Consider the following 60,948-nt stretch of genomic DNA (forward strand, 5'->3'; position numbering starts at 1 on the left):
CTCAGAAAAAAAAGATACATCGAATGAGATACGTTAAATAAAAATCGGTTAATAAACAAAAAAGTTATTTTAAAACGGATGACAAAATCATTGTTTTTGAATATAGTTAATAACAATTTTATTGTTTGTTAAAATACGTTTTAATATACCCAAAATTTAGGGCACTATTGTGTTTGAATGGTTTGCAAAAAATGGTCCAGATCTGTTAAATAGTTTTCGTAAAATTGAATTTGTTTATAAAATTTTTTGAAAAACGAGTTAAATCCTGAGGCTGGTCCAGTTAATACGGCTGAATGTATCTCAATAATCCGGGGCTCATTTCCTTCGTTAAGATGTATACTAACAGCTTATAAAAAAAAAAGTAAAAAAAATTACATATACGTACACAAAATTATTTGTTAATAAATAGCAGTTTTTAAGTTTATAAACAATTACAATAATTTCGTAGAAATTAGATCAAATTAAATGGCAATAAAAAATACGGAAAGCTGGTTAAAATACACAACTTTCAAAAAAAATTTTAGGTCCTACGACCTTTGGGGTCTGAGATAGCCCCTTTTTTTGAAAAAATCACTGTTACGTTAATTAACAACACTAAGAGCTGAAATTAACCAGTCTTTTATAAGAAAAGTCAAAGTTTTTAACAAAGTTTTTAGTAAGAAAAAATGTTAAAATTGTTTAAATAGGAGTGTTATAAACACAGAGTATTTTGCGTTCCGACTAAAGTAAAAAATAGCGGGCCTAGCCGACTGACTGAATAGTGGGCGCGGTTGGCGACCGGCATGCGGCAGCAACTATTCAAATTACGTTATCCCGACCACAAAAATCCACTTTAAGGTGAATAACAAATTTTCGTCATTCCTTATGTTTTCGAGGTCTCTGAATCCGAATATGGAGTTAATTTTTTTCTAGAATTAGTGGAACATGTTCAAAAATCAAATTTTATGCAAAAATGCGAAAAATCAATTTTGATGATTTTTCAATTTTAACTCACTGTATTTTGGTCGCTGTAAATATATCCTTTTGAAAATTATACTGTGTTACCTTTGAAGCATTTAGATAACAATGAAATTTGTCCAAAATGACTCAACACGTTAAAAGAGAAGTTGTTAATTTTTAAACATTTTGTCGTCAGATTTCGTTAGTTTCATGTTTACTTAAAAAAGTTGAGTGACAAACTTTTTAGTTTATAATTTTAATTAACACAGAAATAAAATAAAATTTATGAAGAAGTTTTCCAAAAAAATTTAATTTAAAATATGCAATAGGAAAAATGTTATGTGACTTTATAGACGAGCGGCACACCCCAAAAAAACTTATTTCTCGAGATACTGATACTAATTTTGGTCATACTTTATATTTTTGATGGTGCTCAAAACTAAAATTAGGGTTGTTTTGAATTTTACGTGGGGGAACATTATCAAAATCGCAACTGTAGCCTAAAAATAAAAAAAAATCACGTTTTTTTGAGTTTAATTTGCTACATCTCTGTTCCATTGTAATATTTTTTTCTGATATTTTTATAGTATATATTTCTCACCTTTCTGAAGACAATGGGACCTGCTTCAATATTTCTGTCTTGCCATAAAGAAAGTTATAAATTGTTTGAAGTAAAAGGTTCAGATTCTTGAATTGCAAAGTTTAATCGCAAAAGTTGAGTAACAAAATTTGAAATTTAGCTGTTTAATTAATTTTAAGTTAAAATCTAGAGTACAGAGAACAAAATGTTTTATAGAAAAAAAGTGGTGTAACTTTTAAGTTTAAGAAAAACGTGATTTCATCTTTTTTTATTTTTAGGGTAAAATTGCGATTTTGACAATGTTTCCCCATCTAAAATTCAAAATAAAACTCATTTTCGTTTTCAGCACCATAAAAAGTATAAAGTAAGACCAAAATTAGCCATTCACCACACCGTGGTTGATATCTCGAGAAATGAGCGTTTTTTTTTCTTTGGGGGAGTACCACGTACCACTCGTCTATAAGGTCACGTAACTTTTTTTCTGTTGCATATTTTGACTTTGTGGCCTTTTTATTGTTATTTTTTAAATTTATTTATTTAAAATATAATTTTACTAAATAAATGTGCAACATAATAATATGCATAAAATTCAAGTTTCTACCAAAATATATAAATATAATATTAAGCTTCAAATCCGGTATACTGTCAATGTTAAAAATGGGCTGCAACGGTCTAGCGCTAGCGAATGCTAGTCCGCGAATTTATTCTCATTCGGCTGCGCCCGTCATTTTTTTTTACTTTAGTCGGAACGCAAAATACTCTTTCTTTATAACAATACTGTTTCAGCAATTTTTAACATTTTCTCTTGCAAAAAACTTTGTTAAAAACTTTGACTTTTCTTATAAAAGATTGGTTAATTTCAGATCTTAGTGTTGTTAATTAACGTAACAGTGATTTTTTCAAAAAAAGGGGCTATCTCAGACCCCATGGGTCATAGGACCTAAACATTTTTTTTAGAAGTTGTGTATTTTAACCAGCTTTCAGTATTTTTTATTGTTATTTAATTTGATCTAATTTCTACGAAATTATTGTAATTGTTTATAAGCTTAAAAACTGCTATTTATTAACAAATAATTTTGTGTACGTACGTGTAATTTTTTTTACTTTTTTTTTCATAGGGTATTAGTATACATCTTAACGAAGGAAATGAGTCCCTGATTATTGAGATACATTCAGCCATATTAGCTGGACAAGCCTCAGAACTTAGCTCGTTTTTCAAAAAAATTTATAAACAAATTAAATTTTGCAAAAACTATTTAACAGATCTGGACCATTTTTTGCACACCATTCAAACACCATAATGCCCTCAATTTTAGGTATATTTAAACATATTTTAATAAACAATAAAATTGTTATTAACAATATTCAAAAACAGTGATTTTGTCGTCCGTTTTGCAATAACTTTTTTGTTTATTAACCGATTTCAATTTGGTGTATCTCATTCGATGTATCTTTTTTTTCTGAAAAAGTTACCTGTGGACGTCAAATTTCTAAATAAACAAGTTTTTAAGTTATGAGCAAAAAACGATGTTTGACGTTTTGATTGTTTATTTAAAAAATGTTCCACTAAAAAATTGATGAATCCCAAGATGGTAGCCTTTTTGTAATATCTCATACTACACATTTCAACTGTCAAACCTCGTCTTTTCAGTTATGTCGAAAAACGGCTTATTTTTTACTAACTTGATTGGTCTAAGTGGCCAAAAGCAAATGGCCAATGTTGATAAATAAATAAAATTAGGTATGATGTCCTATTTTCTTTTTTTATATAAGATAGCTATTGAAGGCTAATCATTTTTATTTTGACAAGATGAACAAGTGAGCCATTTTTTAACACTTTTACATTTTACTACGAGTAATTTCAGCACGAGAACAGAAATGAAGCAAATAATAAACATAACCTATCTTCTAGTCTAAATTTCAACACTGACCAATTAACAACGGGCATTGTTGACATTGACCGGACGATGATGGAAATGTTTTCAAGAATTTAAAATTATCCTCAATGTCCAGTTTCTATGAACAATAACGTTAATATCCGGCCATTGTCGACAATGACCAATTCAACAGGCCATTGTCGATATTGACCGGTTATTAACGTTATTGGCCGGATTTACGTTATTGCCAGTAACATATATATTGGCAGCAGCCTTTATGACCATCCTAAGACTCAAACTAAACAATACTTGGAGGCTGAATTATGTATCAAATAACCACACAAGTAGGTACTACTGAGACTATACTTACTTGAGAAACCCATGTTTATGGTAAACTTGGGTTTACCATATACATACATACATAATCTAAACCTTTCTACCTAACGGTGTAAGGTGTGTAAAAATACATTTCATACATCTACATCATATACAAATCGCCTTCACTCTTGCTTATTCTTGGCCCTTCGTTTCGCTTCAGTCCACGTTGTATTTTTCGTCCTCAGCATTTCTACCACTTCATCGTTCCAGGTTTTCTTTGGTCTCCCTCTTCCTCTCTTGTTTTGTACTTTTGCCTCCCATATGCGTTTTACCTGCCTACCATCGTTCATTCTACACAAATGTCCAAACCATTTAAGCTTGTTCTTATCTAGTATTTGTGTTATTGGTTCGACTTGTAGTTCTTCTCTCACAATGCTCTTTCATATTCTATCACGTCCTGTAATTCCTTTTACTTTTCTTAGGTACTTCATGTCCATGGAGTTTATTCTGCTTTTCGATGATTGTGTTAGCACCCAGCTCTCACTACCATAGGTAAGGATTGGCCTGAAGATTGTTTTATATACCATCATCTTTGTCCTGCTGCTTACTTCTCTCTTTCCAATGAATGTTCTGTTTAAGCAATGGTACATTCTGGACGCCATGGTTATCCTTTCGTTGACTTCTTCTTCTGATCTTCCTCCATTCTCTATTTTCACACCCAAGTATTTATATGTTGTTACTTGTTCTAGTTTTTTGTTATTTATCTCTATATTTACTTGTTTATCCTCATTGACCATGACCATTATCTTTGTTTTCTCCATGTTTATTTTCATATTTCTCTCTTCCAGCTCCTCTTTCCACATTATTAGGTTCCTTTGAGGTCATCTTCGCTGTGTGCTAGTAACATCAGGTCGTCTGCAAATGGGTTTACCATATACCACAATTAAATAAACCAGAATACTGAGAATATTAACACAATTATACCATCTACAGATAAAAAGTCCAACATATTAATGGAGATTTAACATGGTTCACTGATGGATCTAAAACTTCCCATGGTACTAGAACAGAAGTTTTTGGGAAAACATAAAATTTTATAATAAATATTATAAGCCTAGGTTAATATAAAACTGTGTTCCAGTCTAACGTTTTTGCCTTGGTGATCGTGATCTGCATTGACGAAATCATAGATAGAGAACCAAAGCAAAGGTAATCAACATTATTTACAACTGGCAGTAAATAACCCACTCACCAAAACAAAACTGGTATGGAACTGAAAAGATATCCTCAACAACCTGGCAAAAGACAGTAAAGCATCTTTAATATGGGTACCGCGTCATGAAGGGGTGCATGGGAATGAATGAACAGATCTGTTGGCAAACAAGGTCCTAGACTAGAGAAACCATTGTAGGTCCAGAACCGTTCTGTGGCATTATTAAAGATGCTACGAAAAACGAGGTTCAGAAGTGGCTGATCTTCGTTGAATAGGAACTATCAAATGAAATGGAGAGGCACTCAAGAGCAAATGTAAACTAAAAAAATAATCAAGAATATTGATAAAAAGGTCTCGAACAATTTATTCAAGATAAATTGAAAAATAGTAAAATGTGAAGGCCCTTATGATCCGCCAGGTGCGATTCAGAAGCGTACATAATGTTAGACTTAAAGGAGAAGAGGTAGATAAGAACCAAATAATTATTTTGAGGTAAAATAACATATTCATGGATTGCTCCGAATTTGTACCTTAACAGTATGATAATTTGTTATTACGATATCAATACAATTCAAATTCAGTAGGTTATTTTATTGATTCGGTCTATTAGATCTTTTATCAATACTTATATTAATTATGTACATACTTATGTTGCACTTATACGCTTATAAACCAGACCTCTTAGGGAGCATTGGATGACGAAGTAAGTTTAAATAATACCTATAGAAAAATTGTGATAATCAAAAAAGTGATAATCGAACAAACATGTTTTTATCTTTTGCATCAATCAGTTTTAATCTTAACTTAAAAAACTATTTTTTAATCAAATCAGTAGATAAAGAAATTAGTTTTAAAACTAATAGCAAACGTATCAACAGTTAATGTATCTATAAGATTTGTTAGTTTCATTCGCTTGATCAAATTATGAAGAGCTTTGTAATATTTTTATTCTTTGTTGCCATTTCGGCAGCTCAAGTACAAAAAGAAACAAAAAATACTGAAATTTATGAGAGATTTGTAAAAATAGCAGTAGAAAAATTAATCAAAAGTTTGGAGTAAGTATATGTTATATTTATGTATATGGTAATAATCAATTATTATAGTCTAAGATACTGCACCGATCTATTTAATAGATAAAAATTATTAGATATGTAATTTAGTATGTTAATAATTATAAAAACCAAGGGGTGTCTGATATAATTTTTTCTGACTATAATTGATTAACAATAATTAAAAAATGATTTTTTTATAAATAAAAAAAATTGGCCAAGCAGATATTATTTTAGATTTTTTGGATCATTCAAAGCAAAAAAGGTCTAATAACGTTTCTCTTAAGTTGATCGTTTTCGATTTATAAACAATTTAAAACTAAAAAAAAGATTACGATTTCAAGGCTCAAAAACATAAGTAAAAAATATCATTTTTGAAATTGGAAAGTACCTAAATTCAAGTTCAAACACTCTATCAGTTCTTGATAAGTATTTTAGGCTTATTTCATTTAAAGATATTGTTTCTTAGTTGTTAATAACCCTGTCTTTCCATAAGAAACCTTCCTTGTTAACCCGCCGTTACACGCGTCTTCTATTGTGACGTGGTTGCACGCGTATGAGCGTCGCCCTCACCTACATAAATTCGACTTATTTCGAGGAAGAATGAATGTCAACATGTATAAATATAAAATGGGTTGTACTCACATATTATAGAAAGTCTCGTAAACCAATTTTTTTATTAATTTAACAAAACAAAAGTAAAAATAATAAAATAATAAAAAATATTTCTTTGTAGCATTTATGTAATTAACTATTAATATTTTGTATTTTGATAACGACGTCCGAGGTGGAATTCGAAACGTCAATAAAATCAATTTTTCAAGTTAAATTGTGGCTTACTTCCCAATTAGAATAGGTAAATTTCAAAATGGGTTCTTAACCAGTGGCGCACCTAGAATTTTCCTCTGGGGGGGGGGGGGTTTGCTTGGGCACCGAAAGTTTTTTGTATTATTTTTGAAAGATAAGTTACATTTTCCTACTTTTTTTTATATATATTTCTATATGCTCTGGGTGGGATTTTAACCCCCAAACCCCTCCTCGGTGTGCCACTGTTCCTAACCTAATCCAAACAATAATATTTTAATTAAATCTACCTAAATATTAAATAAAAACCTAAAAGTTTCTTTGAGATAACAGAAACGTGATTTCACCGTGATTGCACGCGCAGTGAGGAATTCCCTCACTTGAAGGGGGATGTCTCTTCTTTTAACTATCACACAGCACACTGACCGCCTGAAATATTCTATAACTTTTTCATACCCTCTCATGAAACATGCTAAAGGCATTCCTGGGTGCTTAAGGTTATCGTATTAGTTTACACAATTTCATTGGTTATAAACAAATATGGTGAGGGATTCCCTCATAGCGCGTGTAATGGCGGGTTAACAATTAAAAAAATATATTTTAGAACAAAACATGGCAAAAATTCCTATCGGGACCTGATAGAAGAAGATCCGAACTTGAATTTAGATAGGTACGTGATGGTTACAAATTTGAGCCTTGAAGCTCGTCATTTTTGTTTTTTTTTTTAGTTTTAAATTGTTTCTAACTCAAAAACCTTAAGAGAACAATTACAAAAGACCTTTTTTGTTTAGAATGATCAAAAAATCTAAAATAACATCTGGCCGGGGCGAATTTTTTTAATTTATAAAAAAATAAAGTCTTTTTAATTTTCTTCTGACGCTATTTACTTGTGGCATTTTTATAATCAATTACTTTTAATGAGAAATAAGCCACAATTTTACCAAAAAAAATATTTCATTAACGTTTTGACGCCCAAGTCGGGTGTCGTTGTCAAAATACAAAATAATACTAAATTAAACAAAAATGTTGTTGCTTAGTAAAAAATTCTTCTAATAATTTATTTAATCTGACTCATTTATATCGGCAATTCAGACATGTATTATATATTTTAAAGTAGAAGACTTTAAAATGATATCGCCAATATTGATGAGTTGCGTTCCTGGGACGACTTTACTAAAAGATGGTTCATTTGATTACAAGAAATCAACCCAACTCAAGAATATCCGCCACAAAAAATCACAGCATGTGATCTGTCTTTAAAAAGACAACCAAATGCAACGGTGGCAGTAAAATTCTCGCGTTAGAGACTCCATAGTAAATCACGAGGGAAAACCAGGAAAAAAACCTCGTGATACTATCCCGACATCGTAAGTATTTGTGCTTACATTTAGTTTACTCTCAAATCTAATACCAAATTCCGACTTTAATATATGTATATGCTATTTTAAATTATAAATAATATTAATAATACATAGATATTATATACATAATACTAAAATATAAAATATGTACTAACTCGATATTACTGACTTACTGATCCTGGTATTTTCTTTCTATTGACTTCCTCTTTTAGTATGGGTAACCACATCCTACTGCATTCTACTGAGGAATTTGCGACACAGTTGGTTTCATTTAGCATAATTAGAGCCGCTTCTTTGATTTTTCTCTTTTTACTATCTGTTTCTTTCAGGACTATACTTGAATCTCTCCACTGAACTCTATGTGCATTATCCCATGCATGTTGACATATTTAAGATCTATCAAATTCTCTAATTTTAATATAAGAGTGATGTTCACTTATTCTAACGTTTAATGGTCTTGATGTTTCACCTAAATAAAATTGTTCGCATTCACAAGGTATTTTATAAATACAATTCTTTGTTCTTTCTTGTTCATTGTTAGGTTTAGTTTTAGATAGAATAGATCTCAATGTGTTTGTTGTTTTGAATGTTGTTGAAATGTTGAATTTATTTCCTATTGTTCTAAGTTTCTCAGGTAGTCCTTTTATATATGGTATTGATATTTTCCTCGTATTATTTTTTGTGGTTGTTATAGGATCCCGTTCTACGTTGTTCTGTTCTATTCGATCCAAACTTGACAATTCCTTATTTTATAAACGATAAAGGATAATCATTTTTTAATAAAACAGATGTTAACAATTGTTTTTCTTCTAACAATGAATTTTCGTTAGAACAAGTAATTTTGGCTCTATCATATAAAGATTTAATGATTTCCTTCTTAACGTTGATGTTGTGATTTGATTTGTAATTGAGATATCTGTTGGTGTGTGTTGGTTTTCTATAAACTTGAGTCTCATATCCAGTATCCTTCTTTGATACTAAACATCGAGGAAAGGTAGGGTGTTATTATATTCCTTTTCCATTGTGAATTTTATTGTCTCTTCTTGATCGTTTATAATATTTAGGAATGTATCCAACAATTCTGATCTATGAGGCCATATTGAAAACACATCATCTACATATCTCCACCATACTGTGGGTTTTAAATTTTGTTTAGAAATGATATTAGTTTCGAAATCCTCCATAAATATATTAGCCAATAATGGAGATAAAGAAGAGCCCATTGCTAGACCAAAATTTTGTTTATATAATTCATTATTTAGTTAAAAATAGGTATTATTAGTACATAATGTCAATAACTCCATTATTGCTGATACATTTAGTTTTGTCTTAGTTGTCAATGTATTATCATTTTCTAATTTCGTTTCTAATCCCGACATCCCGATGTCGGAATAGTATCACGAGGTTTTTTTTCCTGGTTTTCCCTCGTGATTTACTATGGAGTCTCTAATGCGAGAATTTTACTGCCACCGTTGCATTTGGTTGTCTTTTTAAAGACAGATCACATGCTGTGATTTTTTGTGGCGGATATTCTTGAGTTGGGTTGATTTCTTGTAATCAAATGAACCATCTTTTAGTAAAGTCGTCCCAGGAACGCAACTCATCAATATTGGCGATATCATTTTAAAGTCTTCTACTTTAAAATATATAATACATGTCTGAATTGCCGATATAAATGAGTCAGATTAAATAAATTATTAGAAGAATTTTTTACTAAGCAACAACATTTTTGTTTAATTTAGTATTATTTTGTATTTTGACAACGACACCCGACTTGGGCGTCAAAACATTAATAAAATAATTTTTTGGTAAAATTGTGGCGTAATTCCCATTAAAAGTAATTCATTTTTTGTTAATTATTGTTTATTGATAATTAATTGTTTATTAATTATAATATGAACAAAATTATATCGGGCACCCCTTGTTTTTTATAATTTTTAACATGCCTTCTAAATTATATATCAAATAATTTTTATTCATTAAACAGATCGGTGCATTACTATTACAAAAAGAACATATTATCTGAAGTTGATTTTCCTCTAGCATTTAAGTTTCAATTATTATTATTACTTTTTGGGAACGGCATTAATTCACCGCAAAGTTCTCCAATTTGTTATCCTGATTGTTTCTAGGTCTTCCTTACATGGTTCTAGCCACTTTTTCCGAGGTAAGCCTTTCTAGCCTCTTTTCTTCTTTCTTTCTCCTCCCAGTAGCGAGTCCTTTGCCACCTTCATCGTCAAGACCTAACCACGATTTCATCGTCTTTTACTTCCCCGAATATCTTCCTTAGAATACTTCGCTCTCAGATGTTCAGCATATTTTCTTGGTTTTTGTTCATAACCCTGGAAATGTTTTTTTCTCAGTATATAGTTTGTATATAGTCCAGAAAGCCACTGCGCATCCGCTAGGAAAAATATTCTAATTCGAATTTTTTGCACAATCTTACTCAAAAAGGACTCCTTTTAACAAATTTGCATGTTGCCAGGACCAAAAGGTGGTCAAAAATTTTTTAAACGTTTTTTTTTTGTTTTTTTTCGTAAAATTAATTTTTTTGCATGAAAAAAAGTTTTTTTAGGTTTTTTGGATCGTTCCAAATAGAAAAGGTCTTTAGTAACTTTTCTCTAAAAATGATAGTTTTCGACATATAAGCGATTAAAAATTGAAAAATTGCGAAATCGGCAATTTTTAACCCTCAAAAACTATGTGAAAAACTGAAAATTTGAATGTTACCAAGGTAGGTAGATATTCTTTAAACATCGATTGATGAAATCCCTAAGAGTTTTTTGCAATACAATATTCAAAACTCCTTTGCTTTTTAATTGATAATCAAGCGTGCGCGACCCTATTTTCCACCGACAATATGGTGCAAATGAAAGTAATAAATTCGTTATTTCGTAAACCGGCGACTTTAAGGTAAAATCCCGAAACAGGTCGATTTTTATTTTTAAGTTATGATATTGTGGCATATATGGAATACTAGTGACGTCATCCATCTGGACGTGATGACGTAATCGATGATTTTTTTAAATGAGAATAGGGGTCGTGTGCTAGTTCATTTAAAAGGTTCTTCAATTCTCTATTCAGTAATATAAACATTTACATTATTATTTGTACAGGGTGTCCAAAAAATTTTTATTAAATTAAATTATTTGAAAAAAAAGCAGTAGAAGGACACCCTGTATAAATAATTATATAAATGTTTACATTACTGAATAGAGAATTGAAAAACCTTTCAAATGAGCTACAACACGACCCCTATTTTCATTTAAAAAAAATCATCGTTTACGTCATCACGCCCAGACGGATGACGTCACTAGTATACCGTATATGCCGCAATATCAAAACTTAAAAACAAATATCGACCTGTTTCGGGATTTTTCCTTAAAGTCGCCGTTTTACGAAATAAAACGAATTTATTCCTTTCATTTGCACCATACTGTCGGTGGAAAATTTTGTCGCGCACGCTTGATTAGCAATGAAAAAAAAAAAAGAAGTTTTGAATATTGTTTTGCAAAAAACTCTTCGGGATTTCATCAATCGATGTTTAAAGAATATCTATCTACCTTGGCAACATTCAAATTTTCAGTTTTTCACATAGTTTTTGAAGGTTAAAAATGGCCGATTTCGCAATTTTTCAATTTTTAATCGCTTATATGTCAAAAACTATCATTTTTAGAGAAAAGTCACTAAAGAACTTTTCTGTTTGTAATGATCCAAAAAACCCTAAAAAACCTTTTTCCATGCACAAAAAATAATTTTAGGAAAAAAACAAAAAAAAAAAACGTTTAAAAAATTTTTGACCACCTTTTGTTCCTGGCATCATGCAAATTTGTTAAAAGGAGTCCTTTTTGAGTAAGATTGTACAAAAAATCCGAATTAGAATATTTTTCCTAGCGGATGCGCAGTGGCTTTCTGGACTAATAGGGCTCAGACAGTCCTCCTTCCTCTAGAAATTCGCTTTTCGATTTCTCGGCTTTCTTTCTCTTTACTTGTTAGAGCTACCTACTTCTAGATACCCAAACTTCGTCACTTTTTGAAGCAATGCTCTTTACCCCCGTTGTTTGTGGTAATCTTTAATCCTTTTGTGTGTCTTCATGTGTGGTCTGCCCAATTTCCATATACTTGGTTTTTGTCTCATTAATACTCAGCCCATTCTGCTTAGCCTTCTCTTCAAAGAGTTTGAAAATTCTCAGCTGTTCCGTTTCAGTTCATGCCATTAGTCCTACATCGCCTAAAAAGGCCAGAACTTGCTTTTGATGTCACACATCATATCTTAGTTTGTATTCCACTCTCTCTCAATATTGCCTCCAACAAGAAATTAAAGAGTACTGTGGACAGCGAATCTCCCTAATTGAATCCCTTTTAACTTCAAATCTTTCTGTTAGGCTTCCTTCTATCCTTATCCTATTGTCGGTCTTCACTAAGATCATTTTTACTAGTCTGATCATCTTTTTCAGAATTCCAAGTACTCTTACAATCTTGTACAGACGTCTTCTTATCACAGAATCATAAAGGGCCTAGCCGGGTAAGATGGTGAAAAGTACCCCCAACTCAATTTAAATTCCATATAGGTCACTTTTTAGCACATATAGAGCAACTCACTTTCTGAAATTTTTAGCCCCCTAGGTGGTCACGTGACCCCCCTAGAGCCTAATTAGGCTTTTTATGTTTTTATTTTTTATCTCAGCTGCGTCACGAGCTAGCCAAAAACTTTTATTAAAAAAGTTATAAGTTTTAAAAAGATCTATATGAAAATTTTTTTTTTTTAAATTCTTTGGCGGGAAATTCGAATTTTTAGAACAATTTCAAACTTTTAAACAACTCTGAAAAAAAATCTAAGACACTCGCTTTTACGAAAATAAATTATAATGTGTATTTTTGCACAATCTTTTATCCTGAATTTTTTCAGATTTTTAAAATTGGTGAAACGTACCTTTAAAAATAAAAAACCGCATTTTTTCGGTTTTTTTTTTCGTTTTTTGATATAATTTTATACATATTTTTCAAAAAAGGTAACACCGTCACTAGAATAGGTAAAAAAATGAAAAATAATTGGGGTTTGCTTAATAAAATTTTTCTGTAACGCCATCCAGTGTAGTATTTTTTTAGTAAGTAAGTTCGGTGCCGACCACCGGACTAGTAACACGCGTGCGATCGGAGCGGAGCAGCAGCGCAGAGAAGCCAACGAGAAGTGGGGATAGCTCGGCTGTGGACTTTTTAGTCCAATCTTGAATGTAAGCAAGATAGCAGTTGAGCGTTTTCACTCTCTGAGGCTAGAAGACGACGAGGAGCCAAGGGTGGAAGAAGTTGTACGATTAGCAGGAATTTTCATTCCAATCACGAATGTAAGCGTGATAGCGAAGTCGTGCACTTCTAAGCCTTAGGCGAGAAGGAGATGCAAAGGCCGATCGGCTGGATGTGGTGAAACTTAGGGAATTTGATTTTATTGGATTCTCTGAGACGCCACAGCTAGAGATCGGCTAGCGGAAAAAGAAATAGCGAGCTCGACGTGAGCCCGCTACGGGATATCTACTATGCCTCCGTAAGGGATGGGTGCAATTTAAAACATTGCACCTCGACACTGCAGGGTGTAGTTTTCTAGGATCCTACATCGTGCAGCCCCGGCCCCTAGGTCAGTAGATTGAGAAACGCAAGAGGAACCCGTACCTAGTTCTGTCTGGGTACGTGAACAACCGCGCTTGGTGCAGGGAGCCAACCCTGAAGTCGAGCTGGCGTCGGGCCAGTCGGCAGAAAAAAAGGCTTTGTTCAAAATTAGGACCGTTCGCCCTCCAACCCCAGACGATTGATCGAGCTAGGTCTCGATCACGACCCCGTTCCATGACGCAATCCCCGCCAATCTATGAGGGCTCACGCAAAGTGGGCCCAAACCTGTTTCAGGGACTAAGCTCCGACACAGACGACTACTCATCCGTGGATGAAAATGGTTTCAAAAAACCTAGGAGCGAGAGGAAAAAGGAGAAATCCAAAAAGAAGAAAGAGGAGAAAAATAAAAGCGATGTAGAAGAGAAGAAAGATAGGGACAACCCAGAAGCAGAGCCCATGGACGACGAGGCAGAGCAGACAAGCAGAGGCACTACCAAACGAGCCAAAGAGAGTGACAGCGAAGCAAACGAAGACATGAAAGAGAAGTTACTAAAGACGAATGAACAAGAAGAGATGAGAAAGATGCTAGAGGCGCTGACGGCAGAGAAAGACCAACAAAAGGCCGAAAACGAGAGATTGAGGATCGAAATCTCCCAACAAAAAGATGAGATGAAGAAATTGCGAGCCCAAATGGCAGACCTGCTAGATGAACTACAAGCAACGAGAAAACTCGTCGAGAATTCCCAACAGATGCTAATCTCTGAAATCAGAAAATCGCAACCACTCCCTGAAGCCAAAAAGTCACCCGCAGAGGAGAGACTAAAGAAAATTCGAGGAGAAACACCAAAAAATAAGGAAGATTTCCCAAAATTGAAGACACCAATCTCAAAAGACGAGACGACAGCATGGGAACTCCAAGCGAACAACGCCATGAGAGCTGTTTCACCCCCAGCAGAAGAATCTTTCAACCTGCCCCAAGGGACAGCCCCACCAATCCATCCATCTACGAGCACGGGTGGAGATACGCCTGCAGCACGGCGTCCCAATGTTTCAGAGTCGGACCGAATGGTGACGAATCAAGAAGAAGAAGCTGCCGCGTTGCCTGAACAACAGGTAACCCGTCAACGAAAGCCGCCTGTGATTAAATTACAGAGCGTGAGCGAGACAGGGCCCATCCTCAGTATAGCCCAGAAACAAAATGTGATCACAATAAACAAGATCTCCAGAAGCGGAAGGGAAACCCTCATCCAGGCGAAAAGCCCGGAAGATTACCGCAGATTACTTCGCATATTATCGAGGAATATGCGAAGACCCTAAAGGATAAGAGACTACAATGGATAGCCTTCCCATTCGAGGAAGAAGTAAAGCCTAAAATGGTAATAAGAGGGCTACCCACAAACACCAAAGAGGCAGACATCAAGAATGACATGGCAGAACAATACAACATTGACTGCCAAGCAGCCAAAAATATGTCAACAAGAGCCGGCCCAAGAAGACAGCTACCTATGTTCGTCATTACTCTGGATCAGGGGGGCGGCGAGGCGCATAACCAACCTGTGCCACATTAAGGTCGTGGTAGAGGATCTTCGAAAAGCGACAGGACCAACGCAGTGTTTCAACTGCCCAAAACGCGTGCCACAAGGATCCCAGGTGCGTCAAATGCGGTGAGGATCACCCCACAAAGATGTGCAAACGGGCCAGAGATGTTCAAGCTACATGTGCCAACTGTAAAGGTAGCCATCCAACCAGCTACAGAGGATGCCCTAGATGGCCTACATGGGGAAGACCCCCACCAAGGAGACCACAACAACAACCACAAGCAAGACGACCACAAGCTACCGGCGTCTTCTATGCCCAGGCCACGCAGAATAAACAACACCAAGCAGCGATCCCTGATGAAGACTACATAGTCAGAATAGTGACTAGGGTCGTCAAAGAAGTCATACTAGGCACCAGGGAGACACAGAAGTAATGCTGACAGACAGGGGATATTTGAGGATAGGCTCCTGGAATCCGGGCGGTATATCAACAAACCAAAACATCATGGATGAAATCGCCAATAGATATGAGATGGACATCGTAGCAATTCAGGAGACCAAGCTAACAAACAACTTCAACCTAAAGTTTCCTGGGTACGATGTATATAGGAACGACCTCACTAGAAGATCAGGAGGAACGGCCATCCTAGTTAAGAAGGGGATCACACACACCAGATTCACGACTCCACCACTAGTTAACATGGAGGCAACAACAGTAGAAGTGAAAATGAGACAAGGCGCAGTCAGAATAACATCAGCCTACGTAAGACCGCAACACCCATTAATGGACGATGACCTAGATGCGTTCCTAAACATCGCTGAAACATCCATCATAATAGGAGACCTGAATGCAAGATCCCCCAACTGGAACGATAGAGCTACGAACAGAAACGGAAGACTACTAAATAACTACATAGAAAATAACGAAGATACAGTGGCAATGGGCCCAGAAGAACCAACACACTTCCCAGGAAATGGACTTCCCACCCATATCGACATAGTTGTGGCCAAAAACCTAGGACTACAATCAGAACTAATCACGCTGGATGAAGGATCAACATACCACAACCCCATTCTACTAGAAATTGGAACATGGGAACAGACAAACCCACCGAAAAGAACAAAAAAGAAAATAAAGTGGACGAACTATAAAAGACTAGTGAGTGAAGGAATAAATATAGTGCCAGTTATAAATAACCCTGAAGAAATAGAAGTAAAAGTCCTAGAGCTCGAAAATATCATCCAAGAGGCAATCAGAAACAGCACAACAGAGGAAGAAGTCGAGATCCGCATGGGAAGGTTCAAAGACATACCACAAGAAACTCAAGATTTGATAAGGGAAAAAAATAGAGCGAAACAAATAGCCAGAAGAACAAGAAACCGAGTAGACAAAACCTGGGCAAATACATTAAACAGAGAGGTCAAAACGGCCCTACAACTCCACCGTAGCGAAAAATGGGACAACTTTGTACAAGAGATGGAAGAACTAGACTCAAACATGAAAAACGTTTGGAAGCTCCAGAAAATGTTGAGAAGCGACAGAAAACCCATCCCCCCATTACATGGAAGATACGGCATGGTATACACCATAGAGGAAAAAGTAGAGGCGATGAGGTCTACACTCGAAAGATAATGCGACCTAAACTTCCATCAAGACGAAGACGACGACTTCCTGGAAGAGGTCGAAGAACAAGAAGAAGGACTAGAAGACCCAGAGGACATCATTCCCCCAACATCACCGGAAGAAATCAACGTACACATCAGAAACAGTTCACCTAGAAAAGCGCCTGGTCCAGACGAAATAACAAACAGAGCCCTAAAGTATTTGCCCAGAAAAGCGTACTTCACAAACATAGTGAACGCGATACTAAGATATAAGATATTCCCGAACAGATGGAAAGTGGCCCATGTCATTATGATCCCAAAACCTGGCAAGAACCACACATTCCCGCAGAACTACAGGCCAATCAGCTTACTTCCAGCGATCAGCAAGATAGTGGAAAGAATCATTCTTAGCAGACTGCAAGCGGAAACAAATAGATTAAACATTATCCCAGAAGCTCAATTCGGATTCAGAGCAGAGCACTCCAGCGAGCTACAAGTACTCAGATTAACCGAGTACATAGCAGCTGGATTCAACGACAAGCAGTACACTGGAGCAGCGTTCCTGGACGTAAGCAAAGCGTTCGACAGAGTATGGCATAAGGGGCTTTTATACAAAATGAGGGGTTACGGGTACAGCGGAGCGATCACGAGGCTAATCTCGTCGTACTTGGGCGGCCGGAGTTTCAGAGTTCGGATAGGACAAGTCCTGTCCGAGCTCGGGAACCCGGAGGCTGGAGTACCCCAGGGAGCGGTCCTGTCACCCCTGCTGTACACGATATACACCGCTGATGTACCTAGAACACCAGGTACCCTTATGAGCCTCTACGCCGACGACACAGCGATAGCGGCCAAACATAGAAACGTAGATATAGCAGTGACCAACCTGCAAACAGCGCTACAAGAAATAGAGGAATGGAGTATAAAATGGAAGATAGCCATCAACTCGGAAAAGACACAAGCGGTTCTATACAAGAAAGGAAGACAACAACCAGAGGAACAGCTGACGGTACAGAACACCCCCATCGAGTGGAAAAACGAAGCTAAATACCTAGGAGTCATCATGAACAAAGGATTAACCTTCCAAAAACATGTAGAAGCCACAGTCCAGAAGACCAACATAGCGAAAGCAACACTAAGAGGACTTACAGGCAGAAAAAGCAAATTAAGACTAAAAACAAGGTTAAGATTGATAAACAGCATTATACTACCGGTATTAACATACGCATCTCTCGCATGGGGATAAGCATGTAACACCCACAAAAAGAAGATTCAAGCGGTCCACAACAGCAACTTGAGAGAAGCCGCCAGAGTCCCAAGATACGTAGCAGAAAGATTCCTGTTCAGAGAACTCCAACAGGTGAGAGTCACCGAAATTATGACAGACAAGGCAAGGGTCAAATTCGCGGAACTGGAGCACCACCCAAGTCACATACTGCGAGAGATGCTAAGGTATGATGAGTTCCACCGATGGAAGCACAAACGACCAAAACAGCAAATAGTGGAATAAAGTGAACAAAAGTGAAAAGTGATAATAGTCAGTTCGTAGCTCGAAAACAAGTGCCGAAGACAGCGTTATACACGAAGATCCAATGCATCCAAGATGCTTGCTTGCAGAAGTAGTTATTGTGCATTTTTTGACATACAATTAAGAATTTTATATTCATCATTGGCGCGCATACGGGCAATGGACTGAAATTTTTAAAGAAAAGAAGATGGTACGCCACTGACATATTTCAAATTAACAATCATTTTTGAATTCCTCGTTCCATTTGTGATAAAAAATCTATTTTCCCATTTTTTCATACGACGCGCCGTTTTGTTGCAAAAAATAAAATATCTTAACGCTTCCAAAGTATTCGAATTCATTTTTATAATGGATGTACGAGTTTATGTATGTAGATGTACTAGAAGTTCGAATGCTTTGTAAGGGTTAAGATCTTTTATTTTTTGAATAAAAATGGCGCGTCGTATGAAAAAATAAGAAGATAGATTTTTTGTCACAAATTGAACGAGGAATTCAAAAACGATTGTTAATTTGAAATATGTCAGTGGCGTACTATCTTTATTCTTTAAAAAGTTCAGACCATTTCCCCTATGCGCGCCAACGATGAATATCAAATCCTTAGTTGTATGTCAAAACATGCACAATAACTACCTCTTAAAACCCGCCAAGTTTTATTACAATGTTGCCAGTAGTTTCAGCAAAATCGTAAAAAATGTGTAAAATTTTGTTTTCTTCAACGCCCTGTATCTTAAAATATAAGGCGTTACAAAAAAATTTTATAAAGCAGACCCCAATTATTTTTCAGTTTTTTACCTATTCTAGTGACGGTGTTACCTTTTTTGAAAAATATGTATAAAATCGTATCAAAAAACGAAAAAAAAAACCGAAAAAATGCGGGTTTTTATTTTCAAAGGTACGTTTCACCAATTTTAAAAATCTGAAAAAATTCAGGGTGAAAGACTGTGTAAAAATACACGTTATAATTGATTTTCGTAAAAACGAGTGTCTTAGTTTTTTTTTCAGAGTTATTTAAAAGTTTAAAATTGTTCTAAAAATTCGAATTTCCCGCCAAAAAATAAAAAAAATTTTCGTATATATGTTTTTGAAACTTACAACTTTTTTAAATAAAGTTTTTGGCTAGCTCTTGATGCGGCTGAGATAAAAAATAAAAACCTAAAAAGCCTAATTAGGCTCTAGGGGGGTCACGTGACCACCTAGGGGGCTAAAAATTTCAGAAAGTGAGTTCCTCTATATGTGCTAAAAAGTTGCCTATATGGAATTTAAATCGAGTTGGGGGCACTTTTCACCATCTTACCCGGATAGGCCCTTTGTTTGAAATCTATAATAGTCCAGGGCGCATCTGTTTTGAGATGGACGTTGAGAGGTGATTCAAATTTGTTTGCAGAAATGGCTTGAAACTAACTCAAATAATATTATTTGAGTTATCCTCCTACTCAAAATGGTCCGGAACATTGTTTAAATAATCAAAATGTCAAAATATGAAGGAAAAATTGGATTTTTTTTATTGGTTTTTTGATTATAACTTTAAAACTATTCATTTTTGAGAAAAGTTGTACTAACATAAAAGTTGCGTAACTAAATTTACTACAATATAGAATTAGTTAAAAATTTAAAAAATAGTTACCCTTGTTGCAAAATAGTAATAATTACGAAAAAACCATACAAAAACAAGTATTCGCATTTTACATTTTTCAACCATTTATGCTACACTTAGGACCTTCATATTTTATCCAGAAAAACTTTATGATACAGTAAAACAATACTGTAAATTTCATTAAGATCGGTTTAATGGATTTTGCAAAATAAATTTTGCAATCCAGCTTTCGCAAAAAAAATTAATTTTTTCAAAATGTTACAGGACTGAAGATAAAGCAGATCGAAAGTTGATTTTTTTTGCTTATAGAAGTGTATTGTACCTTTCATTTGCAATTTGCAAAATTAAAATCGATTAATTACCACGGCGTCAGGAAATTTTTTAAATTAACATTAATTTTTGGTGCTACGCGCAGGACAGCGGTGTTCGATTCACACAAGTTGATTTCCACCAAAATGTCTTCCAATCTTTATCTAATATATTATTTTCTTACTCTATATTTTGTTGTATTTTAATATTTTAATTCCCCAAAAATCAAACTAATTTTATTATTGTTTGTGAAATATTGTTTAAACAATTGTTTATGTTTAAAAATAATAAACTTTTATTCTCTAAGTTAAAATATATGAATAAAAAAAGTTTTTGCCAAAAAAAGTGTTATTTCAAAGGATAGAGTATGTATTTTTATTTTGCAATAAACAAATTTATTTATTTATATCGAAATGTAATAAAAATTAAAATGTATCAATCATTATCAAAGGTTATTGGAATGCTAAATCAGAGCAAACTATCTCCTGTCCTGCGCGTAGCACCAATAATTAATGACTATTTAAAAAAATTCCTGACGCCGTGGTAGTTAATTGATTTTAATTTTGCAAATTGTAAATGAAAGGTACAATACATTTATATATGCAAAAAAATTCAACTTGCTACCTGCTTTATTTTCAGTCCTGTAACATTTTGAAAAAATGAATTTTTTTTGCGGAAGATGGATTGCAAAATTTATTTTGCAAAATCTTTTAAACCGATCTTAATGAAATGTACAGTATTATATTACTGTATCATAAAGTTTTTCTGGGTGAAATATGAAGGTCCTAAATGTAGCATAAATGGTTGAAAAACGTAAAATGCGAATACTTGTTTTTGTATGGTTTTTCGCCATTATTGCTATTTTGCAACAAGGGTGACTATTTTTTTAAATTTATAACCAATTCTATATTGTAGGAAATTTATTTACGCAACTTTTATGTTAGTGCAACTTTTCTCGGAAATGAATCCTTTAAAAGTTATAATCAAAAAACGAAGAAAACAATCGAATTTTTCCTTAATTTTTTGACATTTTGATTATTTAAACAATGTTCCGGACCTTTTTGAGAGGGAGGATAACTCAAATATTATTATTTGAGTTATTTTCAAGCAATTTCTGCAAAAAAATTTGAGTCACCTCTCAACGTCTAAATGTACTAATATTTTTACAGCTCCGCCCTGGTCTATAAAGAGAAGGTTTAGCTTTAACTGTGGCTCGTAGGTACGGCGCTGAATAATTTTCAACTCGAGTATTTGATCTATGGTGGATCTGCCCATTTTGAATCCTCCCTGAAATTCACAAAAAAAAACCGATAGAAATATTTTAACACAATAAAATAAAATAACACAATATTTATCCTTTCTTCTCAAACCTTAATTAGAAATTCTAAAAATTTTTCTTTTAGGGCACAGAGCAGCGATCCAGGTATTATTGCGCAATTAAATGAGTATGCCCAGAAACTTCTAAGTAGTTTAGCTAAATACGCTGTAAATCATGACTTGGAACCAATTGCTATTGCCGATGTAGCCGAAGATGTAAGTACTGATTTATTATATTATATACAGTAAGTATATATGTTACAGTTCAAGTTGATTCTCAGTTAGAGTTGACTTTTCCTAGTTCGAGTCAACTCCAACTCAGTGGCGGCTCGTACCACTTTAAGAAGGTAGTGCCACAACTCGGGCAACCGCCAAAATTTTTAGTGACGGATTCACGATATTGTCAAAAAAAGGTATACTGACAACAAAAACTAAAAAAAAATATGCGCAGATACTTTTATCTATATCTTAAGTTTATTGATCTGAGGTGCCAAGAAATTGTCCAACATTGATCAAAACAGTTCCGTAAATTAATTAATAATAAAAACCTCTTTACCTACCACCAGCATTTACTGCTGATAGTGCTTGAAAATTGTTATTACGATTTAGTCTCTATTTACCAATTTATAAAAATAATACTATTTCATTATTCACACACATGCACAAATTTTTGTAATGTCACTTTTAAAGTTTACGATATATGAAGTTCATTCTTCTATTTTTTGGTTGCAAAGTTTTCAATGACTTTATAATTAAAATTATCAATACAATTTACAAAATGCTTTTCTGCAGATAGCATACCTAAAGCACTAGGTTTCGATGTAAACATCGAAAAACAGCGTTCTGCTTCAGATGTTGATATAGGAATGGTAACTAAAATACTTAAAAGTTTAATAGTTTCTTCAAATGTGCTTTTTAAACCTTCCCTCTACAATAAAACCGATAGCGAAACAGCCCCAGAGGTAGTACTTAATTCGTCTCGCTAATACAGTACCTACTTCTAATTCAGTTTTAAACCGAGTTTTGCTTAAAAATTAAAATTGTCTCCATGGTTCATTAAGAAATGATTCGGAGAACTGATGCTTATAAGCAGAAAACTCCTCGGACATAAATAAATTAGAAGCAACTAAATGTCCGGAGAAGGTAGACCTTTGAAAGATCTGGTACTTTGAATAGTATGAACCATTAAGTATTTGTCTAACTCGGCGCTAAAATTGACCAGCTCCTTAAATATACCTCTATTTTCTGAATTTTCTTTTTCGTCGTGACCTCTTAAAGCTAACTCGAAAGCTCCACAACGCCTTATAACATTTGTAGTTTTTTTTCTAGCGAAAAACCACCAAAAAATTTTTTAAAATACTAATCTTTATTGTCAATTAATAAATTAAACTTAATAAATAATCAAAATATTATCAAATACCCACGGTCATGATGCACTAAAAGTTTAATTATAAATACAAAAACTTTTTAACAGAAAATATACATAATAAAAGCGACAAACCAGCACGTAAAGAAACTCAAAATAAATAGACATGGCTTCATACCCTCGTGCCTGGCACAGAGATTCTAATGTTAAGGTATACTAATAGTCCAATATAGCTCTTTCTCTGTCACTTACATATAATGCTCGTAAAATCTTTCTCCCTTTGCTCGTGCCAGTACCGACTTCGGCGCGAAGGAGATTCTCCTGTCGAATACTCTCCGCTGTCGGCAGAGATTGTATTGCGCCCATAGTTGCCATATTTTATATAATTTATGAAGATCAAAAGAAATACACACAAAAAAATTAATAGGAATTAAAAAGTTTTGAAGATAAAAAATATGTTTATGGATAGTTAGCAAGGTAGTGCCATGGCTCTATGGCACTACCTCACGGGCCGCCACTGCTCCAACTGAAACGAGCAGTAAAAGTTGATTTGAAAAATTTAAATCAACTTTTACTAGTTGAAGTTGACTCTTCCTAACTCTTGTTAGTAAAAGTAGATTATACAATTTATACGAGTATAATCTCACGTGCATTTTTGATGAGTGCGTTTCAACTACTTATTAGTCGAGACTGTAACGTCACCCCCGTTAGGTAAATTATTCTTATTCGATTTTTTTGCACAAACTTACTCAAACAAATACATCCTTATAACAAATACACAGTGTCAGGCGGTACCGCGGTCGGCGGTACCGCGGTCGGCGGTATTGTTTAACCAATTTTTGTTAGCCAAATTCACAAAAATAATTCTTATCTACTCTACCTCATATTATGTATAAGTTTTTATTGTGTGAACATTGTAAATATAAATAGCAGTACATAAAGGGTTTAAAGTGTGCCTGAAGTAATAATGTATTTTAAATGGAATTTACTTTTTCGCACTGTTTTTTAGCACACTTTCATATAATCAAATATCTTTAACTTTCGCCTTGTCATGGTGATGACATGTGAGAAATAAATTACAAAAAAAGTTTTGACAGTTTTGTGATTTGACAGAAGTTTGAATTTTTAAATGTCAAAGTTCTAAAAATTGTAAAATAGGAATGTATTCCAGTGACGAAGAGTTGCAGTTTTTTTAATTTGTTTTTGGGTAGATAAAATATTGTATGTAACTGTGCGTGAAGTACTTTTTGCGCACTTAGGCGATGTATAGCACTCGGCCCGTTCGTGCTCTAAACATCGCGTCCGTGCGCAAAAAGCATACTTCACGAACTGTTTTATAAATAACTAATGCCCAGTTGCACCAACAGACTGTAAATCAACTGATTTGCTAACCGTCAATTCGACGATTTAAATCAATGATCAATGGTTATTTTTCAAACCCGTGTTGAGCTGCCCCCCCCCCCACGTGCAAAAATCAAAAAACAAATAGCCCTGATTTATGAGCTATTTATGAGCTCTCATATTCCGTAAACTAAAAATTTTGAGCTCGTTCCACTGAGCAGGAATTTAATACTTTAGTGGGGGGGGGGGTGACTCAGCCCCCCCCACTACTTAAAAATAGGAATATTGAATCGGTTTTTGCGGCAGAATTACGAGCTATTTATGAGCTCTTGAAATTATATAGTTTCGATTTTTGAGCTCATCCCCTTCACCTCCAAACAACCCTTTAATTGATTTAACTTAAGAGAAAAATGCTGAGAAAACTTAAAATATATCGTATTGCGGATATAATTCCTACAGCTTATATACTCTAAGAATAAACTATTAAATCACGTGCATTTCGATTATTGAGCTACGACCCCTTCGCAAAAAAACCACCCTATCTTCCCGGCTTAAGAGAAAGTTGTACTTAAAATGCATTAAACTAATTATTTGGCGACTACATAATATCATTTAATAATTTATAAGCTTCCAAATTACGCTCATTTAGATCAGTAAATTGCAATTTATTTTGTATAGTGCAGTCACTGAAGGTAAAAATTAACGATTACCTTTAATTTCGGTGAACCTTCATCGATTTTCACGAAAATTTGTCAGTGGTTAGAAGATACGTCAAGAAACAAAGGTGACATGGTACCACCTTGCGCCTTTACCCTGAGGGTTTATACCGCCCCTTCTCGTGGGTGAAAATTATTTTATAAAAAATAACTGCACAAATCAATAAAAGAACAAATTAAAAGCAAAATTTATTATATAAAGTTAATAAAATAAGTCAATACTTTTTAAGTTATTAAAGATCAAATATTTTAATTATTCGTGAAAGAAATGCATGTTTTGAAGCGGTTTTTCGTAAATCACTGAAAAACTGTAAGTTTTTACAAAAAAGTTAACAGTAGTGTAATTCGTATAGCTTATATAACCCGGTCTATATAGACATTTCAAATAACAAAAATTACCGGAGAGCCAAATTTTGGTGGAGAGCTAGGGTATACCATAGCAAATAAAGTTAAAAAAGTCCCCATCGATCCCATGTGTGCGTCAAAAGTTATTCGGAGTCAAAGGTCAAAATTTGAGATTTTTTGGATTTTTTTCGAAAACGGTAAGTTTTATCAAAAAAAACCTTAAACCAAAGTTGTAGATCTTAAAATTCTCTACAAAAATAGTCCTTACTATTTTTTTCCTAAGAGTTGCCATTCCTGAGATATCGCGATTCAAAGAGTCACATTATACATGATATGCACACGTTTCCACACCACCTGTGAGGTAGTGTACTCGGCGCGTTTTTTTTACCGTGGTTTCCCCTGTAGGCCTACTCCACTAACTGTTTTAACAATTTTAGTAGGGAAACAATACCGGTCAAGTTCTAGATATTACCTTATTATTGATATTGATTATTGGTATTGCTATTGATTATTAGGTTAACTATTGTTTTGATTTCTTTAGATATTTTAATCAGATTCATATTCTTGAAAGTCTACTTCAAAAGTCTTCTTTGATTTCATCTTCTTCCTCTTCCCCTTGCTGGATGTTCAAAAATTGTTCAAATGTGACTGAGTCATTGGTCTCTTCATTAAAATCACAGGAGTCTTCCTCTGGTGTACTAAACTGGACATTTGAGCAAGACTGACCTTGGCAGTTGGTACACACTAGAGAACACAGCAACCCGACTTTTTTACATCCACATTCGGGAATATCGTTATTTATATCCTCGAACATTCTACCTTGTACATAGTATTATCGAAAACACAAGATTGAATATCTTCACGAACAATTGCTGCTGCGGCTTTAAAAGTTTTTAACCGCTTTTCTTTTTCATCCAAGTCTTTTTTATCAGACCAGACTTGACTTAAAATATCTTGGTAATTGTCAATAAAACAAATAAATGTTAATTTTCCAGGCTTTTCTGTAATAATAATTCTACTACCATACTTCAATTTCAATCGTATTTTTATAGTTCTGTCATCTAAAACTACATCTTGACAAACATTCCTTAATTCATCCAACGAAAACTGGCAATCATCACTCGTTTCTATGAATTTTGAAACATTTTCTCCATCGCAGAGTTTACAGTTTCATCTTGTGGACGGCCAATTTTACGACCAGTATTAGGTTTTAAGAAAGATTTGTAACAACTGTCATGGTATTTTGCATCAGCAGCGACTAAATCATACTCAAAATTAATACGTTCAAGAACAGCCTTCAAAACATCATCAGAACGATCTTTAGCTAATTTCAACAGGGATTCTTTGAATTTTAGTGTAGTCACGTTATGAATTATTTTTCGAAGATGCTGTGCTTTCTTTATCTCAGATTCTTCATTGGCTTCATTGCCACAAAATAAACAGTATTTTTTAAAACAAAAATGTGATTTAATTACTCGCGTTCTAGTATGAGGTGGACTTACTTTTGAAGTACTAGCCTGTTCCTCCTCACGTTGTCTTTTCACTGCAGCGATTGAAGTTTTCCGAATGTATGATTTTCTGCAATTCACGTGCATTGTAACGGATTTTTGAGTTCTTAAATACTCAATAAACTCATCACCTCTCTCGACACTAGCCTCGATTAAGTTTGGCATTCCACGATCAACCACAACTGTTTTAGTTTCACTTAAAAGTTTATTGCAAATAAAGCAAAAGTGAGACATTTTTAAAACTATAAAATTGTACAAATAACGGTAACGGTACTAAATGGTAGACGCTTGTAATAAGTACCTATATTCACTTGAACTGAACCTTTAGCACTAAAAGAAACAGATAATATTATGAACCAGACCTACGGACAATACTGTAGCCATTGCCTATAATAGACAATCTGTTCTTTTTTAAACAATGGTATAGCCAAATGTTTTTCAAGGCCACGTGGATAGAGGAAATTCAGTTTGGGACTGATTACCTTTTGAAGAAATATTTTCAGAATAGTATAATATACTATATAAAAGAGACACAAATAGGCATTTTTACTTGTCTTAAGGGCCACATATGTATATACGTGGCTTATATGTGCATATAATGTATAAAGTAACTTTTAAAATCGCGATATCTCAGGAATGATAACTCTTAGGAAAAAAATTGTAAGGACAATTTTTGTAGAGAATGTTAAGATCTACAACTTTGGTTTGAGGTTTTTTTTTGATAAAACTTGCCGTTTTCGAAAAAAATCCAAAAAATCTCAAATTTTGACCTTTGACCCCGAATAACTTTTGACTCACACATGGGATCGATGGGGACTTTTTAAACTTTATTTGTTATGGTATACCCTAGCTCTCCACCAAAATTTGGCTCTCCGGCAATTTTTGTTATTTGCCAAGCATTTTGATGTCTAAGTTGACCGGATTAATATTATAAGAATAAACTCTTAAATCACGCGCCTTTCGATTATAGAGCTACAACCCCTTCGCAAGAAAACCATCCCATATTCCCGGCTTAAGGAAGAGTTGTACTTAAAATAATTTAAATTAATTATTTGGCGGCTATATTTAGTTTAATACTTTATGAGCTTGGAAAATATACGCATCTCAATTATTGAATTGCCATTTTATTTCTATGGTGCAGTCACTGAAGGTAAAAATCAACTATGACCTTCGATTTCGGTAAATCTCCATTCATTTTCACGAATTGACAATAACAACTTGGGGTTTTAGCCTGGGGTATATGTCACCCCTTCTCGAGGGTGAAAATTTCTTTATTAAAAATAACCCCACAAATCGAGAGAGGGACAAATTGTAAGCAAAATTTGTTATATAATGTGATTAAAATAAATCAATACTTTTTGAGTTATTAAAGATCAAATATTTTAATTTTTGTGAAAGAAAATACATGCTTTAAAGCGATTTTTCATAAATAACTCAAAAACTGTTCAAACTGCTAAAAAAAGTTTTTACAAAAAAGTTTTCATCACTAAAATGGAAGCTAATAAAAAATACAATAAATTGCTTACTTGAAAAACCCTTTAATGTTAATTTAAAGTAAGTTATTGGTAATTAAATGTATATTTTTTTCTGCGACTGTTCAAATCTAAGGATTCAAGTTTAAATAACGGGAAAGAGATGCATTTTATAGCCCTTAGGTACTTAATACTTGTCAAAGTACTTAGAAATACCTATCAAAAATGAGCTCCAGAAAAAGTTGATAGCATCAAAATCCGGTCACCAATTTTCGTGAAAATGAATGGAGATTTACCGAAATCGAAGGTCATAGTTGATTTTTACCTTCAGTGACTACACTATAGAAGGAAAATGGCAATTCAATAATTGAGATGCGTATATTTTGCGAGCTCATAAATTATTAAACGATATCTAGTCGCCAAATAATTAATTTAAATTATTTTAAGTACAACTCTTTTTTAAGCCGGGAATATGGGGTGGTTTTCTTGCGAAGGGGTTGTAGCTCAATAATCGAAAGGCGCGTGATTTAAGAGTTTATTCTTAGAATATAATCTATACGAATTAAAATACTATTAACTTTTTTGTAAAAACTTACAGTTTTTCAGTGATTTACGAAAAACCGCTTCAAAACATGCATTTTTTACACGAATAATTAAAGTTTTTGATCTTTAATAACTTAAAAAGTATTGACTTATTTTAATAGCTTTATATAATAAATTTTGCTTATAATTTGTTCTCTTATAGATTTGTGCAGTTATTTTTTATAAAATAATTTTCACTCCCGAGAAGGGGCGGTATCCACCCTCAGGGTAAAGGCGCAAGGAGATACCATGTCACCTTTGTTTCTTGAGGTATTCTCTAACCACTGGCCAACTTTCGTGAAAATCGATGAAGGTTCACCGAAATTGAAGGTAATCGTTAATTTTTACTTTCAGTGACTGCACTATACAAAATAAATTGCAATTTACTGATCTAAATGCGCGTAATTTGGAAGCTTATAAATTATTACATGATATTTAGTCGCCAAATAATTAATTTAATGCATTTTAAGCACAACTTTCTCTTAAGCCGGGAAGATAGGGTGGTTTTCTTGAGAAGGGGTTGTAACTTAATAATCGAAATGCACGCGATTTAATAGTTTATTCTTAAAGTATATAAGCTATAGTAATTATATCCGCAATACGATATATTTTAAGTTTTCTGAGCATTTTTCTCTTAAGTTAAATCAATTGAAGGGTTGTTTGGGGGTTAAGGGGATGAGCTCAAAAATCTAAACTATATACTTTCAAGAGCTCATAAATAGCTCGTAATTCTGCCGCAAAAACCGAGTCAATATTCCTATTTTTAAGTAGTGGGGGAGCTGACTCAGCCCCCCACTAAAGTATTAAATTCCTGCTCAGTGGAACGAGCTCAAAATTTTTAGTTTGCGGAATATGAAAGCTCATAAATAGCTCATAAATCAGGGCTATTTGTTTTTTAATTTTTGCAAGTGGGGGGCCAGCTCAACACGGGTATTTCTCAAACGGGTTGCACCATTCAAAAAAAAAAACTGTTGGTTTACAAACCGACAATATATAAGTGGCAACATCGTACTTCATTCGAATCCGAGTGTCGTCTCTCAAACAAGATTGTCAAAGACAGTTTTTTAAGGTTATGTCAATTGAATTGAACTATTGAACTAGATTACTACATTGTTTTCTTGCAATTTTGTTTGTATTTGTATTATACTTATCATACGTACGATGGAAAATCAAGGAAGCCACTTCTCTAGTTTAGAGAGAGATATAATTTTATATTTAGCTATTAAATATAAATTTATAATAGAAAATAAACAAACAGATGGTGTGACAAATAAACAAAAAGCCATTGCATGGGAAAATATTAGCTTGTTATATGGGAAAATATTATACCTTGCTTTAAATTCATCTTCATTATACTTATACAAATCATTGCGATCTCTTACAGATCTTATATTTGGTAGCATATGCATTATATCTTCCAAATCGTCAGAAGATAAACTCGACGAAGACGATGATGATAAATCAATTTTTATAAATTATAATCTATGATGAGATGATACTATGATACTTTATTAGATAATAATTATAAAATAAGAACACTTTAACAACATAAACAGAATAAACGTCAAACATCAGGTAAAACACAGTCGATTTTTTAAATAACCGCAGAAAATCGGGTGGTTAATTTTGACAGATCAAAAATTGTCGGTTTTAATCGAGTAATGGTCGGTGCAACGCATTTTAAAATAAACGGGCAATCCAAATCAAAAAATCAATCGTTTATTTGTTGGTGCAACTGGCTATAAGTATTTCACTCCGGACAAATTTTTTTAGATTATTTTGGTCATTCGGAGCAAAAAAGGTCTCTTGTGATTTTTCTCTAAAATTGATAGTTTTCGAGTTATACGCGATTTAAAATTTGAAAAATGCGAAATGACCATTTTTAAGGCTTAATAATTCGATTAAAAACTATTATTATGAAAGTCAGAAAGCCACCTAATCAAAGTTTAAAGCCCCCCCTACAAGATCTTGAAGAAATTTTTGTCAATATTTTATTACTAAGCTGTTATTTTTAATTAACAACAATGAGCGTTAAAAGCGTATTGAGGCGGCCGTCAATATGAGTGCGAGTAAGATCCTCCATTCCGACCGTCCAATGGTGCATCTCAGTCGCACTCACATTGACAGCCGCCTCAATACGCTCCTAGCGCTCATTGTTAGTAATTAAAAATAACAGCTTAGTAACACAATAATGACAAATATTTCTTCAGTACCTTGTAGGCGGGTCGTTAAAATTTGATTTCGTGACTTTCTGACTTTCATAATAATAATTTTTAACTAGTTATTAAGCCTTGAAAATGGTCATTTTCGCATTTTTCAAATTTTAAATCGCGTATAACTCGAAAACAATAAATTTTACAGAAAAATCACAAAAGACCTCTTTTGCCCAGAACGACCCAAAATTAATTATGTAAAAATAGTCAGAAAATAATTTTTTTTGTAAATTTGTTTAAAAAAATTTTTTAAACAATTTTTCGATTACGGTACCACCTGACACCCTGTGGATTCGTTATAAGGACCTCTTTTTGAGTAAGTTTGTGCAAAAAATCGAACTGGAATAATTTACCTAACGGGGGCGACGATACAGCCTGGACTATAAATATCACGATTTGAACATAATATACAGTAACATTTAATTTCTAGAATCCGTTGTTTGTGTGAATCAACTTTTACTAAATGGCATTGGGAAGAGTATACTTTAACTAGTTGGAGTCTACTTTTACTAGTAAATGTTGAATAAAAATCTTCATGTTATATTTATAATAAACTTTTACTAAAACCAGCCGTTTGAGTCGACTCGAACTAGGAAAAGTCAACTCCAACTGGATAATTAACTTGAACTGTAGCATATACAACACGAGAATTGTAAATAGTTTTTTTTTTTAATTATACTTGTATTAGAGATGGTTGTTATAAAAACATAAGTCGATGGAAGAAAGAGCCCAAGGAAAAAAAACAAAAATTGCCAGGTATAATATCTAAGCCTCAACAGAGAAGAACAACCTCAGCATGAACACAAAATACCGCCTAGAATTATTTATAGACAATAGACCAGATGACAGTCAACTATAGAAAAAAAGGAGAGAATTTTTGACAGCAGAAGTTGGATGCTCTATAATAAAAGAATCAATGTGCAATACATCTCCTAGAGAGACAGCAATAGGAAAACAATTCTGGGGTTGACGCAGTTGACGGAAGGATATTTGGAAGTACAAAGAAAACTTTAGCTTAATTTGTTGATTGCCAGACGGCATTCGATCATATAAAGTACGGAAATATGATTCAAATCCTATAAGATATCGGCTAAATGGACGGAACGTTCAGCATTGTTCGCAATACATACTGGAATCATTAGGTTTGTTCTAACCCGTCACATTACCGTTCTTGAATGGTTACGCGTATGCGCAGTAACACATTTTTCGTTATTGCGCATACTTGTAACCGTTCAAGAATGGTAATATGACGAGTTGGAACAAACCTATAATGGGTGTGTTCGTACTACAAATGCAACACCAACTAGGTCAACAAAACGTCATCAGGGATGCGTTCTGTTTTCGTTTATGCAAAACATAAGTCTAATTTCTTTCACGTCTATGCGGATCATATTATTGAGGAATCTCTGGAGGAACGCCCAGAGGGTACCAAAATCAACGGAATTGAGATCAATAACATAAGAAACTCATGCGAATGTCCTGTCGTATCGGAATCGAGTACCAGAATGGGACTAAAGATAAACTCCTCAAAAATCAAAACTCTAGTTTTTGACCTTGGAACCTACATGTAAAACAGTGCGAAAATAGGGTAGTCAATATATCGCACACCTAGTTCAATTGTGCCACAACTGCAAAAAATTCGAATTTTGGGTTAAGGCTGTAAAATATTGCCTATATAATGGCCCATCTAATTCAATACAGCCTGAACTAAAATATTGTTTTGGATAAGTATAAAGTAAGTTACTTCGGTATTTCACTGTAGGGTTTTTGGAGGTTTTGAAAATGCAATATGGCCATAACTGGGAGATGTGGCGATAATATACACTGCCACAATACAACCGATGTAATTCAATACGTTCAATATGGCCATAACTGCAAAAATCAAGAGAGATGTGGCGATAATATACACTGCCACAATACAACCGATGTAATTCAATACAACCACAACTGCAAAAATCAATTGCTTTTTTCATTACATTGCCGCCGTATCTCCTAGGTATCGTTTTATAAATGACTTTCTTCACAATGCAATATCGCCATAACTATCAAAATCATAATAATATTTTATTTTTAATAAATTGTAATAAGATCCAGAGAATAACTGTATAATATGCTACCTAAATTGTAATTTCGAAGCCAGTCATTCTCAAAATAAATTATTTACAGGGCATAACGCGTTTGCTACAGAACGTTCTGCTCATTTCTCGAGAATATTGTGTTTTGCACTTGTGGCACTATTGAAATAGGTGTGCGATATCAACACTACTACAGCTATATCTAGGAAGGAAATACACTCGGCTACTCAAAATAAATTACGAGACGCATTAAATGTTAACATAAAAAAATTTCTGTTCCACACGGCTACTCAGATAAGTCATAAATAATATCTTAATAAATAGTCATAATAGTGCAGTCACTGAAGGTGGATATGAGCTATTAGGTACCTTCGATTTCGTTGAACCTCCATCGATTTGCATTAAAATTGGTGAGTGGTTAGAGGATGTCTCAAGGAACAAAGGTGACATGGTGCCAACTTGCGCTTTTACCCTGAGGGTGGATGCCACCCCGCCTCGGTGGTGAAAATTATTTTATTAAAAATAACCCCACAATTCGATAGAGGGACAAATTATAAGCAAAATTTGTTACATAAAGTTATTAAAATAAATCAAAACTTTTTGAGTTATTAAACATCAAAGATTTTAATTTTTCGTGAGAAAAATGCATGTTTTTAACCGATTTTTCATAAATAACTCAAAAACTATAAGTTTTTACAAAAAAGTTATGATCAAAATTGAGGCTAATAAAGAATCAAATAAACTCCTTACTAGAAAAACCTTTCAATATTAACTAAGAGGGAGTTATTAGGTCTGGATCCCGCTTATGAAAAAAAAGTTGATTAATAGCAAGCTGAAAATTTGTTAATAGCTTAAGGGTGTCTAGTCGAACAAACTTTGATATATGGGAACACTGGAACAGGGGCAGTTTTAATTGTGGAACAGGTTAAAAATTTGGAACGGCCACACTACGAAAACGGCACATTTATTTTGTCCGACAGAACAGACTTAAACTCTCCGAACAGAGATTAAACTCTCATGCAAAAATCAGACTGCTATTTATCACCAAATGGGCGTTTTAATGAGTGGAACATGTAGAATATGTCAAATGACAGGAATTATGACAGGTGATAAATAGCCGTCTGATTTTTGCATGAGAGTTTAATCTCTGTTCGGAGAGTTTAAGTCTGCTCTGTCGGACAAAATAAATGTGCCGTTTTCGTGGTGAGACTGTTCCAAATTTTTAACCTGTTCCACAATTAAAACTGCCCCTGTTCCAGTGTTCCCATATATCAAAGTTTATCCGACTAGACACACTTAAGCTATTAACAAATTTTCAGCTTGCTATTAATCAACTTTTTTTTCATACGCGGGATCCAGACCTATATAGGTAATTGAATGTATATTTCTTTCGTCGAGTATCCAAATCTAAGTATTCAAGCTTAAATACCGGGAAAATGATGCATTTTATAACATAAACTTATAAAACATTTGTCAAAGTTCATAGGAATATCTATCAAATAAGCCCTCGAACAAGTTGATAGCACTAAAATTTATGCACCAAAATGTTTTAAAATGTATCTTTTAAAAATTTTCCAAAAAATGTTATGGTTTTTTTGTAAATAATTCCGTTAATTTTTAAGATATCAGGTTCACCAAAGAACTACTTAAAAGTTGATTTCAAGAGCTATTAAAAAACGTCAAAATTAGTCTTTAAACCTCTTACTTTTTTAAAAATAAAAGGTTAAATGGCCACAGTTACATGGTTCTAGCAGCAAAATTAAAATTTTAAACGTTTCTATCTCGGTCGGAAAAAACTAAAATTTAGTTATATATAATTTTTTACGTAGGTATATTGAGTATTTTTGGAGTAACTATCAAAAGAAAATGAAAAGTAAGATAATTTAAAAAATTGTGATTTTTTTAAATCATATCTTTTTTTCAAAAATATGCATTCTAAACCGGTAAAAATTGTTGAAATCATTAACTGTGTTAACCTAAAGAAATTCTTGTGAGGATTACTACAAATTTTAATTTTTGTGGAAATTGCGTATGTTTTATTTTTCACTTTTTCCTAAAAAAATCGAAAGGGTCATCTTATTTTCATCATAACTTGCTTAATTTTGATGCTATTAACTTCTACTGGAGCTCATTTGATAGGTATTCCAAAGTACTTTGACAAGTGTTTAACAAGTATATTCTATAAAATGCATCGTTTTCCCGTTATGTAAGCTTGAATACTTAGATTTGAGTACTCGTCGAAAAAAATATATATTCAATTACCCATAACTCACTTTAAAATAACATTAGTTTAGTTCTTCAAGTGAGGAGCGTATTAAGTTTTTTATTATCTTTAATTTTGGTAATAATAGCTTTTTTAAAAAAGCTTATAGTTTTCGAGTAATACGTGAAAAACAGCTTTAAAACATGCATTTTTTTAAGAAAAAATAAAATCTTTGATATTTAATAACTCAAAAAGTATTGATTTATGTTAATAACTTCATATAACAAATTTTGCTTAGAAGTTGCCCCTCTATGGATTTCTGGTATTATTTTTAATAAAAAAATTTCACCTCCGAGAAGGGCATCCACCCCCAGGGTAAAAGCGCAAGTTGGCATCATGTCACCTTTGTTCCTTGAAGTATCTTCTAACTACTCACCAATTATCATGAAAATCTATGAAGGTTCAACGAAATCGGAGGTGAAAACCTTCAGTGACTCCACTATAAAATAAACAACCTACGTTTCGCAGATGACACAGCCCTTCTTGCAAATAGTCCAGTAGAGTTGATTAATCTTATACGACTGGTCGAATACGAAAGTCAAATATTTGGTCTAAAATAATTAAACAGATCAAAGGCAAAGATTATGATAGTGGATAGACTACATAACAATCATCCGCACATAACCGCAATTGACCGGTTTGAGGTTGTGAGCTCATACTTATATCTGGAGATTATTGGTCACAAACACAGGGTCATTCCAGAAAGAGATTATACGTATCTAGATGTGATCTAGCAAAAGTTGTCACAGCAAAAATAACCAAAATATGGAAGGACTGTCAAATTTCAAGAGCGTGAAAAATGAGGTTGATAAACTGCTTAATATTCCCAATACTGATCTACGCATGTGAATCTTGGACAATGAGACAATCGGAAAGAAGAAAGATACACGCCACTGAAATGTTCTGTTGGAGACGAATGTTACGAATTACTTGGACCGACCATATAACAAATAATTCAATTTTAAGAGAGCTAAAAGTTAGATCACGACTCTCCAGTAAAGTCCATCTTCAACAATTAAATACTTTAGACATGTTATAAAAGCAAATATAGAAAACATGGAAATATTCATTATAGAGGGAAATATGGAAGGCCGAAGATCAGGAAAAAGATCCTAACGAAATGGATCGATAAAATTACGAGAATATGCAAAAGATATATGCATGAGTTAAAAGAAATGACCAGAGACAGATATCTTTGGAGACGGCAATACACTACATCACGTCGACACCTACACTCGCTCCGGGTGTCAGGATTGAAGAGAGATCTAAGCCTTAACAGAGAAAGAACCACCTCGGCACAAACACAACTACAATTATTTATAGACAACAGACCAGATGACAGACAACTAATAGAAAAAAAGAACACAATTTCCCTTTATTGATAGTAGAAGTTGTTTGCGCTAAAAAGTGTAATAAAGTTCCTGGAGAAAAAGGAATAGGAAAGCAATTCTGGGGTTGACGCAGTTGGCGGAAAGATATTTGGAAGTGTAAAAAGAAAACTTTACGTTTAACTTGTTGACTGCCGGAAGGCATTCTACCATATAAAGCACAACAAAATGATTCAAATTCTATAAGAGATGGGGCTCAATGGACGAAACACAGGTATTATTCGCAATATATACTGGAATCATATTGGGTGTGTTTGTACTACAAATGCAACACCAACTAGGTCAACAAAACGTCATCACGGATGCCTCCTATTTCCGTTTATGCCAAAAATAGGTCTAATCTCTTTAACGTATATGCAGATCATATTATTAAGGAATCTCTGGAAGAACGCCCAATGGGTGCAAAAATCAACGGAATTGTGATCAATAACCTAAGATATGCAAACGATACTGTGGCACTCTCTGCATCGAAAAGATCTACAGACAGTAGTGAATGTCCTGCCGGAGTCGAGTACCAGAATGGGACTAAAGATAAACTCCTCAAAAACCAAAACTCTGGGCGAGAAGATAGTGTAATATCAACAATAGTACAGCTATATCTAGAAAATAAAAAATACTAGGTTTGACTACTGAAAAGAGATTAGGAGACGCATTGAACATTAACAAACTAATTTTTATTCCACACGGCTACTCAGATAAGCCTTCAGACACTAAAGTGCTACGTAATGTTCTTTGTCCCGAAAAAATAATTATTTTCTATGGATGCTATACAATGTACAACTTCTCTCTCTACTTATATACATTCAAAACGAACAATTTCTCACACAGTGAGAGAAGTCGGCCATTGCAGTGAGAAATATTTTTTAGGGGTTCTCCTACGGTTTTTCATATATGATCGCCGTTTCCATGGTAACATAAACATGCACAATACAAGCACAATTAATGTTGTCAAACAAAATGTGTTGAAGCAAACCTTACCAGGAATTACCTATCAAAACTATTCAAAAATAACGGTTAATTAGAATTTTAACTAAATAATGTATTGTGACGAATTGCCGACCGCAAATAACAGGTTTCGTCTCTACAGCCCGTCACCTAAGAAGACATCTGGAACAATGACTCACCGAACGAGTGAGGAAACGATTTCTAGCGAATGATCGACACGGCAGTCAAGGCCACCGATTACTAGTGATGGGCGGTTCCGTTTTTCTGGAACGTTGAAGAAAATGTCTGGTATTTTGTATTCAATATATAAGGAACGAATTTTGTAAATAGGGGAGTATATAAGATAAATTCGATCTGTAATTTGTATAAATAAATTCGTATAAACGAACCGAGAGTTTTATTTTAACTGTAAGCTCGCAAAAGTATATAAACTTTAAGAGTAATAAACACCTACGCATATTATGCATATAATATAATATAGGTAGCACCTACCTATTTAATTTTGATGTTTGAACTCTTGACAAAACCGCATCCATAGAAAAAATACAGTATACAACACAAAATGACGTATTTCTCCCTCGCTTGATTTGCGGCACTCGCTTCGTGCCTCGGCTCGTGCCAACAAACTTCTGCGCTGGTGAGGAATATGTCTTTTTTCGCACTTGTTGTACAATGTAGGTACTATTATTTCATGACCTTGAAAAATACATAATACTTATAATTTTTTAGTTTCTTCTTGCCAACTTCAAATTAACGAAAGGTGAGCTTCGTGGTATTTCTACCATTGAGAGGTATGACGACGTTTATGTTGCGTATAAACATACTACAAAGACTCTAAGTCTTGTAATTCCAATTGAATTTCTCGATCTTACCGTAAGTAAATATTTATTATATTTTTAACTAAATGCATAATGATAACGAAACTAAGATTTATAAAAGACATATAAAAAGTAACCTCATTTCCACTCGACATAAGAGGTCTATTGTGCCTCGTCCCTATGTTAAAGTTGTCCCTTCAGCCCAGTCTTCTTAACAAAATCTATTATGCCTTTGGATGACACTTCTACGGAGTAGGTAGAAGAGATCTAATTGATAATTCTCAATTGTATTAAACCTTATCCTATCTCGTCCTGGGTAGTTCCACATAACTTGTTCCGCCATCTCGTCATCAGCCTGACAGAATTTACAATTCTTTCGATATGTATCTACTTGATCGACTATTATTTGATCTACTTTCTATCAGTCCGAGTTTGTTCATGTGCTCTTGAAAGGACAGTGACCCATTAGCAGTTCTACGATAGTATGCAGATTCCTCCTATTCATATCAAGTAAATCTTTGGATATTTTCTTCGAAGGTTTATCTATAAAAGTCTTCCAATGTTATGAACCATTTTTTCGTAAAAGTGGTTACATTTCGTACGTTCCACCCAATAGTCCGATATTGTTCCTTTAGCTGTGCTTCTTGCTATACCAACCACAGGTTCTAGGCCTATAAATGTGTCATTTTGGACCTCCGCTAACGAGTTGGTCCGCTTTCTCGTTCCCTTCGATACCAGTATGTCCAGGCACCCAGAGTTAACTTACTTTGTTACTTTTTCTGATTCGAATAAGATCCTTAAGACAGTTCCAAAATAACTTTGAGTCAATGCAGTCAATGGTGCCGCCAGGCTATCAGAAATAATTTTTATATATTTGTACATTTAGTTCCTCGTGATTAATCCCTACAGGCACATTTCTATAACATAAATTTCCGCTTGGAAGTTAGTAGAGTCTGTGCTTTCACTAGGGCTTAGCCTTGGTTTCCCTCCGTATACTCCAGTTTCAACTCCTTCATCAGTTTTAGATCCGTCTGTATACCAGCATTGATCTGCCATATGAGATAAGTTTTATTCGAATCCCATTGGTCCCTTCCTGGAAAGGGAACGGTAAGCACCTTTTCGAAACTATTGCATCTGGTACGATTTCCAACTCTGACTGATTTTTAATTTTTTTAGCGTTTTTCGCCTTCCGGTTCCCATTTTCCAGCTTTGTCGGTCGTTCCATTCGCCAAGGTGAAGGTTCCTTTCCGATATTGCCCTCTGAATTCCGCCTAGCCAGGAGTGTTTCGACCTTCCGCTTTTCCTTCTTTCCCTTGGCGTCCATTTTAAAATTACTTTTGGTAGCCTGTCGTCGTCCATTCTTTCTATACCAGATCAGTTGTCTTCTTTAAATTTCGTCCATGATGGATGATTTGACTCCCATTATATTTCTGATTTGGTCATTTTGTATTCTCTCAAGCCTTGATTTTCTAGCTGATCTTCTCCAGAAGTCCATTTCCAATACTTGTAGGCGCCGCTCCAGGAATTTAGTAAGTTGCCATGTTTCACATCCATAGATACTTTTTGTGGGCTGCTCTATAAGTTTTAATTATCTCCCAATCTTTGAATCCGGTATCATTTTGTTCTGCTTCCTGGCATCTTATCCGCCTTCTGTACCTTGTCCTCCTTCTCCATCCATAGGTATATGTAATGGATGAAGGTATGACCTCCATGGAGGTGGTTGGGATAGCCGACATCGCTATTATGATTAAGCATGCTAGTCGTTGAAGCTTATTACAGCTTAAAAAATTCTATTTATTAAAATCCTTTATAAAAGGTATATAATTTATTAATAAAAGTGTTTTAAAGGGCTACATTACAAATGTAGAACGTTTTCGATCTATTATAGATCATCATCAAAATTAAAAACATGAGGATATTCCCTTTAAAATGTTATAACAAAGGGAAAATTTACATTGTTGATTTTAAATAAAGTGGATGTTTTAAATTATCCCAGATTTAGCACTAGGCACCATCTAACACCCACGTTGATTGAATTCGTCCTGAGGTTCTGCGTCCTCACATAATGGACGGTAGGTATCAACTCCTACCTAACTAGTTGTAACTAATTGTTACCTAGCGTCCGTTATGTGAGGACGCAGAATCTCAGGACGTGTTCAACCCACGTGGGGAGTCTATCATAATTTCAAAATTTCAATTATTTAAAGTCAACAATGTAAATTTTCCCATTTTTGTAACATTTTAAAGGATTTTTACCCTCATATTTTTGATTTTGGTGGATTAGCATGTGAACAGAGCCGTATTTAAGGCAGTGGGGGCCCCTGAGCAGAATTGGTGTGGGGCCCTACATCCTGCCATTAAAAAAAAGAATGTGTGTGTACTTTGTACGCACGTAAGAAGATATTCTTCTATTATATAGGTAATTTAAACGAAGTAAATATACTTAACAGGTTATTTGTATTTTATTTAAAAATTAAACTAACTTTCTTATCTACCACTTTCAAAATTTTTTTATTAAAATATCTATCTATCAATCGGTTTTAAAACGTCTTGCGACGTTGTCCGATGCCTAATTTCCATGACACTCTATCATCCCATTGGCCCTCTCTAAGATCTCTTGCGCTCATCGCCTTCGTTACTCCCTCTCTCCAAGATTTCTTGGGTCTTCCTCTCTTTCTGCGGTTTGGTGGTACCCATTGCATAATTATTTTAGGGAGTCTTGAGTTATCCATCCTCTGGACGTGTCCGTACCATATCAGCTGTTTTCTTTCTATGTCTGTTGTTAGAGAGCCGTCAACCCCCATTCGCTGTCTTATCTCATCATTACGTATTCTCTCTCTGCGTGACACTCCTACTGATCTTCTAAAAGCGTCCATTTCTACTGCCTCCAGTTTTCTTCTGTTGTTTTCGGTTATCCGCCAAGTTTCTGCTCCGTACAATAGACTGCTTTTAATAAGAGATTCGTAGATATTGTGTTTTCTTCTTTTTCCTATTTCATGATTCCACAGTACGCTGTTTAGACAACCTATTGTTTTTCTGGATTGTGTTATTCTTCTCTTTATTTCTTCATCATCTTTCCCCGTTGTGTCAAAAACGATTCCTAGATATGTGTAATGGTCGCAGGGCATGATGATTTCATTATTTTCTAATGTGATGTTCGATAGTTCGGTACCTATTGGCAGGTATTTTGTTTTTTCTGTATTAATTTCTAGTCCCCACTTTCTATATTCTTCTTGTAATTTCCTTGCCATGTACTCTAAATCATCTTTATCGTTTGCTATAACAACCTGGTCATCAGCAAACTGCAATGTATATAAGCAAATCTCTCCAAGGTCTACGCCCATGCCTCTGCATTTTCGTTTCCACTCTTTCAATGCTTTTGCAACATATATTTTAAATAAGGTCGGTGATACACAACACCCCTGACGTAGACCTTTATTAACCAGGAAGCTTTGCGATAATCTGTTTCCAGTTTTTATTTGTGATGTTGACCCTTCATACAAATTTCTTAAGGCTTTTATTAAGGTGACACTAATATTCGTCTGTCGTAACACGTTCCAGAGTTTGTTTACAGGAACTGTATCGTACGCCTTCTGCAAGTCAATAAACATGAGGTGGGCTTCTTGATTTGTGCTTAATTTTTTTTCTATTAGTTGTTTGAGGCAGAAGATATTATCAGTACAGCTTCTTCCTGTTCGAAAACCGGATTGTTCTTCTTCCTCTTGGTCTTTGTACTCCTTCTCAATGCGGTCTCTAATTATTCGTCCATACAAACGGCTGAATGTACTAGTCACTGATATCCCTCTATAGTTTTCACATTTAAGCTTATCTCCTTTCTTATGGATCGACGAAATATAAGCAATTTTCCACTCGTCGGGTATGGGAGAACCATTTATAAATTGATTTATGCACCAAGTGACGGTTTCAAACAATTTTTGTGATCCACATTTTATTAGTTCGGCTGGGATATCGCCTGGTCCTGGAGACCTACCGTTTTTCAGTTCTTTTATAGCTTTTATAATTTCTGTCACTTGTATTGTTATATCTTCTCCTTCAATGTTAACCTCTGTTGGTGATTGAGTTAAGTATTCGTCCCTATTTTCTGTCAGTTTATTAAAATAACGAAAAATAAAAAAAGTATAATCGTCCAGAATTAGAACCCGCGACCTTCCGTGTGCTTCCGTTCTCTGTCCCACCGCTCTGCCAACTACGCCGTCGAGCCACTTGAATTGACACGTAAGTTTCGGATATAATTACACAACACGGCAAAAAACTGTAAAAATGTTATGCCTACATATTTTATTATTTTACTACAGGGAAACACAAATCCAAAAACACAAGAATTATAATAAATAATACATTTCCAAAAAACCACTAATATATTCTTTTAATGACTTATTTGCACGGTTACAGATACATACATACCTATCTTGAAAGATTAGCAATGAACTACATACTGTCAGAACTACATACTGTCAGTGTGCGCAGGCGCGTGGTTCATGTACAATTTTACCCTCAATCGATTCGCCGCTAAAGAAGAATATCTTCAAAAATGGTTGTTATAACTATGGTACCTACATAGTCAACTACAGGGTTTTCCCTTTTAGAAATTAAAAAAAAAATACTATTCTAACTGGGAAATAAGCCACAATTTAACTTGAAAAATTATTTTCTTTTCTTTTCTTATTGGCTTTGGATTGCTTGATTTATTCAGCCACGATAAAATTATTTTATTGACATTTCGATTTCCACTTCGGACGTCGTTATCAAAATACAAAAAATATTACTGTACTTATTTGTATAAAATTAATATTTTGTATTTTGATAATGACGTCCGAAGTAGAAGCTGAAACGTTAGTTATTTCATTTTTCAAGTTAAATTGTGGCTTATTTCCCAGTTAGAATAGTAAATTACATAAATGCCACAAACAGATAGCTTCAGAACAATATTAAAAAATGTTGATCTACTTTTATCAATATATTTTTAAATAATAAAAAATACAATATGTTACAGTAAAGTATTAAAAATAAACATAGTTAAGATGCATGGTTACAGTCACGGTACTTTTCGAGATTTTTTAATTGAAAATTCCTTGATTATATCTGACATGTCTAGATATCTTAAAACATCGTGTTCAATGCTCATTATTATAGAGAGATGATTCAAATGCTCGTGGCTCATCATACACCGAAGTCGTTTTTTAATTAACCTAAGTTTTGAGAATGCTCTTCACTGCAGTTGTTAGCATCACAACTAAAAAATATAAACGAAGTGTCACCTCAACGTTTGGAAACGCATCATTCACATTATTTTCTTTTATCAGCCGGAACATTTGAAGCTCTTTACTTACCTATTATTGATGAGCCAACCTCCTCTTTAACTGAATTAAAAAATTCTACAAATTATACCAGTTCGACACCTTGGTGTTCAACTAAATCATTGTTGTACGAGTCGATAAGCTTCAGTGAGTGAGCTTCAATTTCATTGGGAGTTAAATTTTCCAAATGATGTAAAAATACAAAATTGGAATGACTGGATTCATATGCAGAAAGCCTCTGACTTAAAGACGAAATGAAGTGATCTATAATAGCGATAAAATGTTGAGTCCTAAATTTCTCTGATTTTGTCATTTCAATCTCTAGAGATGTTCCATAATCCAGTGGAGTCAGTCGAATATTCCTTAAAAGAACATAAATTCGTTAAGTGATCTAAGTGCCGCCACTCCTAAATTAAGGTCAATATTTGGATATTGCAGAATACGTATTGTGCTGTTTGTCCTCTCTAAGATTTCATTCCAAAATATTGCAAATATTCCGGTTTCCTGTACACAAACACATTCGATTATACAAACCATTCGCATTGTTACGAGTCTTAAATTGTTCCTCGTCGTCTTCTGAAATTTTGGATTATGCTTATTTAATCTGATTATAACGTATAACTCGTGCTTCTGCGGCATCACTTCTAGATGACCATCTAGTAGTACATATTATTTACTCCTTTAGGAACAATAATATTTCTGCCACGGTCGGCGTTGATCTCGCTTAAAGACGCAGCTTTTAAATATTCGATTAAAAAGTTGTATCTATATGTAGAGGAAGTAAGAGGACATAAAGTTCATATAGTGCTTCTATGAAATCAAAGAATGCTATGGCAGCAGGCAGCAGGACAACACTGTTGCAGCATTTGCAACTAAATTTAGAGAGTGGGCGGCACACGGAATCCACAACGCCAAGATATTATATTATCTAATTTCAGCCTGAACACCATAATATTTTCCACTCATAACTGACGCCTTGTCGTAGGATTGTCCCATGCATTTTTCAAATCGATATCATCTTCTTGAAAGAGAAAAATTGGAGAATTAAATATATATTCTGCTTTATGATCGTGATTTCGCAAAAATACATTTTCAACAGGAGAGAAACCTTCCATGTAACGAAATATCAGAGTTGATTGATTGCCAAAAATTATTCTATGTGAATAATGTGCAGCTTTTTTTAAATTTCGAGCTTTGTGGGGGCCCCCGGAATGTGGGGGCCCGGGCAGCTGCCTAGCCTGCCACCCCTTAAATCAGGCCCTGCATGTGAACATCCTATTTAGCACTGATGATGATCTATAATAGATCGAATACGTTCTGCATTTGTGATGTAGCCCTTTAAGGGACTTTCTATAATAAATGATATATACCTTTAATAAAGGATTTTAATAAATAGAATATTTTGTTATAATGTAATGGTACACTACAGGAAATAATTTTCCTTGTGGATTTCTTATGCAGTTTCTCTTTTTATAGGATATTACCCAGCAAACAGACTTGAGCCCAATTAAGTGATAATTACGTTAAATTTACGGCAAATTTCAACGAATACGTAACTCGGTGATTTATGACGGGAAAAAAACGTATTTCAGTGCCAAATCATTCACCTATATATTTGTGCTTTCTTTATACATGTTTGACATCAGAATAATATAAAATCATAATGACGAATATAGTACATGTTTTTTATAATATTTGTGAATTTTGGTTACATCGCAAAGGTACGTTTATTTCACGTAATAATCAAGAAACAGAAATAACTTCCTTTGGTTAAATTTTGAGAAATATTTTGGAAACAATAATTTTACAACGCTGTTGGTTAAATACGTATCGCTTGAATTTTACTCATTGTATTTTATGGACGTCGAAAAATTAGATGTATTTCACGTAAAAGTAATGTAAATAATACCAATATTTAAACAAAAAGTTTATGATTTCGCTTTTAAGATCATTTAGCATAACTATTTCAATCCAACCTTGATTTGAAGCTATTTTTTTCTTTAAAAATATCCCAGGAGCTAAAATGATGTTGAGTCTTATTTTCAAATCGCGCGCGGTGATGAAGTACTACCAAACCTTTCTCCTCCTTTAAATACCATCACGTGACTAACATAGTTGGTTCGAAAACTAAATTAATCGATTTATCGAATAATAGATACGTTTCGATAGGATTATTTTTTTATATTATTCTGGTATTGAAATAGATTTTTAGTAAGACCAATTAGTTAATAGTAGAAGAAATTTAAAAACAAAAAGAAAATTCGTAATGTTAATTTAAGGTAAGTAGAATAGTTTAACCAGGCCCGTGCGCAGGGGGGGGGGTTTTGGGGGTTCTAACCCCCCCCCCATCGAGAATTTTTCCACATAATTTTCCACTAGCAATAGTCCTTATTCTACGAAAGTCAAACCGACTTGATAATAAATATTTTGTTGTCAATTTTTGTTTCGACATTCTCAACTTTCTCGATCTTGTGCACGTTTTTTTTTGAATTTTCCCGCCTTTTTTACCTCCTATTATCAGTGTCATTGTGAATGCAACCATCGATAGTATCGATTATGGAGACCTGTAAGAAGGAGTGGAAACGCAAAGCATCGTTTGTGGGCTAACTGATGTTTAAATTTAGTTAATAAAAATATAATATGTAAATTAACTACAGACCGACAGTCTGACTTTTATAAAATTAATGTTAATTTTTGTGAAATATTTTGTCTCAAAAAATGCATTGTTTCGATAGAAAAACTTTCAAGATCCTCCGATTATCACTACCATTTTCAGGTTAAAATGTTAAAATAAAAACCAATAATAGGTAGATAATACACAAATTTTATTTACACCGAACGAAATAACATACAAACGAATATAATCCATGAACGTTATAAATAACATAAAGACAAATCATTATAAAAAAAGTCTATTAACTTCGTTAAGTTCCCTTTTGAATTTTTTAACGGAACGATAACTCGATATAAATCCCGGTACGAAGAAAGTTCTTTTAGTGTAAGCTTTCTTGGCACTCATATTTAAATAATATTAACCACCAAAACCAGTAATTTTATATTAACTACGAATAATTAATTATTTTCAAAATTTTCACATTCACTCCAATGCAAAACCCTTTATTTTTATGTCACACTCATTAATTGTTAAAAAACTAACTGGGGTACAAAAAACTGAAAATAATGCATATTTGTTGCTAGTATAAACTTTTCATGAATGTATCAACAACAAAACGTATCTACATCAAACCTACGAAATTTTCAAACTTTATGAACAAAATACGATTTTACTAAAGCCGGACTTTCTTATGATTTTGCAAAAATTGGATATTTATCATGTATTTACTTCCTCCGAACATCTGTTATATGTGTATTTTCGACGTACTTCTTAACAATATTATTGTCCTACTACGATGTTTTATAAAATCAAAATTTTATCAAACTTTGCTTGCCTCTTCCCCAACAAAATGAAGAATTTCAATGAAGAATCCTGCGCTCAACTGTTTGAACCATACTCTTCAATTTTGCGGGATGATTCCCGTGACATCTGGGTAGACGAAGTCAAACTTTGGCGTCAACGCATCGCCGGAAAGAACGTTAAAAATTCGCTTGAAGCACTCGATGTGTGCAATGGAGATGCGTTTCCAAATGTACATCAAATGCTTCGCATTTTGGCAGTTCTGCCTGTAACGACAGCAACGAATGAACGCCCCTTTTCAACATTGCGTCGCCTCAAGACTTACCTCAGGTCAACAATGGGCGCGTTCACCAGATGCAAACGTTGGCAATCAGTTTGCGCTTTATGGTTCTGAACGACTTGCTAACGTCAAACATGTTTGGAAAGCGGTCGCCATTTTTGCAAACATAACATATTTAAGTTGAACTTTGCAAACGTGTTGAAATATGGCGGGAATTTAAATTGTATATAATATTGTAAAATATATTGATAAGGGTTTTATATATAAAATAAAGGCTACTGAAGACATTCTGCTACGTTATTATCTATTAAATAAATTTTCTTTTTTCCTTTAATAAAAAAAATAAATTCAAAAACGTATTTATTGAGAAAATTTATTTTAGGTTACGTTCAAACCAAGCAAGCAAAATGTCAAATTTTAACCTAAACAACCATCCGTTCAGTTCGCTGTCAACAAGTTTAGAATCAAAGCGCAAACATTTGTGAATGGCTGCATTCAGCAGAAAACTGCGATGACTAATCGATTACTTAGCGATGTGTAATCGCTAACGATTCTTCTGAATGGTATACTTTCATGTACATACGAAAAAGGTTATGACAACTGTCACATTTTTCAAAATGATTTGCAAATACGTGAAAGACACCCCAAGAACAGAAATGAGAATTATTATGAAATGGTAATTTATAAATAACCCCATTTAATTCATACATAGTTTCAAATTCTTGAATTTCTTGCGACATAGGTAAACCTAATAGGTACATACGAATAATCCAACAAAGCAGTTCAGATATTTATCAGTGTGATTTATATGCCTTTCAGCCTTCCTTGCCTTCAATTCATGTTTTTTTAAGATACATAACTTAAAATATACGTGTTAGACACACGTCATACGTCAATCTTATTTTGATTTGCTAAGTAATCATATTTCAAAACCGATGTTTAAAATGGCGACCGATAAGTCATCGAATGATAACTAATCGACAATTTATGTGGCATTCAGCAGAAAATCACTAAGCGATTAGTCATCGATTGAGTCTGCTGAATGCACCCAATGTGTTTGCATCTGGTGAACGCAGTCAATGGGTGCATTCAGCAGACGCAATCGCTAACTAATCGATTAGTAATCGATTTGTGATTTACATGCTGAATGTCACAATTTATGTGGCATTCAGCAGAAAATCACTAATCGATTAGTTAGCGATTGTGTCTGCTGAATGCACCCAATGTCTGAAGATCGGCTGAACGGATTAGCTTCGCTCAATATACATCGCGATGTCGAGGTCGATCCGCAAAGAGTTTTGGAGAAGTTTTTTTCTACACCTCGCAGAGTTAATTTATTATATAATAACTGAATATCAAGTCAAGACCAAGACACAATAAAATGTCTTCATTTATAAGAAAAGTTTCTTATTATTTTTTATTAACTTCATAACCTAACATGATACACATATGTCAACCCCCCCCCCCCCCATAAACGAATTCTGCGCACGGGCCTGATTTTAACTATAATTTAAAAATAATCGATGATCATTACCTCTAACATCAGCTTCTCTGGCTTCTCACATTTCTCACAACAAAAAGTGAAACGTGAAGAGCTTTATTTCCCTCGTTTTATTTTAGACGGGTTTATTTATAGTATAATGTCTTTCGTATTAACGTTTACCTCACTGCTCGAGGGTTGAAGTGCCATGATGCAATTAGAAAAAACAAGAAAGTGTCGAAGTGTCCTCCTCGAAATAAAAAGTGACCTGTGTTGTGTTTTGTGTTGGCAAATTTTTTAATGTGTCTTTAGGTCGGTATTTTTTGGTTCATTATCTTATATAATAATTATAGGTACAGGACAAATGTTTTAAAGTCTCTAAATTCTACTAAATAAATACATTGTTAATACTTTATATGCTTGTTTTATTTATATCATATGGATAATAATTACGTGATTCATAAGTTAATTAAGGTCGAATTATTTACGTGAACCGAGGACGTATCTTTCACGTGAATACTAATATATACATTTCCTAAAAGATACGTTAATCAACACGTATTTGCAACGTGAATTTCCCGAAAGATTTTATTGCTATTTAAGGTAAATAACACGTCTATTGAAGACGAGTTATTCACGTAATTTAAAGACGTATTTTCAATGTGACATTCCAACCAAATTTTCACGTGAAATTCACGTAAACAATTTACGTATATTGGTGACAAATGTACCCAAAATTCACGTAATTAACACGTCGGTCTGTTTGCTGGGTACAGTGTATTATTCTTATAACGGAGAAGTACAGTAACCCGACATTTGGTTAGTTCAATACTTACTAAGTGTACTACTACTAGTAAATAATCTAAATTGCATTTTATTAAATATTATTGAGTTATTTCTATCTTTTAGTTTATGTATAACTATGAAATACATGTACTGGGTATGGGCCCGAAAGGAGAGATGACAGCAGATATTAAAAAGTTCAAATTTTATCTTAGTTTTGATTTTGATATACCCAACTTAAAAGCCAGTATTAACACATTAAAAGTAGAAGATTGTGGGTAAGTATAAAGTGCTAATTTTACATTGGATTTAAATTTTTCTTTTACTTACAAAGTTTAATAAGATCATGCGTGAACGAGAATATGCCATAGATTGCAATAGATTCGTTGAGGTTTTAATTTTAAGGTAATATACATTAAAAAAAAGAATGTGTGTGTACTTTGTACGCACTTAAGGAGTTTTACTTCTATTATATGATTTTAACGAAATCAATATACTCTAAATAGCTTATTTATATTTTATTTAAATATTACACTAATTTTAATACTTATTACTTTTCAAAAATTTTCATTAAAACAATACCAAAAATTAAAAAAATAAAAGAATAAAACACACACAAACACATTGAAAAATGCCACAAAGAAATGATTTCTGAACATATGTTGGCAAAAATTTAAGTTAAATACGTATTTTCTGAAAAAAAATTTATATAGTTATGAGCGCACTAATAACCGGCAGAATAACCCAAAAAATGGAAAACACATTAAGTTGTGAGATAAAAAGAAATGAAACTAGTGGAGGTGAAAGATTTAGCGATAAAAACATGTAAATTTGCATTATACTTATTGTTTTCCACCTTTAGACGTATCGAACGAGTTTGGCAACTGCCACTGTGACAGTGACAGTTTTAAATGACATACTCCTCTGATAGGTCTAAAGGTGGGAAACAATAAATAGAATGTAAGTTTATAGGTTTTTATCGCTAAATCTCCCACCTCCACTAGTTTAATTTCTTTTTGTCTCACAACTTAATATGTTTCCCATCTTTTGCGTTATTTTGACGGTTATTAGAGCGCTTAGAACTTTATAATAAATTTATTTACAATCATTAAACGTATAAAAAAAATAAAGATTTGGATTGGGGATCTAACCCGTGTATATTAGGGACCTTAGGTTGTAAATCAAGCAGTGTTAAAACTCAGCCATTCAGACACATCGAATGAATGTTTTAAACTTGTTGACCGTTGGTCATATTCGCTTATTGTCTGAATTTAATCAAATTAGTTTTGATTTTTGTGGAATTAAAATATAAAAATACAGTATTAATACAGTATTAAAAAAATATAGAGTAAAAATATATTAGATGAAGATTGTTAGATATTTTGTTGGATATCAAATTGTGTAAATCGAAGCATTACCTACTACATTTTACATTTTGCAAATAGGTAGCTATGCAATTGTTTATTGCAATACTAACGCCCGGTTTCCGAAAGGGTGATCATCTCAAAAATTATGTAATCGACGATTAACAATAGATTAACGCCCGGTTTCCGAAAGGATGATCATCTCAAAAATTATGTAATCGACGATTAACAATAGATTAAATGCGTCAGAAACGTTAATCAAACTAGTTTTAACAACAGTCGATCACCCGACAAACGATTATTCGTTAGTTAACAGCCGATCATAAGTTTAGTGTTTTGAGTCTCCGAAAGGTCGATTATCCAGTTTCGCTTGTCAAACGGCGGTCAAAATGGACTGTTAGCTAATCTGAGATTATCCGTCGATTAACGGGCTGTTAAGATTTTTTTTAGTTTTTTAATTACTGTAATTAACAAATATCCAGAAATAATTGTCAAATAACAGATCTATAAATAAGATAAATCATATTCAATAAAAATAATACTTTTTTTATGGAAGGAATAATTTAAAATATTTATTTAACTTGCATAACATGGATATCTCGGACATTTTTTATATTTGATTTTATAATTTATATTTTTTTCTTTTAAAAATGTAAAATAACAACAATGCTAGACTTAAAGAGCTAAAAAAATGTCTGCTCTAAAAAGCAGAATATAATGATTATAGCAATGTAAATAATAGGGAAAACCTGTGACAAATTATAGCAGCTCGCTTTGAAGACAATGAAACAGCTGTTAAATAAATTAAAAATATATACAAAAAGTAAATATATGTATAGGTAAAAAATAGAAATAAGAGTATAACATATTATAGATCAAAAATAAACTGTTTTATCTCTCAAACTTTCCTTACATAAATTTCATGCATTTTATTTTTTTAAATTATCTAGCCTCATTTTTAAAATGCTCTCGTTCAATTATTGCTCCAAACAAAAGTGACAGTACATAAGAGAGAATGCAACTTTAGAATCTAAAGATACAAGTTTGGATTTAGAGGTAAATATAATCGAAATTTTGAAGGATAACAGCCGATTGTGACAGTATCGATACCAAATCGTATGTCAGATCATCGATTTATGTGATCTATGATCATTACAATAATTGGCGTTTCAGAAACCCATCACTGGTTAACAGTTAATCAAATCTGACAGCCGATTAGATTCGGAGATCTGAACTGTAAAACATTTACAATTAAGTAACTGCTGCTTTTAAAAACTGTTTAGAAAGTCACTACAATTATAAACTTACTTTTGTCTTTGCCCTCACAACAATTAAAACTATAACCCAACATTTGCTTACCCATAGACGTCATATTGAACAATTTTTGACAGGTCATTGTAATACCCAATCAGAGCAAACCTATAACGTTTCATCTGCGCTTGGCACCAATAATTTTGATGAATTCGCGCACATATAAATTTACACAAAAACGCGCCTAAGGAAGTATAACTTAAAAAATTATATTAAAATTGTAAATTTTAAATTTGTTGTTAACCTTCCGTTACTCGCACACGGTGTGTCATACCGGCCTTATTCGCTCCGTGCATGATTGACGCAACACCTAGCGTAGTCGCCTGAAATTTTTGGCGAACATATTTTGACGTTAAACATATGATACACATATGACATATTTGACGTTTATGTAATAATTTTTATTTGCCATTTTTGATATATTTTGTCGTTTGTATCAAACGACAGTAGTTCGAGTGTCAAATAAACGTCAAATTAAAAACAGATATTAGAAAATTCTCTAAAGAAAATATCAATTTTAAGGGTTTTTCTTCACTTTTTCGTTATAGTTTCGTTGTCAGTGTTAATATTAATTAAGTATGTATTGGGATACACTGCATCTCAGTAATCATCTTATTAAGACAAATTCTTTTAATAATTAAATGTCTTTGGTAAAACAAATACGTTTGTTTATAATAAATACGATTGACCTATATTACCACATCAATGTGTCGATTTTCGATACAAGGTCAGTTTGAAATAACAATTAGTATTCGTTATTTATAATCTAGTCGATTCAGCACTTTTACTAAACACTCTCACTTTTATTTATACCAAATAGTAAACAGGGGAATCCACTTTGAGTTCTACTTTCATGGCGAAAAGAGTAGTCATTGGTATTTGAGATCCCAACGAGTAAACATCACAGTTACTAAATAATATACCACCAGCTCTTTACCGTAGTTACTTCAACGTACCAATAAATGAATCTACAGTGAGTATTGTTACTTCATCAACCCTTATGGTAGGGGGTAACCACCCCTCAATTATCTGAGATGGTTCAGATAAACAGGAACCATCATAAGTGTACATCAAAAGCAATTAGGCAGTGTGAATTATTATTACCAGATTTTAATATTAGCTGGGTCTATTGAAGGAAAGAAAGTCAGTATAAAAATATAAAAATAAATAATAAAAATCAAAACGGCAATAATAATATAAGCGAAATATCTACTGAAAAAAATTATTATTCAATCATTATTCGCCAAAGTTGTCACATTTCGCCGTTACGGACGCTGGCATAGTTTCGTGTACCCTCACGAAGGTCACGCACGGAGCGCATAGATAGGTTTCAGTCACTTTAATTGCGGTATGGATATGCAATTCGGAATAAGTAATATTAATGTTGACACAAACGCATATATACAAAATTATATGATCCGACATTCAGTAAATAATATAATTGTACACAATTTTGCAAAAAAAAATATTTATTTACTGACCCATAATTTCGGACCCGGTGTTGTGGACCGTGCGCGGGTATTTGATCACAAAAAATTGGCGCGAGTAACGGAAGGTTTTTTTTGTCTAAAAAATGGCTTTGGCGAAGCCAATTAGTTAGACTTGTTTGTGATTTATTGAAGATTCATAGTCATAAATTTCTTATTTCACTTATTTCATAAAATAAGTACATACTGCAATATTATTTTTATAGATACATACAGTCGGAAAAATGAAAGACTACCTATGAACGATCACATCAATCACTTATTTTGTATTTGCTGTCTTTTTCTATAAATAACAAATGTTACATTGTGTTGCTTTTTTTATTTTGTTTTTAATTATTTTACTGTGTTTTTTTTAATATATATTTTAATTTGTGGTAAACACTTTTTTACTTCTTTTTTGTTGTTAGTTTTCTTCTCTTTTTTTTTGTTATTATTATTTTATTATGTTTTCTTTTTTATATAATATATTTTTTTTCTTTTTAATTTTTTCAAACCACATTTACAAAAAATTATACCTAGTTAATTATTAATAATTAACGGACGGTTAACAGTTTGAAAATGTTCTGACTTTTTAGCTTATAATCTGCTTTATTGTGTTTTGTATGTATTGGGTTTATCCCGTTAATAAATAAATAAATAAATAATCATTTATAATAACTTTGATATTTTTTGTCACGCGCGTGTAAGTAGGCTTACTGAAAAGATGGTGAAAAACACAATATTAAAAAAAGAACTATCTATAACCAATAGGAAAAATGAGAGCATTATTTTCATAGAATCATATTTCCAATGCTTATTAACATTCAGAGCTGAAATTCTAATGGGTTATAAGTGAAGATCTAGATATTATGATCCAATTTATAGATGGCCTATAAACAGATGGGATAAAAAGTCATAATTTACATAAATCACACCATTTTGAGCGTGGGGTTTGGGGGGGGGGGAGGTGGGGGAGAAGTCGGTAAATTAAGAGTTTTTTACGTTTTTCGCCAATATTTCTAAAACTATGCGGTTTTGGATGTTCTATACAAAAATGTATAGTATAATTGGTCCAACAAAGGCCTAATCCCGTCATCGAAAATAAAAGTTTTCCTTCAACTCCAAATTATTCTATATCGTCCACATATTGTTCAGTAAAAAATTACACCATTTTGAGCGTCGGGTTTGGAGGGAGGTGAATGGGAGAAGTCGGAAAATTAGTGGTTTTTTACGTTTTTCGTCAATATTTCTAAACCTAAGCAGTTTAGCGTGAACAATTTTCTATACAAAAATGTTCTACATTAAATTTGAAACGAAAATTTTAGGATTGGAAAGATATTTATGCGATATTGTCTATAGAAAGTTCAGATTAGGTTTCTTCGTACCAGAGATTTATATGGCCTATGCCTGTAAAAGCCTCTTGCTGAGGTTGACGTTCCTTCATGGGCTTATCAGTAACATACCACCGGCCAATGAAAGAGCAAATTATATTTAGAATACAAAATCCTATTAAAAAAATTAGTTTCTTTCGTAACAATATTATAATTTGTCCAAACAGTGTAAAAAATATGGAAAACCTCCACTTTACACTCTTCGTAACTCCGGAACCTTTGATTTTAGAACAATTATGCATAGGATCTTTTTAGTTTCAAATATAATGTAGAACTTTGTACAGAATACTTTTCAAGCTAAACCTCTCAGGTTTAGAAATATTGACGAAAAATCTAAAAAACTACTAATTTACCGACTTTTACCCTCCCCTCCTTCCCAAACCCGACGCTCAAAATAGTGTAACTTTTTATTGGACAATATGTGGACCATACAGAACAATTTGGTGTTGGAGGAAAACTTTGGAGGAGCAGTGTACAAAGTACAGATTGCCATGATGGTCGCCAACATCTGAAACGGATAGGCACTACAAGAAGAAGAAGGAAAACTTTAATTTGGGATGACGGGGTTAGGCCTTTTTTGGACCAATTTTAATATACTACATCCGTAACTTTAGAACCGTTCATTTTGGAAGGATTATGCATAGGACATTTTTTGTTTAGAATTAAATGTAGAACATTTTTGTATAGATCATTGTTTACGTTAAACCGCATAGTTTTAGAAATATTGACGAAAAACATAAAAAACTCCTAATTAATCGACTTCTCCCCCAGAAACCCGACGCTGAAAATGTGTGACTTTTTACTGAACAACATGTGGAGCATATAGAACAATTTGGTATTGAAGGGTAACTTTCACTTTGGATTTCTGGGTTGTGCCGTTTTTTGGATCAACTGTATCATACTATAAACTGATCGTACTCGCAAAACACTGCCACGTTAAAGTAGTAAAGAGAACTTTCCAAACTTACTTTTTTTCGAAAGGAACATCAAACTGAAGCGCGCAGAAAAAATTGGCAATGTCTTGCAATATAAACCACAAATGTTTTAAAGTAAATAAAAAACACTCTCAAACAAAAATTTGCAATATTTTTGTCTGTGAGTTTATATTTTTAATGTTTATTTTATTTTTTAGACAAATATCCGTGACTGTAGACGGCAATCCAGGAGACTTTATTTTTAACTTAATTTCTCAATTCGTTACAACAATTTTACATCCATTAATTCAAGGAATCATTGAAGGAATTATCAAAAGTGTAGCTAGCCAAGTGGTAGATGACATTAATGAAATGCTGTATAATATGACACATCCTACCAATTCAACTGTTAATCAGATCAGTTCACAATTTTCTCAGTATGTTTTGGATTATAAGGCATAATCATAAGGCGATCTTTGAATAATTCAGCATTTATTATGTATATGCAGAGTGGGCCAAAGAAAAGAGTCCACCCCGATATTTGCCAGTATTTATTAGATTTTAAGGAAATGACGAAACAGGTCGATTTTTGATCTAAGGGGAACACATTTCTACGGTACATACATCTGCTATTTGTCAACCCCCTCCCTTCCACTTCCCCCCTCTTATTTTTAAATAGGGTATATGGGTCGTGTGCTATCTCATTTGAAAGGTTATTCAATTCTCTATTCAGTATTATAAACATTAATATAAGTATTTATACAGGGTAACCAAGAAAAAAATTTTTAATTAAATTAATTGACACAAAAAGAAGAATGTATGTAATTTATTTAATTCAAAATACATTCTACTGTTGTTGTTAAATAAACATTGCTTTTCGCTTAATTTCAATGTTCAAGCTGCCACCCATCTGCCTCTTGGTAGGTTGAATATTGAATTTAAGCAACAAACAATGTTTATTTATCAATTAAAGATTTTTTTCTGTTTTCTGTCAGCAGTAGAATGTATTTTGAGTTAAATAAATTACATAAATTCTTCTTTTTGTGTCAATTAATTTAATTCAAAATAACTTTTCTTTGACACTCTGTATAAATAATTATGTCAATGTTAATATTACTGAATAGAGAATTGAATAACCTTTCAAATGAGCTGTCATACGACCCCTATTCCCTATTTAAAAATAAGGGGTGGGGAAATGGAATGGAGGGGGTTGACAAATGACATATGTATGTACCGTAAAAATGTGTCCCTCTTGGATCAAAATTGACCTATTTCGTAATTTCCTTAAAATCTAATAAATACTGCCAAATATCGAGGTGGACTGTTTTCTTTGGCCCACTCTGTATGTAATCAAATATTTTTGTATTTAATTTACTATTTTTATTGTTATAAAAAATAATTAGAAAGTGTAAACTTTAAATTAATATTAAATATAAATTGTAACCTATTCCATTTTTGATTATGTTTTTTTAATTCCTTAGGTTTACGATTCCACAAAAGAACCGGTTAATTGTTAAAAGATTCAATATTATTTATAAGTAGAAGATGAAATTAATCAATAAAACTACCAAATTTTCGAAATTGGATAAATCTCAATGTGGCATTTTTATGATTAACTATTTAGATGGGAAATTAGCCACAATTACATTGAAAAAATAATTTTATTAACGTTTCGAAGCCCAAAAAAACCCAAAAACCCAAAGACAACGAAACCCGATTTGGGCTTCGAAACGTTATTAAAATTATTTTTTCAATTTAATTGTGGCTAATTTTCCATCTAAATAGTTAATCATACTTTTCGTAAGGTCCTTAGAAAACTTTGTGAACAAAAATGATGATGACCAAATGAAAATTGCATTATTGAACAAGGATAATGCATTTTCCAAAGGCATTTCGAAGTGATGAAAGATTATAAATTTGAAGGGAGTGAATTCAATGTTACGACTCGGGAAAGTGTTGGCTCGCTCTACACGAATATCGTGACGGCGATGGTACGTATCCTAGGCACCTGGTTGGGCCTCACCTGAAGTATTACAGAAATTCGATACAAAATCAGTGAAAACTTATTATTCTAGGATTTTTGGGGACGCTGATCACGAATAACTTGACGGCGATGGTCTTCGACATACCTAGTGACCAGGACGGGCCTCGTCTCCTCGAGTTTTGTGAAAATTAGGTACAAAATTAAAGTGTAAAGTTGAAAATTTTTGGGGTCGGTGATCACGAATATCATAACGGCGATGGTCTCCAATGCACTTGTTGACCAGGACAGGTCTAGTCTCCTGGAGTTTTGTAGAAATTCGATAAAAAATCAGTACACACTAGTTACTCGCAGTATTTTCAGACTGCTGAATATGAATATTATATCGATAATGGTTGAGACACAGTAGTGCCCAGGAGGAGCTCATCTATAGCAGTTTTATGGAAATTTGGATGACATGATATTCGTATTCAGCGATCCCAAAAACCACCGAGTAATGAGTTTGCACTGATTTTATAAATGGAGGATTACTACAATATTCTAGAAGACGAGATCCGTCCTGTCTACCGGATGTGCCGGAGACGCACCTGGTGAAATGTGCAATGGGTGCAATGAGTTTGCACTGAATCGAATTTTCATAAATCTCCAAATGAGACCCATCCCTGGGACCCAGGTGCCTCGGAAAAAATCACAGTCATGATATTCGTGGTCAGCGAGCCCAAAAACCACCGGGTAACAAAATTAAACTCACTTTGGTCAATTAGTTCCGAATTAAAAATTTATCATTTTTCATCACTTCAAAAAGCTTTTGGAACATGCATTTTTCTTCTTCAATAATGCAATTTTTATTTCGTCATCATCATTCTTATTCACAAAGGTTCTTAAGGTTCTTACGAAAAGAATGCAGAAAGTTTCAATGGCATACATCCACCTGCAAAAATTTTATAAAGTGTAGCCTTTTACTGCTGCGTTGCCTCGCTTAAAGTGGTTTAACTACTAAATTGATAAGTGTGCCGATTTACATCGGCACATTACGCAAAGAGTGCCGATTCGTATTTAGTGTGCTTCGCTATACAGGATGATTGGACGACAACGAGACATAAACATTATCAGCAACTACAACATTTTTGAAAAACTCAGAGACATGTCAATTTTTTGCTGAAGGTGGACATATTTTTCCGGTACTATCGAATATTTTACTTTCACCCCTAAGCAAGTGTCCAACATCAACCCAACATTTTATTAGATGTGTTATAGAAAAAAAATGGTGCAACTTTTAATTTTAAGAAAAACGTGGTTTACTTTATTTTATTTTTATGGTAAAATTGCGATTTTGACAATGTTCCACTACCCAAATTTCAAAATAAATTTCATTTTTGTTTTCAAAGACCGTCAAAAACAATGTAAGACTAAACTAGCCATTCACCACCCATGGTCAGTATTTCGAAAAATAAGCGTTATTTTGGGGATTTCTAATGTCTATATTAAAAGTTGCAAAATTTTTTTTCTATAGAACATTTTGATCTAAAACTGCCCAGAAAACTTTTTTGTACTCTATATTTTAACATAAACGTGATTAAAAAGCTAACTTTCAAAATTTCGTCACTCAACTTTGGCGATTAAACTTTGTAATCGACAAATCTTGAACTTTCATTTAAAAAATTCATAACCTTTACCAGAATAAGATTGAAAGCTTAAAAAAGATACTTCAGAAATGTTAGAACCATATACTGTAAAAATTTGAGAAAAAAATATAATATTAAAATGGAACAGAGTTGTAGCGAGGTAAACGCAAAAAACGTGATTTGATTTTTTTTAATTTTAAGGGAAAAATTGCGATTTGGCAATGTTCCTCCAAATAAAATTCAAAAAACACTTCATTTCGTTTTCAGCACCATCAAAAACATACAGTATGACTAAAATTGGCCATTCCCCAGATAGCACAAGTACGTTTTATGGACATCCAATGGACGTACATCTGTGTACATTGGAACGTCCAATGGACGTCCCGCTAAGGTACAATGGACATCCGATGGACGTCCAACGAATGTCCAGGGTTCACAAAATTGGACGTCCATAGAACGTCCGCTACAAACGTACATTGTACGTTGTATTGGAGCTTTCAGTGTACACCTTATGTACATTCAATGTACGTCTTATGGACATTTGTAGGGCACTTTTCAGAAACAATCTAGTATCCATAATTTTGTGAATACATAGCAAAAAGCCTTTATAGGAAATAGTTCCTTATAATACTAAACTTATACTTAAAAATATTATACAAAAGACCTTTTTTATTTCTCTTTATTATAACTTCATTATAATATATACTTTATTATAGGAACTAGGAACTTCATTAATGCACGACTGCACTTGCACGATAAACAGAAAACACAAATATATCACAGGATGTATTTTCATAAAGACGAGATTCAGATAATGACGCCCTAGGAAGCATGCACATTAAAAGAGGTTTAATCTCTGTTCTGTTTCTGTTCCAAACTATTTTTAGAGTCAGTACCGTTGTTGTATATTACAAGCGCGTTTGCCATTCTGTGAATTATCATAAATAAACCATCC

At 33.5% G+C, this 60,948-nt stretch overlaps 1 protein-coding gene across 1 annotated transcript; it reads left to right on the forward strand.

The window, feature by feature from the left end:
* The first annotated feature begins 5,675 nt into the window (after positions 1–5,675).
* On the forward strand, positions 5,676–57,839 carry LOC114333556 (uncharacterized). Its single transcript, XM_028283444.2, has 5 exons — positions 5,676–5,982; positions 21,720–21,849; positions 38,577–38,720; positions 50,068–50,219; positions 56,606–57,839. The coding sequence occupies exons 1-5, from the start codon at positions 5,852–5,854 to the stop codon at positions 56,847–56,849; spliced, it is 801 nt and encodes a 266-aa protein (XP_028139245.1). The 5' UTR covers positions 5,676–5,851; the 3' UTR covers positions 56,850–57,839.
* The last annotated feature ends 3,109 nt before the right edge of the window (positions 57,840–60,948 follow it).

Source organism: Diabrotica virgifera, chromosome 2 (assembly GCF_917563875.1).
Source record: "Diabrotica virgifera virgifera chromosome 2, PGI_DIABVI_V3a".
Classification (NCBI taxonomy): domain Eukaryota; kingdom Metazoa; phylum Arthropoda; class Insecta; order Coleoptera; family Chrysomelidae; genus Diabrotica; species Diabrotica virgifera.

Coding starts and splice junctions, on each gene's coding strand:
- LOC114333556 (XM_028283444.2), top strand. CDS start 5,852: ATGAAGAGCTTTGTAATATTTTTATTCTTTGTTGCCATTTCGGCAGCT. Junction 5,983..21,719: donor AAATTAATCAAAAGTTTGGA/GTAAGTATATGT, acceptor TTTTTCTTTTAG/GGCACAGAGCAGCGATCCAG. Junction 50,220..56,605: donor TTAAAAGTAGAAGATTGTGG/GTAAGTATAAAG, acceptor TTTATTTTTTAG/ACAAATATCCGTGACTGTAG.